This window comes from Arachis hypogaea, chromosome 20 (assembly GCF_003086295.3).
Source record: "Arachis hypogaea cultivar Tifrunner chromosome 20, arahy.Tifrunner.gnm2.J5K5, whole genome shotgun sequence".
Lineage (NCBI taxonomy): Eukaryota > Viridiplantae > Streptophyta > Magnoliopsida > Fabales > Fabaceae > Arachis > Arachis hypogaea.
The window spans coordinates 144,719,284-144,787,187 of NC_092055.1; the positions used below are offsets into that span (position 1 = coordinate 144,719,284).

At 34.3% G+C, this 67,904-nt stretch overlaps 10 protein-coding genes and 2 long non-coding RNA genes across 39 annotated transcripts in view; 4 read left to right on the forward strand and 8 right to left on the reverse strand.

The window, feature by feature from the left end:
- The window catches only part of LOC112735010 (uncharacterized), a 5,857-nt gene extending 3,823 nt beyond the window's left edge, over positions 1–2,034 (forward strand). For both annotated transcript variants that reach the window (XM_025784561.2, XM_025784563.2), the window contains 5 exons: positions 1–115; positions 716–884; positions 1,054–1,293; positions 1,402–1,536; positions 1,631–2,034. The exon at positions 1–115 is cut by the window's left edge and continues 373 nt beyond it. In XM_025784561.2, the coding sequence (XP_025640346.1) occupies positions 1–115; positions 716–884; positions 1,054–1,293; positions 1,402–1,536; positions 1,631–1,762 (791 nt within the window). In that variant the 3' untranslated portion in view covers positions 1,763–2,034. The remainder of the gene's footprint in view (positions 116–715; positions 885–1,053; positions 1,294–1,401; positions 1,537–1,630) is intronic.
- A 428-nt stretch (positions 2,035–2,462) lies between these two features.
- LOC140182649 (uncharacterized) lies at positions 2,463–6,408 on the forward strand. 2 transcript variants are annotated; one of them, XR_011878627.1, is made up of 4 exons: positions 2,463–2,913; positions 3,077–3,237; positions 3,331–3,432; positions 5,728–6,408. It is a non-coding gene; the product is annotated as an uncharacterized lncRNA (long non-coding RNA). The 2 variants fall into 2 exon arrangements; XR_011878626.1 differs by lacking the exon at positions 5,728–6,408 and adding an exon at positions 3,861–4,271.
- A 13,587-nt stretch (positions 6,409–19,995) lies between these two features.
- Positions 19,996–21,694, reverse strand: LOC112735011 (uncharacterized). Its single transcript, XR_003168481.3, has 2 exons — positions 21,129–21,694; positions 19,996–20,227 (listed from the first exon to the last, which is right to left on the reverse strand). It is a non-coding gene; the product is annotated as an uncharacterized lncRNA (long non-coding RNA).
- Positions 21,695–22,741: 1,047 nt separating this feature from the next.
- On the reverse strand, positions 22,742–26,541 carry LOC112735012 (SH3 domain-containing protein 3-like). The gene is made up of 10 exons (XM_025784564.3): positions 26,233–26,541; positions 25,954–26,082; positions 25,651–25,720; positions 25,383–25,531; positions 24,895–24,996; positions 24,546–24,743; positions 24,389–24,451; positions 24,166–24,255; positions 23,771–23,845; positions 22,742–23,264 (listed from the first exon to the last, which is right to left on the reverse strand). The coding sequence occupies exons 1-10, from the start codon at positions 26,290–26,292 to the stop codon at positions 23,145–23,147; spliced, it is 1,056 nt and encodes a 351-aa protein (XP_025640349.1). The 5' UTR covers positions 26,293–26,541; the 3' UTR covers positions 22,742–23,144.
- A 1,277-nt stretch (positions 26,542–27,818) lies between these two features.
- On the forward strand, positions 27,819–29,087 carry LOC112735014 (uncharacterized). The gene is made up of 2 exons (XM_025784566.3): positions 27,819–28,565; positions 28,661–29,087. Exons 1-2 carry the CDS (start codon positions 28,179–28,181, stop codon positions 28,748–28,750), a joined length of 477 nt encoding a protein of 158 aa, XP_025640351.1. The 5' UTR covers positions 27,819–28,178; the 3' UTR covers positions 28,751–29,087.
- Positions 29,088–29,271: 184 nt separating this feature from the next.
- On the reverse strand, positions 29,272–30,778 carry LOC112735013 (membrane protein PM19L-like). The gene is made up of 4 exons (XM_025784565.3): positions 30,342–30,778; positions 29,921–30,140; positions 29,759–29,804; positions 29,272–29,635 (listed from the first exon to the last, which is right to left on the reverse strand). Exons 1-4 carry the CDS (start codon positions 30,466–30,468, stop codon positions 29,546–29,548), a joined length of 483 nt encoding a protein of 160 aa, XP_025640350.1. The 5' UTR covers positions 30,469–30,778; the 3' UTR covers positions 29,272–29,545.
- A 480-nt stretch (positions 30,779–31,258) lies between these two features.
- LOC112735015 (uncharacterized) lies at positions 31,259–32,461 on the reverse strand. The gene is made up of 2 exons (XM_025784568.3): positions 31,668–32,461; positions 31,259–31,587 (listed from the first exon to the last, which is right to left on the reverse strand). Exons 1-2 carry the CDS (start codon positions 31,881–31,883, stop codon positions 31,474–31,476), a joined length of 330 nt encoding a protein of 109 aa, XP_025640353.1. The 5' UTR covers positions 31,884–32,461; the 3' UTR covers positions 31,259–31,473.
- Positions 32,462–32,628: 167 nt separating this feature from the next.
- Positions 32,629–36,860, reverse strand: LOC112735016 (uncharacterized). 2 transcript variants are annotated; one of them, XM_025784570.2, is made up of 9 exons: positions 36,434–36,860; positions 36,212–36,346; positions 35,995–36,105; positions 35,434–35,718; positions 34,790–34,989; positions 34,162–34,447; positions 33,888–33,998; positions 33,483–33,674; positions 32,629–33,130 (listed from the first exon to the last, which is right to left on the reverse strand). In XM_025784570.2, exons 1-9 carry the CDS (start codon positions 36,740–36,742, stop codon positions 32,771–32,773), a joined length of 1,989 nt encoding a protein of 662 aa, XP_025640355.1. In that variant the 5' UTR covers positions 36,743–36,860; the 3' UTR covers positions 32,629–32,770. The 2 variants fall into 2 exon arrangements, with proteins under 2 accessions (XP_025640355.1, XP_025640354.1); XM_025784569.2 differs by having other exon boundaries at positions 34,162–34,450; positions 36,434–36,856.
- A 502-nt stretch (positions 36,861–37,362) lies between these two features.
- On the forward strand, positions 37,363–43,494 carry LOC112735017 (pre-mRNA-processing factor 39-2-like). Of its 15 annotated transcripts, none has more exons than XM_025784575.3 (14): positions 37,367–37,494; positions 37,597–37,697; positions 37,987–38,216; positions 38,351–38,518; positions 38,703–39,069; positions 39,180–39,323; positions 39,856–40,011; positions 40,118–40,237; positions 40,507–40,587; positions 40,856–41,005; positions 41,369–41,510; positions 41,676–42,748; positions 42,986–43,048; positions 43,210–43,494. In XM_025784575.3, the coding sequence occupies exons 1-14, from the start codon at positions 37,467–37,469 to the stop codon at positions 43,303–43,305; spliced, it is 2,919 nt and encodes a 972-aa protein (XP_025640360.1). In that variant the 5' UTR covers positions 37,367–37,466; the 3' UTR covers positions 43,306–43,494. The 15 variants fall into 15 exon arrangements, with proteins under 15 accessions (XP_025640356.1, XP_072086803.1, XP_025640360.1 ...); XM_072230703.1 differs by having other exon boundaries at positions 37,411–37,494; positions 38,099–38,216; positions 38,807–39,069; XM_025784571.3 differs by having other exon boundaries at positions 37,363–37,494; positions 41,369–42,748.
- A 3,243-nt stretch (positions 43,495–46,737) lies between these two features.
- LOC112735020 (uncharacterized) lies at positions 46,738–51,866 on the reverse strand. 8 transcript variants are annotated; one of them, XM_025784589.3, is made up of 8 exons: positions 51,568–51,866; positions 51,189–51,271; positions 50,417–50,672; positions 49,942–50,072; positions 49,407–49,503; positions 48,607–49,134; positions 47,734–48,071; positions 46,738–47,338 (listed from the first exon to the last, which is right to left on the reverse strand). In XM_025784589.3, exons 3-8 carry the CDS (start codon positions 50,583–50,585, stop codon positions 47,180–47,182), a joined length of 1,422 nt encoding a protein of 473 aa, XP_025640374.1. In that variant the 5' UTR covers positions 50,586–50,672; positions 51,189–51,271; positions 51,568–51,866; the 3' UTR covers positions 46,738–47,179. The 8 variants fall into 8 exon arrangements, with proteins under 8 accessions (XP_025640374.1, XP_025640371.1, XP_025640373.1 ...); XM_025784586.3 differs by having other exon boundaries at positions 50,417–50,677; positions 51,568–51,857; XM_025784588.3 differs by having other exon boundaries at positions 50,417–50,677; positions 51,185–51,271; positions 51,568–51,844.
- A 1,701-nt stretch (positions 51,867–53,567) lies between these two features.
- LOC112735019 (protein MEI2-like 3) lies at positions 53,568–58,988 on the reverse strand. Of its 4 annotated transcripts, none has more exons than XM_025784580.3 (14): positions 58,481–58,910; positions 58,137–58,235; positions 57,632–57,683; positions 57,393–57,536; positions 56,873–57,297; positions 56,466–56,624; positions 56,260–56,376; positions 56,026–56,177; positions 55,717–55,808; positions 54,583–55,561; positions 54,407–54,491; positions 54,263–54,331; positions 54,009–54,188; positions 53,568–53,925 (listed from the first exon to the last, which is right to left on the reverse strand). In XM_025784580.3, exons 2-14 carry the CDS (start codon positions 58,137–58,139, stop codon positions 53,881–53,883), a joined length of 2,502 nt encoding a protein of 833 aa, XP_025640365.1. In that variant the 5' UTR covers positions 58,140–58,235; positions 58,481–58,910; the 3' UTR covers positions 53,568–53,880. The 4 variants fall into 4 exon arrangements, with proteins under 4 accessions (XP_025640365.1, XP_025640364.1, XP_025640368.1 ...); XM_025784579.3 differs by having other exon boundaries at positions 57,393–57,539; positions 58,481–58,841; XM_025784583.3 differs by lacking the exon at positions 58,137–58,235 and having other exon boundaries at positions 58,481–58,988.
- Positions 58,989–64,609: 5,621 nt separating this feature from the next.
- Positions 64,610–65,212, reverse strand: LOC140183296 (uncharacterized). The gene has a single exon (XM_072231336.1). It carries the CDS (start codon positions 65,210–65,212, stop codon positions 64,610–64,612), a length of 603 nt encoding a protein of 200 aa, XP_072087437.1.
- Between the last annotated feature and the right edge of the window lie 2,692 nt (positions 65,213–67,904).

The window sequence follows — 67,904 nt, forward strand, 5'->3', positions numbered from 1 at the left end:
GAATGTTTCTGCGCACTTGTGGTTTCAAAGATTCTTGTGTGTCATGGATTCCTATGAGTGCAATGGAAAATCAAAATTTGGTCGCATCCCCTTCTGACGCTAGTTTTAAAAGCTGGTACGCCTTCGGATTACTCTGTCTGATCTTGATTTGTCTTGGCAAGCAACAAATTGAGTATGAAAATAAAATGCTGACAGGCACTGAAGCAGCAATACTTGCTCAAATAAATAAATGATTAAACACCTGTACACCCAAAAAAAATGATTAAGTACCAAGTTTTTCTTTGTAATACTTTTTTTTTTAAATCTATTCCCCCTCCTTGATATTATGCAAATTTTAGCGCTGAAAATATAATGATAGATTAATACGTAAAAAAATATTAAATGCCATATGAAATTAAGCTGATTGGCATGATTTTGTGAATTTAGCATTCACCTTTAGTGAGAATAATGAAAAAGCAACAAGTGAGACGAGAAAAAGTAAGTGATCAATCAAACAGATACTCTGGTATTGTATTTTATTTATTTAATTTAGTCAGAAGGCTTATGAATACTGCCATAGCTTGGTAGCATCCTTGGTGTAATTTGGATACTTCCATTCCTCACAATCTAGGCTTGTATTTGGTGTGATAACCTTTTCTTAGCAAGCTACTTTAATTTTACTTTTTCAATTGTATGCCTTAGTTCTAAGAAATTATGGTTGTCAATTGTGAAACAGGTATAACGGACCATATTTGTTAGATGCAATCGACTCACTTCCACCACCTGCTAGAGAATACTCGAAACCGCTGCTAATGCCAATATGTGATGTCATCAAATCACCCACACTTGGACAGGTGTCTGCTTGTGGTAAACTGGAAGCAGGAGCTCTTCGGAGTGGATCAAAGGTATAAAATTGGGTAGTGTTATGGACCTCAGCGGAAAAAAAATGAAGGAACACATCTAATTATCTCTAAATTAGAAGTATTTTGTAGTTATCTGAAACACACTGAATTTCTGCTAGCATGACATGAATTTAAACAATGTTCCTTTCTGTAACTATTTTATAAATTGTAGGTCTTAGTTATGCCTGCAGCCGTCATGGGAACAGTACGCTCAATGGAGCGTGACTCTAATGCCTGCAGTGTTGCAAGGGCCGGAGATAATGTATCTGTAACATTGCAAGGTGTTGATGGAAGTAATGTGATTGCAGGAGGTGTGTTATGCCATCCTGACTTTCCTGTTGCAGTTTCTAATCATTTGGAGTTGAAAGTGCTTGTTTTGGATGGTGCAAGCCCTGTATTGATGGGTTCTCAGGTGTGTGCTATAATAATGATTAGTGATATGGCATATCCTTGCACTTTATTATCCAACTTTTGTTTTTCGTGGGGAAAAAAAGTGAACCATCCTTTTCCATATATGCAGTTGGAGTTTCATATACACCATGCAAAGGAGCCTGCAAGGGTTTCAAGAATATCATCAATACTTGATCCAAAGACTGGTAAGGTGACCAAAAAGTCACCTCGCTGTCTCACTGCAAAGCAAAGTGCAGTAATTGAGGTGAATAAATAACAGAGAACTCCCTAATTCAGTTGGTGTCAATCACTTTAGGGACTCGGAAAACTTGAATGACTTTGCTTGTTTCCTATTTCAGGTAACTTTGCAGGAGCCAGTTTGTGTAGTAGATGTCTCAATTTGTAAAGCTCTTGGCAGGGTATCGCTAAGATCTTCAGGTAGAACAATCGCTGTGGGACTTGTGACGAGAATAATTGAAGAGCTACACTAGTTGGTGTAGGGTTCTTCGCATTATAGTACTCAGCAGCATACTAAATACACTGTTCCAATGACAGGAAACTACGTATTTGTTTGCCATCTAAATCTAGATTATGTTATGCTGGCAGACAACGGGAAACTATATAGAAGTTATGCAAGAATGGTGAAGTTTTTCATGCTTTTCACCAGATAATGTATCATATGATAGCGGCTCGCTCTTGAATACTTTTCGACTTGTGTACAATAGCAATCTAATTATAATGAAGTTGGATGTATTAGCTTTCATTCTTATTCTTCATCTACTTATGTTTCCCGTGATTTGCATTTTGGATTATACACAAAAAAGCATACAGGTATAAACATAGTAGTGTGTTATAGACGTATATTCAAATTTTGAAATTAACAGTAAAATCATAGCAGCAAATATATATATTTGACTATTTGACGATGGGTGTGAATGTGGGATCGAAGCCGAAATTGTGTTTTTTTCTTCCTTTTTTTTAAATGCTGATTGAATAAAGCTGTAAATAAGAATTTAATTGTTTATTGTCATATTAGTAGAAATAATTAATTTTTAAATTTATTATTTGAAAAATGATCTAAATTATAAATTTGATTAAATAACTATTACTCTATTAGTAAATCAGCTGTAAGATAATTCAAGCTTGGCCCAACCATTATTATTTATGGTTATGGACCTCAAGAATAGATCCACAGTCAATCAATTAATTTCAAACGGACCATGAAAATAGAAATTTTCTATTTACAAACAGTTTAATGTACTCTTTAGTCACTTGTAATTAAGCTTAATTTTTTTAAAAATATTAACATATATAATCTAATTCTCTTTTTACGGGTACAATCTAGACTTAATTAATCAAACTAAAAAACAAGTAATCAACCAAAGTCCAAATATTACAAGAAAAAACAGTAATAGTGACAGACTCTCGAATGATTAGACATCTTTATTTTAGAAGACAAATGAATGGCTTCATAATTATCCCTTTTCAGTAACAACTCATAATTTGGATGAATCAAACACTTGCTATACACATGAGGAGAAGGGAGAAGTGCAGAAGATTTCGAAATTCTTCTATGCTTTTTGGCTTTTCTCGGGTTTGATCAAGATGTTATTGTTCCCTGTGAGTGTCTATGAAGTTGCAGGTACAATAATTTATATTGTTTCTATATTGCAGGAAACATCTTTGCTTTTGCATTATTTGTTTCCCCTTTGTAAGTTGCCTAGCTAGAACTCAAAACTTTAATGAGAAGCATTATTTGACATGAGAGAATCAAGTGTTTATATCATTTTCTTGATTATGTTCAGACCAACTTTCAAGAGAATTATCAGAAATGCTTCAACAGAACAATTTTCAGGATTGCCTTATGTATATGGCTTCTTGATTTGCTTCAACAGAACAACTTTGTGATTGTTGTTGTTAGTATGAGATTCTTTGATCCTCATGGTTGCCAGTTATTTCCATGTTTGTAAGTCCAATCATCTCCAATGTTTATTAACTTGCTGCTTAGCAAATATTCCAAGACAATGCAATCTTATCTTTTATGGTTGATGCATGACAGAATAGCGTTGAATACATGCCATTTTATCTGTCACTTGCATCCTTCTTAATGAGCCTCTCACTTTCTGCCTATGGAGTGCTCAAGGATGATCCTTTCATTTATGTAAGCTTTTTGTTTCTTGAAATTAAAAGTTTAAAACCATCTAAATCATTAACTTCTTATGTACTTGCAGCAGTTTGAACTTTTAGATATAGAGTAACTATATAATTTCTAAGGTTAAGACGAGAAATCAGTCGAGTCAAATATTTATTAGAAAGTAGATTATTTCGTATGAAAATTTCACATGATTTTATCACATTAATGTATAGATATTTTTGTGTTTGGTGTTTGGTACCGCCTTAACTAAAATATCAAAACGTGACACGTTGACAAAGTCATATGAAATTATCCATTTTTATATACACTTGTTATTATCACGTATAGGAAAATCACAATTAAAAAAAAAAGGAAAAACTGAATTTTGTATCAGCACAATATATCCTAAACTCATACTAACAAAACATTGTTGTTGCATTTGAATCTCTTAACAGATCCCAAATGGCATTGGAACATTTTTACTGCTCCCATACACTGTGAATGCATACTTTATTTTAATTTTACATTCTTTCATTGATTTAAGTTAATGATTTAATTTTGTACTATGTTACACAATAGCTGAATGTAACTATGTAAATGCAGCTACAAAAGACAACATGAATAGCCAATTAGAGATATAAATTATTTTTAATCGAATTTACTAATAGTTGCTAATTATGTGAGTATATTTTAGTGAAAGCTTTGGGATCATTTTAATGTTCATTGTCAATTAAGTACTATACCTTTTTGTGATGGTCTTAGTGAACTTTATCTTTCATTGTAATCCTGTTATGCTTCACATAATGGCAGAGAAGCATGATTGGTGTATAATGAACAATTCTTGTTAAGTGATATGTTTAATACTTGGTAATTATTTTTGTTCTTTTTTAATGAATGTTAGGATATAAAGCTTTTTTTTTACTTTAATGTTTTGCTAACATTTGTATTGGTTCTGATTTTTTCTGATGCCATCATTGAATAATTTCGATTCATTTCTTAGTTTATTTGAATTTCATTTGGATTTAGAAATGAATTTGATGTGTTTTTGTTGATGATTGAGTCTTTTTGACTGCTTGTTCAAATTTGAACTAATTTCAGTTCATTTGTGAATTAACTGAGGTTCACTTGATGCTTGTTGAGTCTGCAGCGGAATTTTGACTTCTAATATAGTAATATGAAATTGAACATTACTCACAATAATACACTCGTTGTATAATTATTAAAGAGAAAAAAAAGAAAATGAATAATTGCTATGGATGTGAATTCCTTTAATTTTAATTGAATTGAATACATTTTGATTTCACTCATTTATATAGTTTTCTAACTTCTATAAATAACAAGAGAGCATACTATAAAATAGTTTCCTATAAAAGTTCCTTAACTATCCACCATTTTCTCTCTTCCATCCTTTGTCTACCTCCCTTTGTTTTCTCTCTGCCTTTCTTTTTATTCTCACAACGCTGTTGTTAAGTATTGACCAAATTTTTTATTCCTTACAATCAAAATGACAAAAAAAAAACCATCTCAAAAAAGAAAAGCCACTTTACAATGTAAGCATATACACATTAAATCAACTCTATTTTTGTATTATAAATATATCATATAACATAATTTTTCAAATCCTTGTAAAAAACTCACAATTTGAGATGTTCAATGAGAATGATAGCTGACCGCTGACGTATTCGCCAACATGAATGATCGAAAGAAAGCTATCGTCGAGGAAATGAGATGTGATGCACTGAGACATATCCCATCATTGAATGTTTCGCACAAGCTCTCGAGGGAATTGATACTTTTCTTCGAACTCTAAAGGATTCTTGGAGACAGGCTATGAGAAAATCTACGTAACCCCTACCAAGATAAAAAGACGCACTGGGCTAAAATTCAATTTGTCTTGAAAGTCATTTCAACCTGGGACATATTGTCCATCAACAACATACCTGAACTGCAAATGAATCGAAATATTATTATAATAACACCATTGTATAATAACAAATGAACTGAAATTTGTGCATTCTATAAATTCAAAAACTCTTGTATTCTATCCAAATTCAAATTCATAAATAACACTGATTTTAGCAAAGAAGAATACAGTTATTCATTATTGCTTTATTCAATTGTATTAGATTCTATTATGTTCAATTTCTCTTGAAAGTCATCCCAACATTTGGAATAAATTGTTCATCGACAACATACCTGAATTACAAATGAATTGAAATATTATTATAACAACACCATTGTGTAAGATAGACTGATTGAGTGGTGTGAAAGTTTGACAAGGAAGATGTTTATACCACTAACTCATTTGTGCATGTTTTGTAGGAACAGACTATGACAGATGATATCCTTACCTACAAGTTCACAAATGGAATTTGGAAAGGACTGGTGCCCTCTAGAGTTGAGTTATTTATTTGGTTTGTGCTAGTAGGTTGAGTTAATACAAAGGAGCGGTTGAGTAGGTTTGGCATCATTGCTCAGAATGATAATACTTGTGTGATGTGCAATAAGGAAGTTGAATCTGTCCAACACTTTGTTACGTGTGAGTTTGCGTGGCAAGTCTGGTGTGCGTGGTTCGCTCATGTGGGTCGGGCATGGTGCATTCCGGGGTCCATAAGAGAACTCTTTGAGAGCTGGAGGACGATGCCTATGAGAAAAGACGAGCGTAAAACATGGTTAATGGGTTTTTTTCTCAGTTATATGGAACATCTGACTGTGTAGAAATGAACTCATTTTTCAGAATAAGACAATGGTCATGGTGGATTGCATTGCTAGATCGCTCTGTAGTTCGAGGGAATGGTGTGAAACTAACTCATGTTGTTGATGGTTATGCCATAGATGACATATGAGTTACTTTGTTTCTTTATTGTTATATACTCCACCGAGTGTGTTGAGCTTGTTTGTCTTTCAAAAGAAAAAAAAAACATCATTGTGTAATAACAAGTGAACTAAAAACTGTGCATTCTATTTAAATTCAAATTCATAAACAGCACTGATTTTAGCAAAGAAGAATGGAATTATTCATTATCACTTTATTCAATTGAATGAGATTCTATTTCATTCCATTCAATTCAAAATTGTCGAATAATGAAACTAGATAAAATTAAGAATGATCCAAACCTTGTTCACTTAATTCGATTCAAAAGAATAATTCAAATCGTCCTCATTCAACTTACTTGAACTTGAATCATTCATTATTTTGGAACACGCAAAACCTAAACAATTTTAACTACACTGTTCGATTCGAAAAAAGCAAATGTAGATCGAAAATCTGAAGAGAAAGAGAATAAAATTCAAGAACACAAAAAACTCGAAAAAAAAAACAAAAATCTAAAGAGAAAGAGACAATAATCATAAAAAACACAGAAAAAACGAAAAAGAAAGAAAGATTTACGTTGAAGAGGAACGAACATGAAAAGATTTACATTAAAAATCTGTTATAAATAACGGGTGATTCTAAATCACTTTAATAGACTTATGAATGAAATTACTTAAATTCAAAGTATTTCTGTTTTTTTTAATCTTTAAGTTAAAATATATTTGAGCCGGCTATAAATTAAAAAAAAAAAACATTTTAGTCGTTATATATTTTTTTAATATTACGTGTTTATGGGCAGTTATTATTGTTAACTAGTTTTGATTGCATAATTTGGAGAATGGATTTTAATTTTTTTTAACAATCGAAGGAATAAAATGTAGTGATCTTTTACTATTAATTTTATAAATGACACCAAGAATAAATATAAGAGAGAGAGCAATAAAAGGTTAGAAATCACACTTTACATTCTTAATTTTTTTTAACAATTAAAAAAATTCATTCCCTATAATTTGTAGTTTAAATTTGATTTCATCTTTTTAAAAGGTAAATCCATAATCAATTCAACCAACATGCTTGGAAAAATTACTATCCATTCCAATTCAATTAAAAGTTTGCCATTTGAAACTAATTTTATTAGATGAGATTATATTTTTAAAGACCTCTAATGAAAATATTTGTTCAGAAACTTGAAAATGCATATCTTTATTTTGTCTGTTTTTCATATTAAATTGATAAAATGACAAAAGTACGTATAAAAATTAGATATCACAAAATTTAGCGACAAAAAGTAAAAAAAAAAACGTAAGTGAGTAATAGTTGTCAAATAAAGTCATAATCATTAGAGTATAATACTTTTTAGATATTATTTTTTACTTTTACAGTAATTAAATTAATTTAAAATTAAATTTTGTACTGAATACTAATTTTAAAATAATACTAATATTAATAAAAAGAAATTATATTATTTTATTAATCTATTAAACTCATTAAATAAATGTCGTAACATTAATATTATAATAAAAACTCAATTAAAATATACTTAAATAAATAAGCTATACTCAATTTGTACTCCTGTATTTTTTTCAATCCAAATGTATAAAATTTTCAATCTTCACATCCATAAAGTTTTAATTTTTCTATTATGTTATCTTTGTTATTATTTTATTTATGTAATATTTTAAATATGTAATGTGTTTTATTTTTAAATATGTAATTTTTTTAATATTGTTGTTTTTAATTAGTTAATGTTTAAAGTCTATTTTTATTAGTGTAATATTTTTTAAATATAGTATATAATTATTAATTTGTAACTTTATTTTTTATTTTAATTAAATGTTTACAATTTAATTAAAATTATTTTAAATAATTACAAATAATTTAAAATTTAAATTGAAATGAGATTAAAAATTGAAGTGACAAATTTCATATTAAATCTTAAATCAATTTTTATAATAATATTAAAAGCTTGTTCGAACTCATTTTTAAGAAAGATTTTTCTTTAATTATCTTTTTTAAAAGATCTTATAGAAAAGTAAAAATAATTTAATGATTGGATATTTTATGCAAAAAAATCTTTTTATCTATTAATTATATTTGGGTATAACAATATAAAAGTACTTTTTGTATATTTATTATGTGAAAAATATTTTTTTAAGAAAAAAAATAGTTTATCAAAATTTTTTTATTTTTTAATATTTTAAATTTTATTACTAAAAATACCATTAAAAAAATGTATTTTTCACTGAAAAAATTATTTTTTTTATTAACTTACGCCCAAATAAGCACTAATCTTATAAATACTTATATAGTATTTTATAAAATCTAAAATAAAATTAAATTAAAATTAAGTACAATCCTGGTACACATACAAATTTTGTTGGCAAATAAGTCCAAACGAGTGAATTATAATCCAACAAAACCCACTTACATAACGAGCACATGAAATTACGTCATTCCTTCTCCAACATGTGTATTTCGCATTCTTCCTACTTCTCTTTTTTTCTTTTTCTTCGGTTCCTTCTTTTTCTTCACGTATTTCATCCTCTTCATAATTCTTTTTATTACTACTATTATTGCTGCATTTCTTTTTTCCTCTTCTTTTTATTGATTTTGCAAACATTATGTATTTTTTCTTTGTTTAATTTTTTTCTCTCAAAAAGAATGATGAAAAAATGAAATAATAAGATGATGAAGAAGCAGTAGAAGATAAGGATGAGGAAATGGAAGAATTTTGAATTATACAAAATTTATCAATATAAATACACCGAAAATTCTTAACAATACATAAAAATGTCTTAATTTTATACCGAAATTTGCTGCAAATACACAAAAATATTTCTTTAATGTTGTTTTTTTCCTTTTTTCCTTTTTTTTAGTTGAATGAATGTAGGTTTATTTTTTTAAGTAATTTTGTAGCATTATACGTTTCTTCTTCTTCTTTGTTTGATTTTTTTGTGTTTTTATTCTTGTTAAGAGAGTAAAACAAGAAAAAATTTGAGAAGGTAAAACAAGAAGAAAAAGATGAATAAGAAAAAAAGAAGATGATAATAATGATAAAAAAATAAGAAGAAAAAGTAGCAGAAGATGATGAGGAGGAGGAAGAGGAAGAGTTTTAAATTATGTAGAACTTATTAGTACAAATACATCGAAATTTCTTAACAATATACAAAAATATCTTAGTTTTATACCGAAATTTACTATAAATACATAGAAATATTTTCTTTATTGCTGCATTTTTTTCTTCTTCTTTTCTTTCTTTCTTTTAGTTGAATGAATGTAGGTTCATACTCTTTCAAGTAATTTTGCAACATTATGTGTTTCTTCTTTGTTTGATTTTTGTTTTTATTCTTATTAAGAGAGTAAAACAAAAAGAAACTTGAGAAGGTAAAACAAGAAGGAAAAGATCAATGAGAAAAAAAAAAAGATGATGATGAAAAAAGAAGAAGAAGAAGCAACAAAAGATGAGAAGAATGAACTAGAAAGAGAAAGAGGAAGAATTTTGAATTATGTAAAACTTATCACTACAAATACACCGAAATTTCTTAACAATACATAAAAAATATTTTAATTTTACACCGAAATTTGCTAAAAATACACAGAAATATTTTTTTAATGTTGTATTTTTTATTATTTTTTTTAGTTAAATGAATGTAAGTTTATTCACTTATAAGTAATTTGCGGTATTATGTGTTTCTTTTTCTTTGTTTGATTTTTTTATTTTTATTCTTGTTAAAAAAAGTAAAATAAAAATAAACTTGAGAAAATTCTATGACAAAAATTCTATGATAACGATAATAACGACGATAGCATAATGACGATACGTATAAGAAGACGACAATAATTATAACGATGATAATCATGATGATGAAGATGATGGAGGAGAAGGAGAAAAGAGAAGGAGGAGAAAAAAGTTCAATGAGAAAAGAAAGAGGAAGAAGAGGAGGAGAAAGAGGTGGTGTTGGTGACGAAGATAACAAAAGAAAAAAATAACGAAAAGAGAAAATGACAAATAGATCCCTGGCCTTTTTTTTCGCGGACATTTTCGTATCTGACCATTGAAAAATACTTTTAAGTCACTGACGTCTTTAAAAGTTGGACGGATCAGTCCCTCCGTCCAAATGCCTCCGTTAGACCCAACGAAAAAGTCTGACGTGCTTGTCATGTGGAGGTCACACGCGGATGCGTGGGTCACACGTACGCATCACCTAGAAGACTTTCCTCTCACGCGTACGCGTCGTCATGAATTCAGTAAATTCTCTTTTCTTTATAAATTCTCTATTTTGCATGCTTTTTTTCCATTTCTTTTCAGTTATTCTTGCCTTCAAAACTTTAAATTACTCAAACAAACATATCAAGATATCGAATGAGAGAAAAGAAAATTTACAATGCAATAAGAAATAATGTGTGTGGAATATATATTGCAACAGTTGTGGAATCTGCAGAGTCATTTGCTATAACAAGATTACGTGCGCATTTGATAACATACTTAACAAATGAGCTTGATGAGTCTCTAAGTGAAGCTACAAAGAATATAAACACTTGGAATGGTGTTTTGTTACTCTTCCCTTTGTTGGGTAACTTCATTGCTGATTCATATCTTGGTCGCTTCACCACTATCGTCCTCTCTTCTCTCATTTGTCTTTTGGTAATTCAATTTATTTATTATATTTTATATATATACAAATTAAATTTGTTCTCATCACTTTTAAGTTGATTATTAGTGTGGATGTCATGTAACTACTTTTCCTCAAATTTATTATGCACGTACTTTTAAGTTTGAATTATTCATACTGTTTATATTTAAATATTTTTTATTGAATAAAAGAAGTATTGTACTATTTGTTTATTAAATAAATTTTAACTCTTTATTTAAAAAATGATAATTCTATTTGCTTTATTAATTTACTTTTCTTCCATTCGATGTCTTGATATGTTTGTTTGGGTGATTTAAAGTTTTGAAGTCAAGAATGACTTTAAAGAAATAGAAAAAAAAAGCATGCAAAGTGGAGAATTCATAAAGAAATGAGGATTTGCTGAATTCATGGCGATGCGTATGCGTAGCCAACGCGTACGCGTGACAAGCACTACGGGAGCCACATCAGACTTTTTTGTATGCATTTGGACGGAGGGACTAATCCGTCCAACTTTTAAGGACGTCAAAGACTTAAAAGTATTTTTCAATGGTCAGGGACGAAAATGTCTGCGGAAAAAAATGTTACGAACCTATTTATCTTTTTCTCTAACGAAAAAGAATGAGAAGAAGAAGAAGACGAAGGAACGACAAGAAAAAGAAGAAGAAGAAGAATATTAAAGCATTCTTCCACTTTAACCCATGACAATAATAAAAAAGGTTCACGGCCCACAAATTCAACCTAATAAATTTAATCTTTATTATCTTATCTTATTTTTATGTTATCTTTTTATGTTATCTTTTCTTTACTTTTATTTTTCGTAGGTAATGTTCTATATATATTTAGTTTTACTTTCATAATTCAATCAATCAACAATCAATAAAAATTTCTTCATCTTTTCTTTTTTTTTTTCCTATTCTTTCACAAAGAAGAAAAGGAACGTATAGCAGGAAAAGCGTGTAAGTGTAAATGATTTATTAAATTTGTTTGGTTAAATAATTTGTAGGTAGAGATTAATTCAATTAAGTATTGAAGATGTCCTAACAATAATAATTAGATTAGATTAGATAAGATAAAGTAAAGTAGTATATAAAGAGAGTGAGAGAATGAAGTGACGACTTCAACAAACTCCTAAAACAGTTTTCTTTTTGGCGCGCCAGCACTCTTTTGCAATTCTTATATCTTCGAAGATCAAAGTTGCTTTTGCTAACAAGATTCAAGCTTTGTTGAACCCTTACATCAAATTCTTCTATTTCTGTCTTTCTTCCTTATTTTTTTTTCTTACTTTCGATCTACTTGCTGTGAATTTTTTCTCAAGATTTGTTGTGCTTAGCAATTGTGTAAAATTTAGGTTTCATGTTTCTTGGTATAAGCACTTTTAAAGACTCGGAATTTTTTGTAGGTTGTGAACAAATTCGTGAGAATGACTGACATTGAAGCAGTTGCATCCTTTAAGAGAAGAGCAGAGGATACGGAGTGCCAAAAGGAAAAGAAGCAGAAGATGAGGAGGACTATGGATTTGAAAGCATCTCGCCAATGTTCTACCATTCTCAATGTTTTGTCCTCTCACAAACATGGATGGCTTTTCAATCAGCCAGTGGATCCTATTTTGTTCCAAATCCCTGATTATTTTGATATCATAACACATCCCATGGATTTAGGCACAATTAAATACAAGCTCGAGTCAAATAGCTATTCTTTCATGGAGGATTTTGTGGCTGATGTCAGATTGACCTTCTGTAACTCCATGATATACTATCCCCGAGGTGACGAAGTTTATAAAATTGCAATGGAGCTCAGCCAAATATTTGAGGGTAACTGGGAAGAGTTTGAGAGAAGTTTGAAGTGTGAACAAGATTTTGAAAAAAGTATGAATCAAGAAAATGATACCTTGTCCAACAACCCACCTCAAAGACTTGCGAGAGTAAGGACCGTTTTCTGCCATTGAAATAAGCATTATATGGAACATGCAAGACTGCACAATGCATAACATATTTCTTTGAAATTGACTTAACAAAATCATTAAATTTTGCTTGTAGATTTGTTACACACCAACTTTTATTGCTACCTTCAGAATGATTCCGAGAGGCATGCACAAAGGTACATAACATCATGGTTATAGTTTGGGTTGATAGTCAAATTAATTCATGAAAGATAATAAGATATTTTTTAAATTCGTTCTTAAAAGATTTTTTCAATCAAATTGGTTTTTCAAAGATTATGAATTGATCATACCTGTTAACAAGAAAATAAAGGTAAGAAAATAAAAGATATGTATTAAAGTTGTTGTTTAGATGATAAAGAGTCATGCTATTTATAAGGATATTTTAAACTAACTTCATAAATATTTAGCTACCCACTACTAACTCTCAACTACTTATTATTACTCTAACACAACTACTCTAGTACCTGTCCTTCAGTTACTCCATTCACGATTTTCGTCAACGATTGATAATGTGAAATGTTAATTAATAGCATACATGACACATAACATGTTCAATTAGACGTTGACTAAATATGTTTACGAAAATCTATCAATTTAGTCACTAGGTCATATTAGGATTAGGATTTTTGTAATTGAAAAAAATGACTAAAAATTAATAAATTTTCATAAACATATTTGGTCAATATTCAATTAGATATATCAGATATTGTATATGTTGCAAATTAACATTTTACAATATCAATCTTTGAAGAAAAATGTTAATAGAGTGACTGGGGGACAAACATGATTAATTTACAATCTTTGAAGGACCAATTTGATTTAAAAAATCTTTCAGGAATGAATTTGAAGAATATCTTTCAGGAACTAATTTGACTATTTACCCGTTATAGTTTGTATTATTCTCTAGCTCTGTGTATGCTGTAGAGAGGGGTTTAAATTTGAGTAACTAACTTACATTTTTACATTGATTTAAACATAACCAAGGATCAAGAGGACGCATACACAAATCTGGTGCTGATAAACTGGTATTAACAATTCTCTTGTCATTAGTGAACTTAAAACTCTGGCTCTTCTATTAGATTTTAAGAAGAAACTTTGAATGTCATTCCAGGAAAGACAAGGTCGTCGCAACTCACATTTACAGAAGAAATCTGATGCTGATTCTGATGGTGAGATGAGATTTTCTACATGTAACTTTATTGCCGATTCGGTTTAATTTATGAAGCACAGACACTTTGCTGAATTGCGGTGTCCACGTGTCGGACACATTTCGAACACGATACTCATTGACATTCGTTCGACAAGCATTTGCTGTGTCCAACCGTATCTTAATAAAAGTAAAAAATTCTTCTCTAGACACGCTTGGACACATCTAAATACCATAACGTGTCAGCATGTCCAGTTTTATTCCTAACATATATTCTTGAAATAAATTTAGATATAGTATATATTATTATTTATAAAAAAATATTTTAAATACTTGATATAATTAAAATAAAATATTAAAAATAATTAATAAAATTTATATTTTAATATCAATAAAATATTAAAATATCATTACAATTTATCTAAAAAATACTTTATATTTTATATGTATGTATGTCCCCGTGTCTTATAAAATTTTAAAATTCACATATGTCCCGTGTCGTGTCCCGTATCCGTGTAAGTGTCTGTGCATCATAGGGTTTTACTGATTATGTTCTATATGATACTGCTGCATAATAGAGCGAGCTAGGATTGAGGCCCAAACTAAAGCTGCTGAGAAAGAGTCTAAGAGACAGGAAAACATAGAAAGAGAAATTGCCATTGGATTAGAAAAGGTTTTGTTTTGTTCTTGTATTAACTTCATAACGAGGTTGTCGTTTCTTTTAAATCTTTGAGACTCTGATGGGTTTTGTTTTGTAGATGAAGATAATTGCTGATGAGAAAGATAAAAGGCTGAAGGAACTTGAAATGCTATCTCCTCAATCCCCAGGCAGTAAAATTACACCCAGATTGGGACAGCTTAGTTTATTTGACAAAGATTATAATAATATGACCATGTTTTGAATGGAAGGAAGAGATGATCCCTAGTTGAAATACTCTTTAGGCATTTTATTTATTTGCACATTTTTTATAGTTTAAATTTGAAGGTTGGTAGATTTGTGTGTCTATGGATATAAGTAAAGCATATGCAAATTCTCACGTGTGACTTGCATTTAAATACATCTTAATCAAATGAATACAATTTTTTATTTGGTCATCCTCAGAATAAGTTTGATTGAGAATTTAGTTTCCATCATTTCCTTTTGCTAGTTTTCTTCTTTTCTTTATGGAAAATTACAGAAAAACAACTCCCTTACAAGTCAATATAAGCCAACTCTATTATAATTTAAAGAGTAATAGACAAATAAGTCTTTAACCTTTTGTCTCGCGAATATTTTTGTTCTTCAAAATTTAAAAAATTTTTAAATTTTTGAATTTTACAAACAGTGGACAGATAGATCCTTCATCCATTTGCCTCTCGAAGAACAAACGGAGATGGGTGAAGTAGCGTCCACGTATTTGTTACGGAGCTATGTGTCTGTTATAGTGCTATTGTGGTATGTCCCCCAAAAAAATAAAGGACAAATAAGTCTTTGCACTACAAAAAAAATAGCATTTTGTGGTTTTACGATTTTGCAGTAAGAGAGAGGGTGAGCTAGAGGGAGATTAGGTGAGGGCCAAAGGGAGAGGAAGGCAACAAGTGGTGGTTCTATGATGGAAGACATGTGATCACCAGAGGCGAGACAAATGGCCAGCGATAATGTTGATGAAGATGGTGGTTGGAGAGTGATAGGGGTTGTTCTTTTTCTTCGTTTTCGTGAAGGGAAAGAGAGAGAGTGTGTGAGAATGTGAGCTAGAACTGGGAAAGGGGAGAAAGAGAAATAGAAGAAGGAAATGAAGGAGGCCGCGGCGGTAGCGTGGACTGTTGCTGATGAAACAGTGAGAGGCAGCGATGATGTGGGACGATGAAGAGGAGGGGAAGAGAGAGGACCACGGCGGTTTGGTGTGGTGGTTTCATCACAGTTGGTGGAGGCTACGGTGGTTCTGGGACGACGAGGGTGGTGATTTCGGTAATGGAAGAGGAAGATGGTGGTTGTTGGGGTTTGAACAACAACTATGAAGCGGTGGTGATGGTGATTCGGATATGATGGTGGTGAGAGGAGGGCGACGTGCAAATCAGAGGAGAAGAGAAGGGAAGAAGAGAGTTTGAAAATGAGTTTACGGTTTTGGGGTTTCTTCAAACGGTTCGGAGCTCGTCGGCGATCATGGCTGGAGGTTCATGAAAATGGAGATAGTGATGGTGAAAGGGAGGATGAAGCTGCGTGTGGTGAAGAGCAAGAAGGAACATCGTCGTGATTAGGGTTGCCTTGAAACGATGTTGTTTTGCAGCAGCAGGCTTAATTGTCCCGTTTTGAAAAAGTTCCATCCACGTATGTATCCATAAGGCCAAGTCAGCATAATGGGACCACGTTAGACTTTTTTGTTGGCTCCAACGGACCCATATGAACGGAAGGACTCTTTTGTCCAACTTTTAAAAAGATTAAGGACTTAAAAGTATTTTTAAATCTTGAGGGATGAAAATGTTCGCGAAAAAAAGGTTAGGGACTTACTTGTTCTTTACTCTAATTTAAATTTTATAAATAAACAAAAATTTAAAAATCAAAATTCAAAAAAGATTCTATCTAAATTTATCCTAATCATATTTATAGTAGAAAATAAAAACAATTCATAAAAAAACCTAATCCCTTTCCATTCATTTGGAAACAATCAAATCTCTCCCTCCACAAACCCGCCGTCTTTATGCAGTTTTCGGCGGAGCCGTCAACCGACCACCGCCGCGTCTTTCGTCGCGCTGCACGACCTCTTCCTCGCATCCCGCCGCAGTCCTTTTTCATTGGACATAGCCGCCTCCACCGTCGCGGGATCATAATCCCGACGTATCTGTACTGCCAAACACCATCGCGGCCTCCATCCGTCACGTTAGACAGTGCAGAATTTACACTCCATGGCTCTACATCCATCGCGACGCAACCACTGCCAAGCTCCCATTCGCGATGGGCGTTCAACTACTTCGATCCATGGCGACTCCCCCACTGGCGATGTGCAGCCTCCGTGGCTTCCTCCTCGCAATGTGCCACCGCGAGTCTCCACCGTCCACACAACGCCGTCCAAGACGTCGTCACTAGCCACCCTGTGGCTCTTCTTCTCCTTCTCCTATTTGGTTTTGAATGATTCTTTTAACTAGTTTTTTATGTTTTTTTTCTTAAATTTCGGATGATTCTTTTTATTAGTTTTGGAGGATTCTTTTTCCTATGTTTTGTATTTTTTTTCTTAGTATTGGGATGATTCTTTTTATTAGTTTTGGATGAATTTTTCTTATATTTTGTATGTTTTTTTTAGATTTGGATGATTCTTTATATTATATTTTGGTATTTTTTTTTAGTTTCGAAGTTTTTTTAAAAAGAGAAATTAAGGTTTGCGTAATAAATAATAAAAGGTAAATTAAAATAAGAAGAGGTAATTAATAATTATTAATTTTGTATGTTTTAAAAAATAAAATTTAAATAATCACTAATTAACAATAATTAATTAATATAGAATGCAATTTAAAAATGTTTATTGACTTATTGTTGGCTAAACCCCGTTAAAATTGCTCCTTTATATACCTCAATGTAAATTTAATATTGAAGAAACAACAGACCATAACAAAGCCTATTAAGAGTGCATTTAGCAATCCAATCGTAACCTTGTCTTGTTGAAGATTGCGCAAGATATAATTTTTGAACACCTTAACTCTTATCATTTGTGACGATATTCATCTTATTGTTCTTCCATTTTTGTATGATTTCATTTATATATTCTCTTGACATTTTGCTTCGACAAGTTGTTTGTCACCGTTAAATTAAATTGAATTAGATGTCCATAAATACGTACTTTTGGATATGAGATATTATAATTCTTTTTGTATAACCTCGTAACGTTTGAATTGTTAAATGATCATAATAATAAAATATAATTTTTAAATTTTTTAATAATTATCATATAGTTATTATTTAATTTTAATTACAGAATAAATTTGTTTATATTATTTAATTACAAAATTTATGTTTTATTTTATAAATTATTATTTTATTATTCATCTATCATATTTATTAATAATTAAAAACAAAAACAACAAAATAGATTTTCAATTAAGTGTGACCTCTATAGATATTTTGACAATGCGAATCAATAAATTTTTTATTCCTTAATCCGTTATATCAGTAAAAGTTAGTAAAATCATGTTTATTGGTAATTCAATCGATTGGAAGTATAACACAATCGATTGAATTTCGCGTTTTTTTAATTCAATCAATTGCAAGTATATCATATTGATTAAATTTCGCATGGTAATATGTGTTTTTTTAAAATTCAATCAATTAAAAGTGTTAGACAATCAATTGAATTGCGCTATAAAATATGTGTTTTTTCTTATTAAATCGATTGACAGTGTAACACAATCCATTGACATATGAATTTTTTTTAAATTTAATCTATTAGAAGTGTTACACAACCACAATATGTATATTTTTTTATTCAATCGATTGGAACTATTACACATGATTAGAGAGAAGAGAGTAGTCAATAGCTCAATATAGGGCTGATCTTTTGGCATATAGAAGAAAAACTTATTTGAGAAAACTCTGAACTTCCTTGTGACAAGTAAAAGCCATAAGGCTCTCTTAGAAAACAAATTTAATGGGGATGATGATGGACAATATTTTAAATTATAGATATAGTGCTTGGTGTTTTACTGTTTACAGATTCAAATATTACTCGACTCCAATGGGAATTCCATTGTATTGGTACCATGCTAATTTGTATGTATTAATTGTTCTCTTGCAGCCTGAAACACAAGCAAAATATGGATGGTGATATGAGGGAGGATTTTGTTACAATTTCCATTGAAACATGGATTGCAAAAGGGAAGTTCCCATGTATGGCTGCGGCCCTTGTATTTCACTGTTCTTCCAAGATATGTATATGTTTGCTGTGTTCTCTTTGCAAATTTAAAGCGATGATATGTATGCAATGGAATATGCAATTTGCTAATATTTTGCTGTGTTCTTTGCAAAATAAATTCCGTCTTATAATTACAAAAAATTCTTATTGAATATGGTTTATTCCAGTGTACTTGTGTATTTCTGGAAATGATGATAATAGTTGCCATTGTCATTATTTTTTTAATTTATAATTAAATTTTTTTTGAAGAAACCATGCTTATTGTTTATGTATTTTTGTGTACTCTTATATACTGTTTGTAGATCTATATACTATTTGGAGATGATGATAATAGATTAAAAACGTGGGTTTAAAATATTTGAAAGGGAGTTCGCCAGGCTAAGACAAACTCTAATTTTTATAAAGTTCGTCGTGGGTGAGGCAAACTTGCTCTAAAAAAAATCGTATCTGGGAATTAAAGTTCAAAATGGTGTTTGGAGAAATGAATTTTTTTATTTTATTTCTGAAAAAAAAGCCCAATCAATAATGATATAACAAGTCTCAACAATATCTTAAAAACCAACGATAACATAACAATAAAAATAAAATTATAATAATAATACATGCGTAGTATAAAAATATATAACAAATTGAACATGTTATAAATATGATTGTAAATATAATAATAAAATAATAATATTAGAGTATATTGTGCGGTTTGAATTGGATCGGTTATGAAAAATAGATTCGAAATCCGATCCGATCTAGCAGTTTGCAAAAAATAGAATTCAATCAAATCCAAATTAGTGCGGTTTTAATTGATTTTCGGATTGGATTGGATTTGATGAATGGATTAATTTGGATCCAAATTAGTGTTCAACAACTAGAAGCAAGGGGAGTTTGATTTCCAAGCAACCAGGCAATGAGGCTATACTAGAGTCTATGTTGTGCACAAGAGTCAATTGGTCTTTTGCTCCATTCAGAGCTTATTACAAGTTGGCAAACTCTAGGTCTCAATGCAAATGACAGAAGATTACAAGAGATTTAATTTGGTTTGATTTTTATGTGTTGATAGCATTAACATTTGGACATCACTTGATAAGATACGCAAATTAATGGAGGCTTTGGTGCTAGTAACTAGCATTTGCATACACCTAGCTTAGTGTGCTAGCTTTGTAATGATGGAATGATGATGAAAAAGTTAAGAGAGTTCACTATTTATAGCAAATTGATGTAGAACAAATGATAATTCCCTGCTACATCAAATAATAATATATATAAATTGAGAACTCAATATATAATACATCTTAATTAATTAATTAATTAAACTACCAGGACCAATGGCTTCATTCCCTATTTCAAACTCAAGGGTTTAACCCATGATTCCAATCCCTTCAAGCAATGCCACCATTAATCTTTCCAAACCTGAAAATGCATTAAAAGTTAAGTCAAATGTTCATACATGAACCAATGGCAGGGCAAAGAAACCAAAGCCAGACAAGGAAGCTTCACTGATTCAACAATTACATGTGTGTTTGCAATTTAATTTTATGAAGTTTTAGTGCTGTATCTACTACAATTTTGAGACCAGTATCATTCTTATAGCTAAAGAATACTATTCAGTTGCTCCCTAGTTTAATTGCACTACTAATTTCCCAACAACTGAAAGTACTAGTATAAGCAAAATCTTTGGTATTTATTTTAATGTGTAAGCAAAATCTTTATGGAAGTATGGGCAAAATATAGCAGTTGCCAAATTCATGAACTCTTCTAGAGGGAACATCATGAATGAAAACACTATACATATTAACCCCAAAAGGCATAACAGTGAAACACTGAATCAATTAATTAATATTCTTCTCACCAGTTTCCATCATCCATTATGAGAAATTTCAAAATGCTGAATTGTCTATTTGTCTTTAAGCTTCGTATATGTTAATAGACTTAAAGTTGCTGCATCTCACACCCTAAAAAGTGAAAGCGATTTCCATTCATTTATTACTACTACTCAGAGAAGGACCCTAGCAATAAAGTAGAATAACTCCATAGACACAAAAATGCATGCGTTAGATACAAGAATTAATGACTAAATAAGTAGAACTAAACTACTAATCTCATGAGATTCTTCGAACCACAGAAACAATGCTTGTCATAAACATAAAAAAAAGAAGCTTTTTTATTACATCATTTGAAAAGAAAAGAAAAAAGTTTCTAGCTTGACCATCAAAACCTCTTGAGAAGAAATCTCCAAGCACCCCAAAAGCAACAAGGAACTGAAAAGGGGAAAAAAGAGAAGAAAGGAAGATGGGTGTTAAAAAAACGGTACCTTTGTAGGAGAAACCATATGAAGAGGAGATGGGTGAGAGAGAAATGGAAAATGCCATAGGAATAGAAACAGCAGTGGGGTTGTGGTTCTTGAGAGTGCATTTAATATGAAAATAGTGAAATTGGCGCAAAGAGAGGAAAGCTTAGCTTAGCTGAGACCACAAACAAGTGAAGAATGGAACCTGACACTTATTATATAGCCAGCCAGGGAGAGAAAGAGAAAGAGAAAGAGAGAGAAACAGTGAAAACACAACACAGCAGAGAGAGAGAGAGAGAGAGAGAGAGAGAAAGAGAGAGAGAGAGAGGGGTTGTTCCTTTCTCTTCTTTTTTTTTTTGAGGAAATCGAGGCAATGTGTTTGGTTTGGTTTTGAAAATGAAAAGGCAGAGATAGCATAGATGACATGAGTCATGAGACACCACCTTTCGTTGTTGTTGTTGTTGTTGTGTGTTGTGATATCTATAACGGTTACATAATTCCAGTTCCATGGGCACTGTACTATGATGACTCGTGCATCTTGCTGCTGAGTTCATTGTCCCAAACATATTTCACATTTTAGTAATGTCGCCAGTCACCTCTATCAATCACAAAATCTATTTATACTATATCAAATAAGAAATTCAATTCTTTTATAATTAACTAACAATATCTAATTCTTTTTAATGAATTTCATATGTAACCATCAAACTATTTTTTTAACAATATCTTACATAAAATTCATAATTTTTACATTAAATTTTCTAATTATATGTTTATTGCTTTCTTAAAATTCATTAGCTTTATACACTAAAAATTTTAAGTTATTATTCAAAATATTACATATTATAAAATATGCTTTATCATATTGAATAACACTTCGAATTAAGGGTTTCATCTTTTAAGTTTAAAAATGAGAGATATGTATAAACATGATTTTTAAAAGGAGAGTGCTAGATAAACAATAATCATTTTGAACAACATAAATAACCACCAATCAAATAAAAACACACTACACCTCCAAATTAACCATCTAAATTTTAATATTAAAATAACCATCCGTACACTTAGTGAAATAAACATCCGATATATCTATTGTTCACATTGTTTAATATTTTCATTGTTTACCTATACTTTTCCTTTTTAAAAATAATCTTATTTCCAATTGAGTATTTAAATTTCAAATAAAACCACACATTAATTGTGGTTAAGAAAATCCTTAATAAAAGATTCACCTCTTTTGCAAGTTTTCTTAAATTACACTATACACGGAATGGTTTTTCAGTTATTTATTATTATTATTCTCAAGCGCACATTTATTATTTTTCATTTACATTTATACTCATTTTCAGATTTTAGTATATTCTTTTTCTGTCGAAATATATTCTTAAGTAATATTTGAATACAAATACAATTTTTATGTAAATTAGGGTGATGGAATCATGGAATCTAAGTAAGACAAAAATTTTGCCAAGAGAAAGCATAGAAGGGTCTTGGTTGATTGAACCTAGGATCATGTTGGCCCCAAAGAAACTGTTTGCCACTTTCGGCCAATTCTCTCTTTGCTGATTAAAACCAAATTTTGTTAATACCAAAATCAGACATCCCTATCCAAATATGCTATTAGGCTTACCTTATCATTAGAAACACAATCCAGCAATCCTATGATCCTTGTTCTACCAATATCATTAGCAAGATCCAGACATGATTATCAATAAAGACACATATGTTACCCAAATCAATTACAAAAGGTAAAAAAAGAAAAGGTAAAGTAGTGTCTGTCACCCCACCAGAAAAGAAAAATGAATCAACTTTAAGCACCACCGCTTTGTCCAACTTTGAAAGAGGATAGGTTACATATAAATTACCCTTTTCTGTTGTAATAACTAAAAATTAACACTTAGAATCAATCACTTCACATTTAGGCAGTAGGAACAGGAACCTCAACCTGCATCCAATTTTGCTTTGTCTTCTTTGGACAATTGGGTGCTGAACTATATATTGGAAACAAAGCAAAGAATGGCTTGGCACAAGAAGGAGAAACTAGTAAACTTCACCAGCCAAGTTTGTGGAGGGTATTCTTTGTCGTTTCTCGACGTATGCTGACGGAAACCACCCTGCTCTGCCGTTGCATTCACCTTCTGACCACCCGGATGGGATTACCTGATGATAAACATATAAAACTTTGGTGAACAATGAGAACCAGAAAAAGTGAGAGATTTAAATTCACTTACTGAAACAAATTTCATTAAGAAAGTAGTAGGAAACAATTGTCGACAATAGTAGAGAATTAATCTCACAAAATGAGAAATGGATAAATGATATTTCACTATGCAGAGCAGTTTATAGGAAAATAAAAAATAAAAAATACATCTTTATTCTGCTTTCGTTTGACCCTTTTTGCCCTTGAGATCCCTTGAGAAATGGATAACTTGTGAAGGTATCAAACTAACAAACTTCCCATCTAATGTAAGTATTTCAGCAGCTCTGGAACTAGAATCTCACAGAAATGAGAGTAGCCAATATGAAAGGAACCTATTTAAGCTAAATGTAAGTAGTCGCTGAGAGAATACCAAACTCGTTTAGTAGCTTGCCACCTGGCATGTTTGAGGATATTCACATAGAAAACAAAGTATAACAGTACAATGACATTAACTGAGAAAACAAACCTTTCGCACAACAATGAAATCACCCTTTGAAAAGCTCAACTCCTTTTCTGATTCAGCACTAAAAGAATGCATTGCCTTCAAGATTATTAAATGTTAGTGACATCAAATCAATCCTCAAGAATCAAATTGATACTTCAAAAACAAAATTAAAATAAAATAAAAATTCAAGAACCACAATGGGGATTTACTCATTGTTTTGTGATATCACATGCCACAAATTTTTATTAATGCTCAATAGTTCTAGTTTCTATTTCGGTAATGTAATAATAAGTAAGCCAGATTTTCATGGTAATGTTTGATTTCCATGACTGAAGTAATTAATCAGTTTTCAATATGTTAAGCAATTAGAAACGAGGAAATGAAATAGAGAGAAATGATAGGAATAATTAGCATACTTCAGCCAAGAAGTACATTGTTTTCTCTGTGCCATTCTCGGGTATAACCACTGGAGGGGCAGATTCTTTCTTCTGTCTCTCTGAGACCATCTGAGAAAAAATTCTAAGTTATGAAAATTCATTGCTACTAAGAGAATGACAACAAGTCGTAGAGCCAATAAGAAATAGGAATATATGAAAATTAATTATGAAAACTTAAAACTTCTGCACAGCCAGTTCTCACCTCAGCTTCAATTTCACTTAGAATAGCACCAACTCTTAAATGAAAGGTCTTTTCTCCTTCAACCTATAAAATCATAAACAAAATCTTTGATATAAAAGGCCAAAATATTTCCCACCTCGGCATCGATTGGTATAATAACAGTCACGTCTTATCATACCATAGCAACGAGCCTTTGAAATGTCAGTCTCTGCTGCTGTGCCTCAACAGCTGCCAGTGCAGCTGCAGCTTCTTTACCCAGAATTGCCATGTTTGCTTTCAGCTCTTGCATCTTTGCTTCAGTAGCATGGAGTTTTGCAACTTGTTCAGCAGTAGGAGATTCCCTAATCCGTGCTTGTCTTCTAGAAATTTCCTCCCTCTAACCGAATTTAACACACAAATTAAAAAGAAATCCATAGGAACACCAAATAATGAAGTGAATGATATAGCAGAACGATGATAAACTATATACTCGTACTAGTATTTGACCTGGTGTAGGGATTACTAATCTATTTCAAATTTTGGCTTACCATGGTCTCCGCTTCTTGCCTCATCTTACTATACCGTTGAGCAAGATGGCGAGCATCCTCCAAAGGTGCACCATTGACCATTGATCTCAAAGGATCCAAAACCTGGAAATTGAAATCAACATATTCACAATACTCTCCTCATACATTTAAAAAGAGTGTAAATAATAAATTACATAGATCTCCCTCACAAATTCCAAAGTATGCAATTTTCCATAGAGATCTTGATATAGTACCAAAACATACACATGTGGGAAGGGCAAAAGGAGTGGCATATGCATTTGATGAAAAGTAAAAATAGTAAAATAGTGGGCTACCCTTTGTGCTTTGAAAGGGAGAGATCAATGAAATTTACTCATATTTGACTTATTTAGGGGGAAAAAATGGAAATTCTATGCTCAAAACTGGCTAGCATGACCTATTTGAGGCTTAATGTTAGGTTAGGGGTTCAATTTCATCTTGTACAACTGCACAAGGTATCAAAAGCCAACCTGGGAAGATAAAAGCCGATTTAATTCATCTTGCTCCTTTTCTACATGTTTGCGAGCATCACCATATACTGATGCTGCCTTGGCCAATATGTTGTCAGTGTTGTTGTTCTCTGCTCCATATTTACAGCAATCCTCAGAAAGTTTTGTTCCTGTCTACCACAGATATTGTTGATAAGCATTATTCCAAAATACCTTGTAAATTATAATGTCTCGTGAGACTAAAGTAAATTTTTCAGGGGAAAAAGAGAAACAAAAACTAATTTCTCACCTGCTTCAATATGCTTAAAACCTATGGCTGTAAATGTTTCTGCCGCTTTAACAATTTCCTTCTGGAAGTCCTGATTGAGAAGATAGTTCCACACACATCAATTAAAAGAAGAAAAAAAGAAAATGGAGGCAAATCACTGACAATAACATCCTTCCTTTTTTTTTTTTCTTACACATTACCTAAAATACATATCCACACAACTAGATTAAGCTTATAAAGTGGGAAAGCCCATGCTGCTCAAACATATCAGAACTAGCAATGGTTACCCCAAAGAATTGAGAAAAAGGTGATCTTTATTTATACCTTGCCAGAACGAGTGGCCCTATAGAGCCTTTCAAGTTGTTGATGTCTCTGCATTTCAACCTCATCAATGACAACAACATCTGAGCTCTCATATCCGCTGCTGCTGAACTGCTTTATTAAACCGTGAAACTGGAGAAAAAAAAAAACCATTAAAATTTAACTTCTTGTGAAATCTTGGGCATACCCAGATAAAGATTTGAGAAGAAAATGAAGGATAATTGAAGAAGAACACAGAAAGATACAATCTTGGGAAATGGGTGGGTAAGGGAAGAACGGTACCTGCTGTTGTTTGGCAACTTGGTCCCTAAACTTGGTGGCCTGTTTCCTCAGAGCGTCCATGGCAGAAGAAGAAAGAGAGTCGCCAATAACAACAATCAAAGTATGAATAAGATGAGATCTAATGTAAGAGAAGCTCAAATGTTGTTTCTTTTCACAAACGATTTTAATTAAATAAATTAAAGAGTGTATGTAATATTGTAAATTTGTAATAATGTAATGTTGATTGGAGGGGTTTAGTATTTGATTTTGACTGTAGCATAGCTATCTACTATCCTCTTTGTGTTCCTCTTTTTCAATCAAACCTGTCTCAAAAGAAAATTTTATTTTTAATATAATAATATCAATATTTCAATTATTATTTTTATGAAAATAAATTAGAATAAAAAATATGTTCTTTAAAATATAATTTGATTTCTAAATAAATTTTTATTACTTCTTCTATTTTAAAATAACTATCGTTTTTACTTTTTGGATTGAATAAAAAATAATATATTTAGCTTATTAAAAATATATGTGATATCAAATAAGGGACATTATATATGGTTTTTTTTAAGGATTAAATCGATGAAAAAAATAGGGACTATGTTAATACATTTAAAAAAAATAAATTAGTATAATATAGTAAGAAAAAATGAAAATGCAAATATTAGTAATAGTTAAATACATCCGAACTAATATTAGTAATTATTTATATTTTATTTTATATAAACGCTAAAAGATGCAAATACATCTATTTCAAGATTTGCAAATTGCAACTAACAATATTGGTAACACAATAAGAGGATAACGGTTATATAACTGAATCTTGTATACAAAGCATCATGACATTTTACTTTTAAGTCAATTTTTCATGAACGCCACATTATATTTCTTTGTTTCTAAATATTGTATACCCTTTTTCCACCACCTTTCTAGCAAGTCTAATGCTAACTCATTACACTCTCTTATTTATAGCGAAAGCAACTAGAATTTAAAAGAATGAAAATGACTAATATTTCAAAAATTTATAGATGGAATAATTTAAGGTTTAATTATTCTATTAGTTTTTATATTTTTTTAAGTTAGATTTTTATATTATTTTTAATTTTATATTAAATTTTTTTTAATGTAAAAATATTAGAATTAAATAAATATTTTTTTTACAAATTGAAAGTATTTACAATTAAGAATCTAACTAAATCTTTAACTATATATTTTTTTAAAAAAATATTCTGTTAATTTTAACGTTTTTATAAAAAAAAACTAATTACAAAATTAAAAATAATGTAAAACTCAATTAAAAAAAAAGTATAAAGACCTAATTAAAAATTTGATAAACTATAAAAACCAAGTCATAATTTAACAAGTAACCATAACTTGAACTTAAATTTCCTTACTCTTAGTCTACCAAAAGAAAAGAAAAACCCATCGCTTACTTCATGGCCAACAGAAGCAACGACTGGACCAGCAGGTTTACAATGGAATTAAATCTTCTCTTTTAAAAAAAATGGAAAATGAGTGCAATTAGTAATTTATTCAAATTCTAATTAAAAAAAAGGGCAAAATAGCACATTATACTTATTATTAGCAAAGGTAAACTGGAGGACAACCTTGTAACTATGTTTGAATCTTGTCCTATATTATATTCTGTTATTATTAGGAAAGATTTCAATTCATTCAAGGGAAGCTCCAGCTAGATAGTGTACGATAACACATCAAATATTGATTGGCGGATCCCATTCTTGTGTTCATATAAACTCAAGTTTATATACAAATTTGTTTTCTTCATTGTTGTATATTTGAGTCTCTTATCTCTCTCTCTCTCTCTCTCTCTGTTCCAAGTTTGTGGCTTTTAGAGTTCCCACAAACACCTCTCTCTCTCTCTGTTCCAAGTTTGTGGCTTTTAGAGTTCCCACAAACACCACAGAGAGAGACAGAGAGAGAAGGAAAACCCCACCATCACAATCATGCCATCAGCTTCTAAGAGAAGAAGGGCTGCTGCCAAGAAAAAGAAGGCACAGGATAACGCCATTATCAACTCTCCACCTCTAGGGAATGGTGAATTGAAATCCCAAGATATTCAAAATGGAGATTCACCTACACATCATGAAAATGCTCGACAACCTGCCTCCGATGCTGAGTCCATGAAACAAGAATCTAGCAATGTTAACAATGATCAAGTCAAAGAAGGAAATGAGGAGGAGGAGGCTTGTGCTATTGTGATAGAGAGCGATTCGCAATCCAATGAGAGTTCTGAGGCTGAAAATATAAGTTCGGAGGAACCTAAGACAAATGAATATGATAATGAAGAACATTCTGATGATTCCAAGAATCCAGCATGCTCTGAAAATCAGGTTTTGCACTTTTCTCACCTATATAAGCCTCATAAGAAAATTATCAAATTATAGTTCATTTAAATATAATTTTCCTTTGCTGAATTGACATGCAGCCACTTGTAGCATCTATACAGATGATTCAAAAGACCTCCTGGTGGAGTTGCTGTGGATTGTTTGAGGTTCTGCAAGCCTCGGATCGATGAGTTCATGAGGATCTCAACCGATGGATCTAACATATGAAGAATTCAAAGGACTTCGTCCAAAAATTTTGTGATATTCCTTTCTAAATTGTATTCTATAATATTGAGCATTGAGGCCTAACTATAATCCATATGAGATTTTATTTTTCGTTTTCTGTATTTGTGATTCTTATAAAGATTTTTTTTTTTTTATTCTTTTATGCCTTCTGGCATTTGTTTACAATCATCCACTAGCAATGAATGCGGAATAATTCCATCCTGTGGGATTCTGTGCATTTCGTGTTAGGAAACTTGTCAGTGTTCTTTAAATCAATAAAGATACATGACCTTTCAGAAAGTATCTAGAAGGATATTCAATTTAACTCTTGCATTTATATTTAACTTGTCAGTTTTCTAATGTTCTTGGCACTTTAGAGCAGTTTATGAGATTTTCCACGATCAATGATTACGGCTAAATAACCCATAATTGCTCGAATGAGTTACTGAAGAAAGTTAGAAGGAAAATAGAAGGGTATAAGATAGTGTTCTCCTTCAATGCTTTGAACATGATTTATTATTCTTAATTCATAGTTTGTACAAATCCAACCATTGATTTCAAATCCCAACACAATCTGCCAATTCTTAATTGATGTCTTGCAAATTGGAAGTCTTAATTAGAGAAACAGGAAAAATAAAATAAAATAAACCAAAGAATAAAGATGAAGGAAAAGAATACGCCAAAAAAAAAAGCACGCACGCACGCAGACACAAATTCATTCCCTCATGCTCAACAAAAAGAACTTTTGTCAAGTTTCAAGTTCATCTCCTGTATGCAGCAGCACCATGAATAGCAGCAATGTAGAAAAGTTGTGTGGCTGACAGGATAATTAGAAAAGCCTCCATTGTTCTCTGCAAAAAATTGATATTTCAGATTAGAGTTGATGTAAAGAGGAAAAAGCAAAGCACTTAAAAGTATACAAGAATATAAGAAAGTTCATAGAAAATTTTGTATATGAAGTTTCCCTGTCTTACCAAGCGTGCATTTCTGATTTGAAGCTCAATCTCTTTGCATGCAAAGCTGCAGAAAATAAATCAGAGTTAGAGCAATAGAATCACAAGTAACTAGAGAGTCAAAATAATTTGCTAAAAGAATAAAAAAAAAAGAAGTCAGGGAGTTCATAGAGGATGGATTACCCCATGGCCAAGAGTGTAAGGGTCCAAGCAATGGTAGCAACTGAAGCTGCAGATGGCAAGCTCTCAGAAGTCCATGAACGAATATGATTGAATCCTGAAATCGTTGATGCAGCACCAACTACTCCAGCAAGCAAAGCAAATGTTACAAAGAAGCCAGTGGCAGCATTTCCCATAGGGAAGTATATGGGTGAAAATTGAGCTGGTAGTGCCAATTCTGGACCTGCAACAATCTCTTTACAACATTAGCATGCTGAAGAAACACACAGAAAAGCTTAGCTATTGCATAGGAAATAAGGTGAATGATCAAGAAGGTGGAATCAAGAATGGGACCTAAATAAATATCTATTGATAAGGTTATGTAAACTTTTCACGCGAAAGAATCATTCCTGAAAATATAACTATAGTTTTGTTTTATTTTTACCTATGATAAAACCATGATCTATTGCTCTATTCATGGCCCATCCACCAATGCCCAAAATTATGACATACATGCAGAAGTTCAGCAACAAAAGAAGGGTGGCAATAGGCTTCATTTGCTCATTGGCCATCTTGCACTATGTGGTGTTGGATAAGAGTGGATAAAGGAAAACACTAGGGGACTTCAAGAAGGTAAAATGTAGTGAATGAATAATGTCTCTAATACCAGAACAAGGATATGCATGTGCTTTCTTGTGCAAGTGATAGTTTTATATATAGCAATGACTTCCCAATGAGAAATGGATGAAAAGAACGTTGGGGTTCTTTTCTTGCCGATAGTTCAAAAGCTCTTCATTCAAGGTTGTAAAGATGATGATGCATCATACTTCACATTCAAGGCAATGGCAAATATGCGTTATTCTTACTTGCCATGCATTTTCTAAGATTTGTTTAACCATAATATACCTTGTATAAACAGCTAAGTGCTTGTTTGTTGGCTGGGGAAAGAGATATTCGTTTCCACTAGTAGACTCTTCTCATTCACAGTACAACGGTCCCAAATCCCAATAGCTCTTTTCACTTGAATTATCTTATATATTAAAGCAATTCATTTAGAATAAAAGTTATCGGTATAAGATGATTTCTTCCACAATCTGATGTATCTTAACTAAACCTTTTGCACGGACTGAAAGTGAAATACTAAGATAAAATCATTTTCAAGAAAAATGTTCTACGATAAAGTAATTACTTTGAAACAAGTAGAAAGTTACACGATGGAGCACCTTACGTTTTGATCATTTAATTAATAATAAAGAACTAAAGAATCCGTATGTTATTCACACTCGCCTCGCATATCCTCAAATGAAATCACATTGTTCTCGCAACGTTTCAACGGATCTACATGTCCTAAGGCTTGAGACAGAAAACAAGTTTCTTAATTCATTGTATTTGACTTGATAACAATTCAATCGTTCAATCGTTCCATATAAGCCTGTATTATTCCAAAATGCAACAATATCCAAAGCCAGTACATAGATGAATTGTGTCAAGCATCTAAAATTTGCTAATGAGTTCAGGTGACCTAATTTATGATTGATTCCATGGATGCAAAATTGAACTAAGAGTAGCAATGATGATCAAGGCTGATAAACCTCAGGGAGGCGAAGACCGACGCTGGCAGCAGATTTTCCAAGAGTTCTTCTCACTTCATCTGACCTATCCACCGCTATATTGTAGGAGAACAACAATTCCTGAAAACACGAAAAACATGAATGAAATCAGGGATAATACATATATGTATGTATTTATGTATATATAAATAGATAGATACCTTGTGATGGTGGACACTGTTAAGCATGAGAGTGTAATCGCGCGCAAGCTTTAATTTCTGCTCAAGAGCTGCAGTATCAAGCAGATTAGGGTTCTTATGGAACTCAGACGATACGAAATCTAGAAAGTGGGGATTGGTGTGTTCCTTCCCATTCACAATATGTTTCTTCACAGCTCTCGCAAGATCGCGATAGATCTTGGCCGTTTGGGATCCCATTTCCTCTCATCAAACCTCTCCTCGCCACCGTTTTCCCCTCAAACAACAATTCCTGGGTTTTCGTAACTACATTGGGTCGGGCCATCACGTTTTATTTGAGCTTCAGGCCCATTCATTCATCCAACCAAAAATCCTTCTTTTGGATTTCGTTACTTTGGTTGAGTTTCATTAGATCGATAAATTTTTTTTTAATGAAAAATATTTTTTTATTTTTTTGTAATAATAAAAGTAAAAGTATTAAAAAAATTAAAAAATATCTTTTTTTAAAAGTTACAATTTATATTTTTTTTTAAATTTTTTTTTTAAAAAATATTTTTTACATAATAAATGAACAAAAAAATATTTTTATCTTATTTTATCCAAACATAATTAATAGATAAAAAATTTTTTTTACATAAGATATCCAAACATAAAATCACTTTTATTTTTATAAAAAATATTTAAAAAAATATCATTTAAAGATTTTTTTTCAAAAATAGGCCCAAACAAAATTATTTTTACTTTTTTTTTATAAAATATTTAAAAAAAAACACACAAAAATATCTTTTCTTCAAAATTCACCTAACAAAATCCTTAGTCTATCAAAGGAACTTATATGTCTCAACCAAATGAGAGAGAATTTTACATGTATTTAGTTTTATTTTACCATAGAACTTAAGTGTTCATGTAAGAGTTATCCGCTTCTGTCCTGGCCAAGAAGCACCAAAACCTCGAGTCTGGTAGCGGAAATCAACTTCAGAACACATTTTCATTACCCCTCCAACAGAGCAGGCGATTCTCTTTATTTTGCTATAACACTATTAGCTACCGGTTTTGACGTCTTTTACACAAATACCCTTTCCTGTTATTCATTATATACGTGCAAAACAAATATGTTTTCATCTACCCTATTCTCTAACCTGCAGTACACAAACCTTGTCCAAAGGACACGCGTTTAAGGAACTATATATATTACACGATAGCTCAAATGAGTTGGGGGTGGACGATGTGACAGTAACCCACTCTTTGTCAACCTTCTCAACATAGGAATTTGCCTTTTCTGTTGCATCAAACTGGAGTATGTTGCTCTCCTTCAATAACTTATTCACAAAATCCACGGAGAATATCATGTCAACATTTTTATCCGAATCCGCTAGTGCATCTGCATTTGCATGTGAAATTTGTATCCCAATATTGGCTCCCCTTGATCTAACCAACCCAAGTAGTAGAGAGTTGCCACCAGCAATTCTTCCACTTGGACAGCATACCTTCAAGAACGTTCAAGACACATGAATCAGGGAAAACATATACCATTTTAACAATGAAACATAGCTATTGTTTCCAAATATGTAAGCTTATGAATCACACAAAATATGGAATTAAAGTCCTTATCAAATACTGATTGCAAAATGTTTAATTTTGATATATTATGTAACTAACAGAAGCAAGTCGTATGAAATCTCCAGGACCGTCATTTGAAATAGGAAAACCCAGAGAAATTCAAAGGCTATCAATGATTGAGCATCTGAACTTCATCAAACCAGTTTGAAAAAGGAATGAAGCCCAAGAGAATTCAATGGCGAAACTACTCGGCAAGTAGAAGCGAGAAAAGAACCTAACCTCAATGTACTCAACACCCATGTTGATAAGATTATCCATGATGTTATGCTTTGAAAACAAGCTAATAAATGCTCCAGATCCAGCAGGAGCTTGGAGTATTTCCCAAGGCGATTTCATCAAGATCTTATACTTGTTCTCTCCTTCCGGCAAACTGCTAATAACCGGTAGCTTCTCTTCTTCCAAAAACCATACCTACACAACAATCATAAATTAGATATTGAAACTGCTATCATTATTTCTGGAGAATACCTTTATCCTCTCTTATTATTTTCCATTCTAGTTTGATAATATTTCATTTTATATGTTAAAAGAAGTGGGAACTAATAAATGCGACACACTTCAAGATATATGTGACATAATAATACAAAAAAACTAAAGGAGATCCTTTGCATGCATGATGTGAACCTTTTCAGAGTCAAATCCAAAATGATGATTGTTTGTAAACAATGTTGTTAAAGGCTGGATTTGTTCTGCTGAAGAGACCAAAATTAAAGGCACAGATACACGATCTTCGACCTGTAAAAAATGGAAATGTATTAGATAAGAGAAGTTGTGTAGTATATCTTAGTGAAGTCACTCCAAAAACATTCACCTAGTTGGACAAATACCTCAGAAATCAGCTTCATTTCTATAATACCTCAAAAATAAGAAAATAAAACGCAAGTTTGCAACAACTTACAAAAGTTTCATGATTGCAGAGTAACTTTTGGAGCAAGGTAAGTGGTGAACTTTCAGTTGCTTCAGTTTCAACATTGCCAGGGTTCCTAATGCAATCCTGATTCTCTATTTCACTCAAAAGCAGGACAATAGCCATTTTGCCTTTGCTCATGAGCGTAAGTCCCTTTTCCTGCATCCTCATATCTCCAACCAACTTCTTACTTCTATCTACGAAAGATTCTGCCGATATTTCCAGAGAACTTATAAGCTTTGCTTCTAGGGAGCGGACCAACTCAGCCATGTTCCATCTGCTTTAAAATAGTCAAAACAGCATAAATATAACAAAATGTTCTTTTGCAGGGATAAGGGACAGGGAAGTGGCGACATATAAGTCATAGAAAAATATAATGATGATGGATAAAGTTCAAGAAAAAAGAAAAGATAATTAAATAAGACATACTATTGTATCCTGTCATTTTTCATCAGTAAGAATGAAAAGTTACATCACAATTGTAATTCTTCAAACACATCTAATGTGAATTAAATAATAAAAGGTCATGTTAGCTAATACATAGTTTCTGTTTTTGCTATTTGTGAGGATGGGATTGAACTTGTCATAATTCAAAACAACTCTTGTTAAATTAACTTACCTCTTGATTGGTTGTTCAAGACTTTGTAAAGCCTCCTGTAACAATTTGGAGTTGACATCCACAATCTGCCCACTAAGCAATCTCCTCTGTTCTTTCTCTCCATATCGAAGTCCATGAAATACATGCTGTTGCTCCATTTCAACAAGTTTCTTTTTCACTGCTATGAGCTGCTTTGAAAACTTTTTCCTCTCCTTCCATTCCTAAAATATAGCAAAAAGTGAACTATCTATACTATATAACATCCTTGCATCAGCTATACATAGTAAAAGCATCCAGTCAAATAATTAGATCAAAACCGAAAATAATACATAAAATGCAATTTCAAACCCAAAAGCTACATGCACATTATCAAAATCCAAGAACTACATGTTAAATTATGTGAGTTTGTTGGCCAGGTTATCATACAAGTGGTAAAAAGGTACGACAAATTATACTAAAAGATAGATTATTGTGCTTTACTATCACAGCAAAATAACCAATGAACCAACCAAATCTCAAAGTGAACATTAACAGGTAGAAACTAAGAAAGGTAATCCAGCATCATCAATAACTACAAAACTTTCATAATTGTCAAAAAAAAAAAAAAGAGGACAAGACAACAAGAATAACAAGTTAGCAGTAAAGTATAGGAAAGTGTGCCTCACAAGTTGGCGCCTTTCTTTTTTGGACCTTTCATCATATCGTAGGTTTAATTCAAGGAGTCCTTTCGGGGGCGTAATATGCATTTCTCTTCTCTCCATATCAACATCTGGAACAATTGCTTCGACAAAAGGCACCAAAACAAGCTGATCAGATGCTTCTGTTCCGGCTGACCTTGGCTTGCCACTTTTATCAAGTATGTCAAAAGACGAATCAAGTGACACTTGTAGTAGGTCATTGGCTCCACTATTGAAAACATTAATAACAGTTCCCACAAGTTCTCTACTTTCCTGATAGAAAGAAATACAGTCAGCACCTTAACATATCGCATTAAGGAACCAAAACTAACAACTAGGTAACGAAAATATGAAAGCAGAAACATCCTTAAGTTAATATTTCTATTACGATTTCATCAGTTAGAATCACCAAGGTGATAATAGACCTCTAAAATTCGATAAATAGGCAGCTGAATAATAGCACAAGGGTACTTTTATTTTGTTAAAACAGTTGATATTTTGACAAAATAAATAAATAATAACAAGAAAAAATTCATGATTATCACTAACCTTCAAAAAAACTCTCATCCCAACAAGATCATGAGTGTAAAATTCACCCTCCTCTAAGTCTGGCTTGTCTTCTTCCGTGACAAGCAACGTAGCACCAATAAGCATCTTAGCCTGTGTGACATATTGATTAGTCAGGACCAAGAAAACATGCATATGAATATGATATAACGAAACACGCCATGTGAAATTTTTCCCTGTGAGTAAAAAAATCAAATACCTGGTCGACAGAGTCAATCCCTTTGAATTTAAGTATCCAACTCTTGAGTGCAGGGTGCTCTCTACCTTCCTCAAGCTCGACCTCTCGAAGGGTTTCGGCATTCAAAACCTTCTGCCTCAACCATCTTCTCCCGGGCTACACAATACTACGAACATATGAATAAATAAATAAACAAACAATATATGATATAATAATGATGATAAAAGGAAGGAATTTTGGTACAGTGGAGAAGCGGAGTTGAGGGAAATCGGTGGTGGGTTTGACGCGAAGCTCGCCATGAAGACCATGAACACTTGAAATGTATCCAATATCGATGAAGGTGGATTCATTGGTGGGGGTGTCAAGAAGAGGCTCTTGGGTAGGTGTAGGCGTAGCAGTGGCGGAATGGAGAGGAGGGAGGAAAAGGCGCGTGGTGTTGGTAGGGAGAGAAGAAGGGTAGAAAGGTAAATGAAGGGAAGGAAGAAGAGCACTGGATGGTCGCTGAGAGGTTCTGAGAGTGGCAGTGGGCAGTGGCAATGGCACAACCTGCATCCTCCTCCTTCTGGATAAAACACACACAAGCGCAAATTCCGAAGCGCAAATTCCGAATTGCCAAACACGTCACAACTAAAACTACCGTCTAAGACTTCTCTAAACTTATTTTTGGAAGAGAAAAGAATTCTATTTTTTTTTATAAAAAAAAGTTTATTTTTATTTAAAATTTAATTTTATAATTTGAAATGATTATAATATATTAATAAAATATAATTTAATATTTTAATTTAAAATAATTTTTATAATTTTATTTTTGATAAATTATTTTATTAATTATAAATAAGGATATTTTTAATATTTAACATATTAAATAAAAAAATATGAGAATTAATTTGAAAATTATATTTTCTTGGTTTAATTTATAAATAAAATTAAAATTAAAATTAAAATTAAAAAAAAATTAAATCATTTATTTTTAGTTGTTCCAAAATAAAAAAAATTTAACTCTTAAATAAATTTTAATTTTTTACCTTTCAAACAAATTCAGTTTTAGAAAATAAAATAGATCAATTTAGTAATTCTATCATTTAATTACATGCTTTTTAAAATTAGTATGTTATAAGCATTTTTATTTAAATTTGATTTTAATATATAAAAAAATGATATTTGCTATAATTATTCACATCAAAATTAACCTTTTTATTTTCAAATATGCTTTTTCATTTGTCTTCAAGAATTTGATGTAGCAGGGAGGGAGAAAAGGAAAGAGAGGCATCGGAACATGGCAGCGACGCTCACAGATTCTACCCGTAAGGAATTATAATGTTGTTTAACCCTCATCAAATTTAATTGTTAATCTCATTATGGTTCCTCTCTCTCTCTCTCTCTCTCTCTGTGTACTTCCGCCTCAGGTTGCTTTGACGCTCTTAAACTTCGAGAATTTATATCTGAGGGTTCACTTGATTTCGAACAATGGACTTCACTCATCTCTGACGTTGAGAAAATCTATCCTGTAAGTAAGTTTAATTCCAATAATTCAAAGATTCGGAACTCACCTTTTTTTAAATATTTTTTTAGAAAAAATTTATCAGTTATTTGTTAGATAAGCATAGCTAAACAAAACATATGGTTGATTTTGAGGAAGGTTTGAAGTTGGATGGTTTTAGTTCTCATTGTTGATGACATGTGACTTTTTGTTAGGTGAAAAGAGAAATTGAGAATCAGAGCTGTAAATGCTATATTTTGTGATTTAATTAACATGTAAGGATGTACAGAGAAGCTTGAACTTGACATTGATGCAGGATGACATGGAGAAAATATGTCTGACATATGAAAATTTCTTATCCAACTTCCCATTGTGTTTTGGGTATTGGAGGAAGTATGCTGCTCACATGGCACGCTTATCCACTGCAGATAAGGTTTTGGAAGTCTTTGAAAAAGCTGTTTTGGCTGCAACGTATTCAGTAGGGATGTGGGTCGATTACTGTAGCTTCTCCATGTCGGCTTTTGAAGACCCATCTGATGTTCGGAGGTAAATGTTGATACAGAAGCTGTTTGGATAAATGATTTCGGTGGAGTATGCTTCCACACTCCATGAATGCTTCTTAACTTTTGGTTGTTCTGGAAAGCAATAAAATGCTTTTCTTGATATGTTTTTTCCCCCAGATTGTTCAAGAGAGCGGTTTCCTTTGTTGGGAAGGACTATTTATGCCATACGTTGTGGGACAAGTATATTCAGTTTGAGTTTTCCCAGCAGCAGTGGGTTTCTCTTGCTCACATTTATATCCAGACTCTTGAGTTCCCAACCAAAAAGTTGCACCAGTATTATGATAGGTAAGCCTTGTTCTGTGAAAGATGTCTGAGTCTTTAAAGCCCCTTTGTTGGTCATCATCTTCATATATGTGCTTGACATGGCTGGCAGTTGGAATGTACTTCTGTAACATGTGTATGATTTTGTCGACTGTGTGTGTATACCTGAATAGTATGCTTATCAGATATTATTTCTATACTTGTCCAGTTTTAAAAAGTTATTAAACCTTTTGGAAGGGGGTGTAGCAAGCCTGGATAGTTCCCCAAAGGAATTGCAATCTGAACCAAGTTTTGATGGTGAAATTCCTGTAGATTGCAAGCATGACAAGATTTATTGTGTTATCAAAGATATGATGGATTCATCCGCCGGATTGACTCGTTCCATCGCCCTAAAAAAGTACAGGATCATTGGAGAACAGTTTTATCAAAGGGCTCATGACTTGGATTTGAAGATTAGTCCTTTTGAGGCTAATATACAGAGAAATTACTTTCATGTCTGGCCACTGGATGACAGTCAATTGCAGAATTGGCATGATTATCTTGATTTTGTTGAACTTCAAGGGAATTTTGACTGGGTAATTTTCTGCACAGTATTCTCAATAAAATTTGCCAGTTTCTTAATTTTATTTATTTATTGCTTAAAATTGCTGGCTAAACAATCTGCCATTTCTATGACTCTGCATAGGCTGTGAAACTTTATGAAAGATGTTTGATTGTGTGTGCCAACTACCCTGAGTACTGGATGCGTTATGTGGAGTTCATGGAAACCAGGGGAGGAAGAGAAATTGCAAACTACTCTCTAGACCGAGCAACAGAAATTTATTTGAAGGTATTCTTCATAAACCACATTTATTTAGTTGATTGGATTTCATGTTAATGCTCAGCTCTCCATGTGCTTCTGCTTTTTTCTTTTTACCTGAGCATCTCTAAAGTGTCTGACAAACAATTGCAAAAGATAAGGCTTTTTAAAGAATGAAAATATGAAGCATTAGAATCAATGTCAAATGGCAGGATTAGATGTCTAAGATGCAGAGACTAAATTTTTAATAGAAATTTATAAGTTAAATGGAAGAAGTGAAATCTATGACTTCAGAAGTCGAGTTCAACATGTATTGTAAGCCATGCTTAATGAATTAGAAGGGGGAAGATAAACAATGATGGTGTAACAATTTCATGGGTATTCCTAGATTTATTCAGTATAATTTATCTTAGGTTGAGTGTTGTTATCTTTATTTACTAATTCTAGGCTCCTAGACCATTATTTTTATTCTAAATCCATGACTAGGTTATACTGTACTGAAACTTGCTTTATTCCTTTCTTCTCTAGGGTTTGACATAGCTCCATCATATGTTCATTGCAGAGTGTACCAGAAATCCATTTCTTCAATGCCAGGTTTAAAGAACAAATAGGAGATGTTTTAGCTGCTCGCGCTGCATATATTCAGCAGACTGGTAAAGAGTCAGATTCTGATTTTGTGCAGAATGTTATATCAAGAGCCAATATGGAGAAACGTTTGGTATGCAATCAGCCTTTGCTACAATTGAAGAAAGCTGTACTCTTTGATGATAAGCTGATACAGAAAAGATGACTACATGCGCTACCTGTTACAATTTTTATTGCAGGGAAATATGGAGTCAGCTTGTGGTATATACAAAGAAGCAATAGAGATGGCTGTAGCTGAAGAGAATTTACAGCATGCCCTCCCTAATTTATATGTCCATTTCTCTCACCTAAAATATATGGTACGTGGCATATTTAACATTTTTTGTTGAATTTTCATTCTAAAAGGCTAAGCATCATTCTATAAAAGCAGTAAATGAAGGTTTTAGGCTATAGTTTCTACTAGGAATTAGTAGCTACAAGGTTTTCTGTATGAAGTGCCTGAAAAATTGTTGCAGCTAACATATCATAATCATAAACAGAGTAAATATTGACCCTTCCCATTTTGCATGCTGATGTGAGGTGTAGTTAACCAATCCTTTTTCTTCCATGTTCCTTTCTTCGTTTCAAGAGTTCAAACAACATGGATGCTGCTAGAGACATCTTGATAGATGGCATAAAGAATTTGCCTCAAAACAAACAGCTTCTGGAGGTAGGTCTATCTTTTCCATACTATTTATGTAACCCTAGTAGAAGTGGAGAGACCTAAGCTGAAACTTTTCATTAGTATGCATTTATAGATAGATATGGAAAACTTCAAATTACTTGCTCTTAATTAGAATGAGCTGGGGGAAACTCGTCATGTCACAATGAGTGAAACAACTTAGTTGCTACTGGCTTGTATGTCTAATGAGACTTCTTCCCCTTGCCTAGTGCAAGTGTTGACAACTTTAATTCAGTTCTTTTGATGTATTTTGCAGGAGTTGCTAAAGTTCTCAATGGTGCATGGAGGGTCAATGTCCATGGCTGTAATAGACACAATTATTGCAGAAGCAATATCTCCAAGACCTGATGGATCTCAAGGTCTGGGTGTAGAAGACGCTGAGGATATATCAAACTTATACCTAAAGGTTATATATCTCCTATGAAGTATCAACGCAATTAAAATTGAGCTAATCATTATGATATAGGAGTATTGCAACTTATGAGGTGGTTGCTCTGTCTTATTTTTCTGATGATTCAACCGGTGCTGAAACCTTGTGCTTGTTTAGTAATAAGTGTGTATTTGAGCATAATAGGGTGCTGCTAATTTTGAAAAACAAAAATCAACTGGTTGCCTTACATCTTTTTTCTTTTTAGATTAATAAAGAACCTTTCCTCCCAAAACAAGCTTATAATTTGTCATGTTATTGAGTAATTAAAAATAAAATATTTGAAAATTTAACATTTAATGGCCTACTAATTTGATACTGACACTTATATGGTAATGCCAGCTTGTTGATTATTGTGGAACTATACATGATTTAAGGAAGGCATGGAATCGGCATATAAAATTGTTTCGGGCATCTTCCAGGGCAGATACACATCAGCAATCAACTAAATGTAGAAGGTCACTGAATTTGATCCAGGATAGGAGTAAGGAGACTTCCATTGATATATGTAATCAGCTATACAAAGATTCTAGTTCTGACTTGCATGATTCTTTGCATTCCCAAGTGGAGAAAATGTCACCACAAAAATATCCTTTCCCAGATTCCAAGGAACCAAGAAATAATTATCCTGAAAATATATTATCTGCAGATTTAGTGGAAGTGAAAGAGGAACCTGCCAAAGTTCCTAAGCATTCCAAACCAAATAGTTATGAATCTGATGTTTCATCAGAAACTTTATTACATCAAACAGCTAGTGGAAATCAACGCTCACAAGCTTTGCAATCATCCCCAAAAGTAGATAATTATTCTCAGGGGAAGTGTGAACTTGGGCATGAAGAACTGAAGCCACTTTCTCAGAAAAGCATGTCACCAAACAGCCGGGAAAGGATTCATGATTCAGGACCAATGGTGTCTCGGGAGGAGGATTATACTGCAGGGGTGGTAGTTGATGGTCGTACGGGACACCGAGGCAATCTTGTAAGCACTCAAGATTCCGAGTCTGCCCAAACATGCATTGAAGTAGATGACGGTTCATATTCAGCATCCTGGCAAGGCCATAGAGCAAGAAGACCACTTCTACCACCTCGGTTGTTGAGAAATCATGGTGGAAACTTGCATCAGATGAAAAATGCTGGAAAATTTCGCAAAGGTCCCAAAAATGGTAATCGTGGACATATGCATAGGAAACATTTCCAAAGGCAGCAACCTACTCCACAACAGATCCATCCAGCTGAAGGGGGAGCGCAACTGCCTTCACAACCAGGTTACTCTTTGCAATCTGTATTGCAAGTTCAGCATTGCAGTCAAGCACAAAATCAGTTTAAAAGTACTGTTGCTTATAGTTGGCCCTTACAAAACTCCTCATCCCAGTCTCAACCACCAGCCAATGCCCCGTCACAAATATTACATGCAATGCAAGGCAATGGACAGTATGGATATATGCAAAATAGCCAAGAATATAACCAGATGTGGCAATACTATTACTACCAACAGCAGCAGCAGTTGCAACTACAACAACATTATCTTCAATCGCAACAACCACCATTTCAGCAAGAACAGTCCCAACAACAACAAAGTCAGCTGGGACATCTTCAACCACAGCAACTGCAACAATTGCAATCTCAGTTGCAACAGCAGGTTCTGCAGCAGCAGCAAAACTTTCAACAGCAGCAGCAAGATCATCATCCTGTTTATATACAGCAGCTGCAGCCATCAAGACAGGTACAATTAATTTTGGAATTATAGGGTTTAGGTAATTTGCATACTAATGAATGACGCATTAGAATGCGATTTCCCAGGGTGATTGGCATTTCTCACTTTAGTTTCTCTTGAATGGTAATATCTTAATTATAACAGCCCGAACTCTAGCCAATTTTCAGATCTAGTATTTCTGAGTCCGTTATTTTGTTGATAATCTTTCTTTTGACAACTTCTAATGAAGTTTCTTTGCAATGGCAGAGTCAGAGTAGTAGCAATCCTGTAGCTGAGCAAGGGCTGGCAATGGTGACAGCTCAGTCGCAGGTGAGTAAAATAACGAAAAAAAGTAGTTTGGCATCTTGGCGAGAGAGTTTGTTCTTGCTTCGTTGGATTCCTTTTTGGGTTTGATTGGCTACATAAATTGGCTTAATCTCTAGCTCTTCGAAACATAACCTATCTCTGATTTGGGTCGTCTCATGATGCAGGACCATGAATCAACACAATCACCGCAAGCATGCAAACCTGGAGTGGTTTCTTCTCCTGTTCCACTGAATTCCGAAGAAAAATCTACCCCAGAATAGTTATAGTTCCATGTAGTTTGACTGGTTTTTAAGTTTTAAACTTCAGTTTTCACTGTGCAAGGAATTAGACCACACTTCATTCGAATGTGAGAATATTTGTAGCTCCCAACCAAAGGAACGAAATGAAAACCGTTTATAATGTGTACATTTTTTTTCTTTTTTGTGAAAAATGTTAGAATGATTTGCCCATCCCGTTGAGTTGCTGTTCTTTTTAATGATAATTTACATGCCTGTTTTGCCAGAAAAAGGTGGTTTTCTGACATGATATACGCGAAATAAGTTCAATGTCATGTACAAGGGAAATTGACCAAGGTCTTTTACTACCTCATAATCTTAGCGACGGATTTCTAACACATGCTAGCGTTTCGTTAGTGGATGTGTGTCTACTCTATTCAAAACATAGATATGGTGACCCATAAAATTTTGACGGACACGGTGGGCACATAAATGGACGGTGAATAGTAGATAACAATTTAGTCAAATATACCATTATTTTGATAATTTTATCTTCAATCTATTTTCGACTTTGCCTCTACTTATCTCTGATTCACTGAACCACAGTTCTCACCCTTCTCCATGTGTTTTATATCCCTCCCTTCTCTCGGCAGTCAGAGACACTGAAGACGCCAAATGGATTTACCTTTGCATCACCTTCTGGTTTGCCGCCGCATCTCCAACTTCCCATCTTCGTCTACCGAGTTGCTACCTCTACCTCCGCTACCGCATCACCTTCTGGCTTTTATTGTTGATATTGTTAGAATTTTGTATCATCTTGATTATTGGTTTTTGGTTATGCATAGCAGTGGTAGATGGGAACTCTACGATAGTAGTGAGTAGATTTTTAGGAGTCTCGTGCTTTATGTATTTATTTTGCCATATATATATATATATACCCAAACATGGCCTTAATCACTTTAACTTATTAACTCCCTCTTCTTTTCCGGTTTAAAACGGTTGCCAACATCTCTTTGTTAAAGACACTACATTAGGGTAAATGTCTAGTCAGATATCAAAATTATAAACGTAGAAGGCTCATATGCTGAACATGCCATTTTAGTGTTACAGATACAACCAAAAGAATCAGAAGTTGCTATCCAGTTTAAGTAAAAATGGGAGCACAGTTGGTAACTTTGAACTAATCCATGGAATAACTATGGACTAGCTTACAACGTTGCATTCAACATAGCAAAATCAAACAAAAGGCAAGAATAAAATGGATAAAGCAATTCACTGTCTTCAACTTGTTTTATTCACCTAGGTACATTTTGCATGAATATAAATAGTCCATCCAACAATTCTTACTTGAGTGCTAAATATAAAGAAATGAACTAGCAATGTGTTTAAAGTGGAACTTTACACACTGGCATCACCTTGCATAGGGTGACAAAGATGAAGTATTGGCAAAATATTATGTAATCCAAATTTACAAAGCTATCAGTCAGCCATTAACGGCATAATATATCAACTTTTCTTCATAGACCTGCATACAATGGTTCAAAATGGCAGAATCTATTTTACCCAGATTTACAAGATATATAGCAGACAATTGTCAATTGTGCAATAGTCAGCCACTTAATAACAGAATCATCAGCAGCAGAACAAACAACAAAACCTTTAAGAAAGGTATGGTTATATGGATTAAATAAAGTCATTGTACCCTATTACGTTATCATGTCTGCAAAAGGTTATTTATACTTAAACCTACTTAAGGCAGGCCAAAATGAAACTACTCCAAATGAATTGTCAAATTGAACTCTTTAAACTTGATATCTAACCCAAATCTATTCAGTTCCTATGCCAAATGATTTCTCACACAGTTAAATTCAATCTGAACATTGTACCTCTTCTAATAATAGCATCAACAAAGGTTATCACCTAATAAACACCAATGAGGATGGATAATGGATAGAGGACTGGAGGTAAATTTATCTACGATGGTTATGAATTATTTAATCTCCTACCTTGCCTTACTAACAAGAGTATCATTAAAAGGTCATGGGTCAATGACAAGAAATATATATATCAAGAAAGGGATAGATATGTTATGTCTAATTATCAAGGTCTACAAAGAGAAAGAGTAACACATTGAGAAAGAAAAGATTGCGGCAGACCACTTGAAAGCTTTAAACAGAATTTAACTAATGTATGAAATGATTCCTATGGAGAGAGAACTCTAATCATCTTGAAGAGAATATTTAAACACAGAATAATAGGCACAAAAATAAAGCTAGTTTATTACCTCTCAAGTCCTGGGAACCTAATAAAATAATTAATGTTGTATGTATGTAGACTTCCAACCAATACCTGATAGACGACCAAAATGCTCAATTAAGATAAAGGACAAGACAGGTATGTGGATTTATTCCACAATTGATGTATAAATGTTTTAGGTCTACCAATGTACCAATGTAAAACTCCGAGTCATGGTTACAGTTCTGCAATGCAGAAGTCAGACAGATATATACAGTGAACAGGAGGAAATTGTGTAACATTAATGTGATAAAACAAATATTTTTCACAAGTAATGAAACTATGGTAACTACCGAATAGGAGAGTGCCCGTTCTTTGATAGGCAAGTTCCTTAATGGCATCTTTGTCAACCTGCTGGCTGAAAAGGATAAATACCTTGGCCAAAATGAAAACTAAAGCTCTCTAAAGCACATGGGGTCTAAAACATCAAGATTTTAACTAACTTCTCATGTCACAAAATCCACCAAATATACTGATAACATCATTAATAAGTTACAAATAAGATTTTCAATAGGTTAGCATTTGTTGCAATTCCATTAGAAGATGCAAGTTAATCAGCTAGAAGAACACCTTTAAAACAGAACATCAGTTGAGGCTTGAGCACCAAAAAATAAATAAATAAATAAATAAATAATCCTATCCCAAGTAATGGTTGACAGGAAATCATTAAAGGAGTCCTGCTACTTTCAGCTGATAGGACGTTGATGCATATGTCATATTTGAGCAACATTTGGGGTATGTGTTTCAAAACTATTCACTATGCATTTCAAATGTTGGTTGAAACATGTTACTATTCAATCTTAAGCTAGCAGTGGTATGTTCAATGGCAATGCCAATAAATTTATCATATCCTCTATTTAATTTGTTTTATTTTCTCACAGAAATAGTAAAATTTTACCAATCAAGTTATTTGTTGAACTTAACTTCTTTCTTCTTTTATTTTTTTATGTTTTATTTTTTGGTTTTTTCAACTTTTTGTTCCTAGACACTATATACAGCATCAATGATCCATGATAACTAACTATACACATACAACCTAGTGCACGAGACTCCCAAGGGCAGATGCACACAGTACACAGCCTTACCCCAACAAGCAGAGGTTGATTTCAATCCTATATGAGCATATACAGCAAAGAAATTATTGGAAGCTGAATCAACATATTTTACATAACAAATACCAAGTAAAACTAACTATGGAGTTGATTCTATTTCAATTAACACATAAAATTGATTGCCAGACTGCCAGTTCACATGGAAAGCAAAAGATGAAATTATATAACCTCACGAACTATATTTCATAATATGATAGCATTTCATATACACCCCCTGCAGCACAATACCAACCTCAACTGTACAAGGACTAGGGAAAGAGAGGAAGTGGAGAGAAAGAGAGATGGTTGCTGCAACTGCCTTTCAGGATAAACAGAGCACTCTGGACTTGCCAACTGAGACAGAATAAGGGAGCCAATCGTGGACACAATAGGATAACCAATAGTTTATTGCATAGGTTAATTCATATTAAGAACTCAAATGAAAAGGAGAATTTAGAACCTACTTAGAGGGCTTTTTCCTAAATCTATGTTTAAAAAATGACAAAAGCTGCCAACTTTGGTCAATAATATACTTATTCTTTGTTACCAAATCTCTGTGCAATGATAGGACGGACATCATCTGCATCAGCCAGAGTCTCCAGAAAGGGGAGTAATGACATTAGTGCACAATCCAATGGATCATCAAACCAACTCTTAATAGGAATACCATTGTTCACTTGCAACCGGAAAACCTGAAGTGTGCAATAAAAGAGCAAGGATTAGTATCATAAAAGAAAATCCAAGAAATTCTCCCTTGGCCTCAAGGCAGCCTTAAGGTGGAACCTACTTTTTTGTTTAATTTCAACTGATTATTGTTAAGGTTAACTGCTAATCTACTAAAAGCTGATGGATTCCCTAAAATAATGTTGGGAAGCTTCTATACCAAGTCTTGTACATATTTATGAGAATCCCCTAATATACAGTGTTAGTCAGAAATATATGAAAATCCCAGAGAAGGGCGATAGGTGAGTGACACATAAAAGTAACTTCAAGGGAAAGAATTTGGAACTTGAACAGAAAATATAAACTGCTTAAATTAGAGAGGTTAAAGAAAAAGAACCACCAAAAGAAAGTGGCAGGTCGGTACCTGAGGGGAATTATCAACTATGACAACTTTAGCAAGATCAACACCTAATACAGTCAGATCCTTAGTGTAATTTCCATCTGAAAAAATGCATGATTCTCTATATACTCGACGTGAAATAAGTCTTCCTTCAGGATCCAATATATCAAGCAATTGTTTGGCATATATGCTTTGGCTGGCAGTAAAAATTACAACTTCAAACATCTCTGACACTCTCTCCAAGAACGTGCAGAGATTAGGCCTCTTTCTTACATATACTGTGTGCTCCTTCATATTGAAGAAGACAGTAAATGTGAAATCAGCATCATCACAGTGTTCTAGAGTAGAATGAACAAGTGTCTCTGCACAAAAGCAAGCATGTGTGGTTAAGATTCATTGGATTACTGCTGCAAACGCTCCAGAAATGATATTCTAGACCCAAAAAAAAACAAAAAAAAACAAAAAAACTGAACTATGATGAATGAAACTCAACTTCCTTGAGATATTCAAAGACTACTCAAACTACGTGAATTTTGAGCAATTACTCTCATCTAGTTTAGCTGTCTTGTTCAATATTTGGTGTCTACAAGTTGAAGGCATACTATGAAATTATGCCTACAGCCCAAGCACTCTGGTACAAGGCATACTATGAAACATTTTAACTCTTAAAACTTCTGGCCTAAAATCATGCTTTAGCACATCAATAATCTTTGTAAGCTCTATATGCACTGACAACTTAGTTGGTATAATAATTGATATAAAATTGTAAGACAAAGTAGTATGACAAAGTAGATTGGAGCTTTGATAAAAATGGAATTTTAAGCTCATGAACTCATTTAATGCCATAATGAATATGTGTACTATTAACAATCACCATAAAACATGTTTAATTCTTACCGTCTAAATCAAGCGCTAGTGTCACTGACTTTCTTCTCTGAGATGATCTTGGTATCTGGATGGGCAGATCATTGGACTCTGCATCCGATAGTTCTGGTAAATTCTTTATGAACAATTGTGGATCAAACCACTCTGTCTTATCCAAGTAGTCTTTAACATCAGAATCCTGATTGCAAGATCTTATCTGACACAATGCTGAATACAAGCTAGCATTTTCCTGAACTGTGATGGATTCTTTATAGGATACATCAGAAGTACCGCCAATTTTAATATCATCTTCAAGAGCAGGCAGGATCATGTACTGATCAGATGCATCAAGCATAGGTGGCTCAGACGATCTATAATCAGACAAGGAGTTAATCTCACAGATATCATGATCAAAAGAATCTCTGTCAAGGGGTAAGCTTGTGATGATCATATCAGAAATGCTGAAGTCTGATACATCCAATGTTTCATAACCACAAATAATTCTTTTATCATCACTTTCATCATCTCTCACTGCAGACATGCCAGTACCACCAATGCTCCCTAGTAGAGTTCAGTCAACAGAACACACATATAAGCACTAAGCAATATGATATTTGGTGCAGGAATTTCAATCCAGAAGGCATAAGCTTCAATACACACACACACACACACACTAACACGGAGTCATTTAGCTTTGTAATTAAACTACACTATAAATCTCAATGATTTAAACAAATTTCATGTCAAGTGGGACAGTGAAATGCTTTTATACTTCTACCCCTTTCTTTTTTAATGTAACTAGTCTGTGTGTGAGTGAGAGGGAATTTCCATACCTGCATCTTCATCAAAATGTTGAGAATTGACTTCAATGGGCTCAAACGCAGTAGAAAAAATTGCTTCCATGTTTGCTGCACAGGGATTGATTGGTTCCTATTTAAAAAAAAAGATGAATTCTGTCAATGGTGTGCTGTGGGGAAGTTCAAAGGTAAGGAGAGTAAGATTGACTATAGAAAAGTTTCTCATTTTCCTCTCTATTATGAAAATTTTCAAGTGTCATCTGTAACTAGCTCCAACGTGATATCAAACTCAAAATCAACACCTTTTTTTGTACTAAGGCAACAGATCATGGAAGTAAGAAGCCAAATGCTATTCCTCCTCGTTTACTTCCATTACTCAGCCTTGAATGTTGCAAAAAGAGGTAGAATGAATTTACTAGGTGCAGCCAAGTGTTAACAATGGGTCAATCTAGAGAAAGAGACTACTCTATTTTTTGCAGAGCTTAGCTATATTGAGCATTGCAATAACCACCAAGAAATAGTAAATTACCCCAAAGTAAAGTTAAATAAAATCAAACTCCACCATTCTTACCAGGGAAGAGGAATCAAGAGAAAATGACTGCAGCAGCTGAGACTCAGATTTTTCTTTAGTTAGAATTTCCTTTTTATCAATAAATTCACCACTTGCAATGTCCTTGGGGGATACCAGTGTCACCGAGGAAACTATTTAAGAACAGTAAACAACCATCAAATTGTAGAAATTTAAATACATCTTAGCATAAATTTAACCACAAACCCATAAAATATGGAATAGTGTAAAATATCGTTACAACGCATATATAGAAGTATATCTAAAGCATAAAAACGGAAGTTCCAAAATATCTGGAGCTTTTATAAGATTCACACGAAATCTCAATATCCACTACGTAGGTATTTCCATATGTTAACAGAATAGAAAAGAAAAACAAAAAGAATATGATGGGAAGTGTTGGCAGTTGGCACAAATCACGATAGTGATTCCCGGACAGAAAATAGGATGAACTCCAACTTAAAGTTAAGCTGCTTACCATCTAAGAAATTTTGGATAGTTGTGTCTATTCCAGCAACTTCAGCAGAAATAATGACTTTGGAGCATGTCTTTTTGGAAATTACTTTTGATTTTGAACAGACGTGAATATCCTTCGTTTCTGTTAAACAAGTCGTGCTTACTTCACTCTTCATATTTACAGATGGCATTTGATATGTGCTCGAGACAAACACTGCATTCTGGTTTTGGGCACATATGGAGAACAATATTCCTCTAGAAACTCAAACCAGCAGGGGCTGTCCTGCAGAAAGAGAGAGGAAAATTGACATAGGTTACATAGAGGTTAAGGGGGAAAGCAGCTTTTTTACCAAAATTGAAGTGATATCTTTAAGTAAGCAATATTTCTTCATATCTATCAAATCAATAAACTTTTTGAAACATTTCCCCAAAAGAACAACAAAAAAGAAGACCGGAGACTAATAAGAGACACAGAAGTGACTAAAACTATCTTTAATCAACTCCTATATTTATACACAACAAAAACAAAACAAAATGTTAGCACTTATTTGAAGAAGAAAAAAAAAAGAAGCACATCTCAAAAGCAATAAAGAAATTTCATATGAATATAAATTCTTGCTGATTAGCAAAGAAACTTGGCTTAGCTAAAAGGATACCCAAGTCATTATCAAGATTATAGACAGAGGGCAAAATAGATAAATTTCAACTTGAACATAATAAATCAACCTAAACATCCACAAAGACAATTATATATCCCAGAATTAGGCACAGAGAAGACGATGAATCTTACCCACCTGAACTAAAACCCGTGATTGTACCCCAAAGACCCAAACTTTATCTAGTTCGAAGCTCGTACTCCCGAGTCAACCATACAAATCTACGCCATCCAAGAATTCCAAAATTAAGCAAATAGACGTCGTCTTGACGCAGTGCGAATTGAAAAGAAAAAAAAAGATCAAAACCAGAAAAATTACACTAAAAAAGATAATTCCTTTAGTTTTTTTTTTAATCTTTTTTAAAGAAAGAAGTAACTTTCAAAAAAGAAAACTGTTATAGTTAAGCAGTTGTATAACGAACAAGGAAACACAAAGTCCAAGGATAACAGAAAAAAAAAAGGTCAGAACAAAAGAAGATGAATAGAGTGAGAATTATGATAATTCGAGAGAGATTAACCTTAAATTAGAGCTGAATGAATGGAATTGAACCCTATAAGGGGAGAAAGAAAAAGAAGGAAGACCCCTCACAAAGCCCTTCTCTTCTCTTCTTCTTTTCTTCTCTTGTATCTCTCTCTACAAGTTGTGTTTCTCTCTCCTAAAAGAAGAAAAGAAAAGAAAAGCGAAGGGGAGGGGTTTGTTGTTGTAGTCAGCGCACACAAACAAAAACACAAATACAGAGAGAGAGAGAGAGAGAGAGAGAGAGAGAGAGAGAGCGCACACAAAAACGAAAACGCAAGTGAATGTGTTGTGTGCGTTGTTGATGTTAGCTTCCATTGGGGGCTTCGGACGGCTCCGATGGGATCTGCGGCAACCGCTTTCACCCACTCGTTGTGTGACACGTGTACTCCCTACCAGCTCAGCCTCACACACTGACACGTGCTGCTTCCTCGAAAGAGAGAAAGTCTCTGTGGTTCTGTGAGTGTGTGCGTGACGTATGCTGTTGGCGGGCGTTTGCCTTATATTCACGCGCTACGTGGCGCGTATCAATCACCATGCTCCACGGATAAATGAAGAGCAGAGAGAGGTAGCTTGTGGTTTAAGTAGCTTCCAGTATTCTAATTAGCACTTTTTTGCAATATTTTTTGTATTTTTAATTTTTTTTAGTAAGACAGTTATAGGAAAGGCCTATAATTTGGGGATTTGGTGAGAAAAAAAAATCCCTATAATTTAGGAAATAATGTATTTATACATTTTATTTTTAAAATAAATAAATTAAATCTAATATTTATATATACACGTATTTTTTACATATATATTTTAATATCAAAATATTAAATAAATAAAAAAAATATTTATAATATTATTTAATTTATTTAAAATATAAATTAATATAATTTATTATAATTTAAAGTATATTTATTTTATTTTATTTTTCAATGTATTAAATTTACATTATAAGAATTCCAGAAACTCTCATATATTATGTATTAAGTTCAATATTGAGACTACCACTCTCATCTAGCTAAAAAATTTAGATATGGAATTAACATGTGTGATATGATATGTCTTAATATTATAATTTTGAGTATTTTTTAAAATTATAAGATGTACACAATTCAGACTCTCCTATTTATGTTTAAAAAAATTTAAAATTTAAAGTACACAAATCAGATCTTCCAATTTGTATATCCCAATTTTTAAACACACTCTCCAATTTGTGTATCAAAAAGTTATTTCTGTACCTCTTAAAAATCAGACGGTCTAATTTTAGCCTATAGGTACGTAAAAAGCCCTTCTCCCTTCCATAACTAGACTAAAAAGTACTCTCATATATGAGTTATTAATGTTTAAACTTACTCCAAAATTTAAATAGATATAATTTAAATTATAAAATTTAAAAATTAAATTGAATGTAATTTAATTTTTAAAAGAATAATAATTAAAAATTAAAAATATAAAATTTACATTTCAGATGGATATAAATTATAAATAATAACACAATTCGAATAATAAGGATTAGATTAAAAAAATAAATTCAAATTGATACTAAACAAATTACAGTTATTTGAATCAAATAAAATCAGATTAAAAAATAAAATAAATTTAATTTAATTCAAATCACAATAAATTATATTAATATTATCTTTTAAATTTAAATCGATCCAAATCATATTACAAATATCAATTTTTTTAGCAATTTCATTTGATATCTCATCTTTTAGGTATACATTATACACATATGTCTTTTAAAATAGTCACCAAAAAAAAATGTCTTTTAAAATGTAAACATGGTTATGACAAATCTCTTATACTTATCTTATTTACTCGATAAATCAGATCTGAGTATACATATAAGATAAAATATGAAATTAATCTCTGTTACTTGACATTTTTTTTGGTGTCTATCTTGACAAATTTATAAATATAATTTTTTCTCTTTAATAAAAAAGTGATAATAGGTAACTGAGATAAAAAAAAAATAGAAAAATGACTTTAACTTCTAAAAAGAAAACAAAATAAAATAAATCATAAATGGCATTATCCAAACAACAGAGCAATCCAGAGTCAAAGATACAAGTAATGTAGAAAATGTATATGCATTTTAATGCTGATACACTAATCCTCTATACAACTTGGTTGGCTTGTTCCATCAACTAGTCAATTCTAAATTTACCATATCAACATTTTAATAAACCACCTAATATTCAACTCTTTAATCCTTTGTTACCTCCTGTCCAAATCAATCAACCAAAATGCTCAGAGCTTTTTTCTTTTGAAAGCTTCCTGGCAAAATAAATAAATATACATGCAACTCTACATCTGGCAAATGTTATTTTGTCTCCGAGGTTGAATCACTTGTATGATCTTGTATGATCTAGAAACACACAGTAGTTAGGACATTATTTTACAAGTAAATCTTTGTATGATCCTCCAAGCATCAATGATAGATATTGTTACCTTATCACCACCTTCAGGATCCTGTGAATGGAAGACGACTGGGCGGCACCGCTCATCTTCGTTCATCAGACTTGAATTCTGGAAATGGTTCACCAATGCAGCCTTTCCTTGGATTCGTGCATATGCCAGGGAAGCAACTTTTTCACTATTAAACTTCTCCCACTTCTTCCCATTAAATGTCTGCAAAATCAGACCCATTCGTTATAATCAAACACATTAGCTACAATGAGAAATATGCACAAAAAACTAATAACCTCATAGAATGGAATAATGTGTGATGCCGACAGCATGTTGATAAATGCGTATCCCACATTGCATTTATTCTGAAATCAAAAGGGGAAAAGGATTAACTAAGCTTCACTGGTTTAAATGGAGACTATAGAAAATGCGCGCTCTACCTTAAAGTCGATTGGTAGATAGAAAAAATCATAGGTACCCTTGTGCTTTTCATCAATAGCAGCTAATAACATTTTTGAGGTGTATCTGCAGGTCATCAACAACAAAGTATGATCCTTCAACGAAAAGAATAAAGTCATCATTGATAACTAAACATCCTTGTAAAAGTTAGCCATACTTATTTGGGATGTTCTTTATCATTAAGGTAGTCCTTCTGTCTTCACTGTTTTTAATCCTATCCAAGTCAAGATGAAATTGCTTCTTGCTGCTATCAGCTTGGCCCCCATTGTTCTCTATGCGCCTATTCCGCCCAGGGTCCACGAAACCAAACACTGAAGTAGTAGTAGTAGTAGTAGTAGCAGTAGGTGGCAATCCTGGGTATGGACCATTACCTGAAAACACAAGACTAAGTCTGGGAGATGATCTCATTCCAATGTTTGGCGAACCATGTTCAGACATATTTCTTGGTATAGTGATCCCGGCATTAACAGATTCACCCATATTAACCATGTAATTCCCCTTACTGTGACTCAGACCTATGCCTCCATAACCAACATGGTTCACGAACGACGTTTCAGGTGACTTCGAAAGGACTCCAAAGTTTCTCTCAAAAGGAAAACCTGATGGAGCAGAGCCAACATGATTATGGTGACGATTGTGGGACAAACCAATAAAAGAACTCTCTTGAGCAGGGTTTTGGAAGGCATGGCTATTTCCATTTGCTGTAAATGAATGCCTCACAGATGGTGTTGGCCAAGCTGAAGGTTTGATGTCCTGTGAGTACAAGTTCGGACTTCCCCATAAAAATTGTGACCCTGACAAGGTTTCCACCGAGGATCCATTTGAAGGAGATGAACCAAAAGAAGACAAAGCTCCACTATATGGGATGAATTTTGGTTCTGGAAGAGAATGAGATTGAAATGTCTCTCCATGCGATGAATTACTACTAGCAAATATATGCTCTGCATGCTGACTCCCTGCTAAATCTTTCCCAATAGCTACACCCTTCATGGCATTGGATAGTGGAGGGTGCAAAACAGAAGCTAATCCAGCTAAATGGTTTCCTATTGATGGACTCATGATCCCAGAACCAGGAGAATCGCTTATAGTTTGAAATGAGTTATTTTCAACAGTGCTGTTGAACCGCAACCAGTAACCTGTTATAAACCACGATTGTGTCATGTCAAAAATAATAAGAACAAAAAGCTTAAATAATAAAAGTAGTAATAATAACAATCAATAGTGTAAATCAAAGCGGTGGTGGCCAGAGACACCAACATCATGAAGGATATTCAATAGCTTAGAAACCTACCGGGTGGAGAATTGGCCACAGGTGAACCCATCTGATGTCGGAAACTTAGCTTTTCATCATGATCAAGCTCTTGATTTGTTTGAAGCACTAAACTGAAAGGTATAAGCTAATATCATTTATCTATTCATGCATCAATAAAAGATGCTAGAAAAAAAATATACATAAGCATATTACTTGTGCTACTCTATTCAATGGTAAAATGGTTCAAGTTAGATGACTTCATGAATCTTTTCTTAAATTAACAATGGATGCAAATCAGTCCAAAGATCAAGATAAAGAAACTCAAAATATAATTAACAGTGAAATTACTTTCGACGAGTTCTGCCAGGCCGGCTAAGCTCCACCTTTATTCGCCTCCCAGCTATGTTACTCCTGTTTAATGATTTTAGTGCTGCTTCTGCAGCCCTCACATCATAAAATTCAATAAACTTGTGATGGCCTTTGTGAGACGTTTCCCGTATCTGCAGTTATTTTAGGTCGTTATGTGATCTTCAAAAAATATATGACAAGGGTGTAAACAGATAAAGAAGGATAAATTGTCACCTCTTTGACCTCTCCATATGCCCCAAATATTGTACGGAGGTCCTCATTCGAAACAGATGGGTCCAAATTGAAAACTACCAAGGTTCCTTGGTTGATGTCCTTGTCAGATGGATTATCCTGGGATAAAAATGAAAAAAGAATAAGATGGCCAGAGGCATTCAATCAATAAATTGATAAATCAGAGAACTTTGGAGCTGCTCAGGAACCTTTGGTATTGAGAAGTGAATGTCAAGTTTCCGGCGTCGTAAAGGTTTGTTTTGTAATGCGTGCATGGCTGTTCGAGCAGCACGGATGTCATAATAGGATACCATAACAAACCCACGATGTTTACATGCAGTATATAGAGTCCTAATGTGACCATATTGCTGATATAAAAAACAGAATTAATAATTTGTATAGCACATGTAATGGTAATTAAATAATCATGTACTGTTTTAATCTAAATATGTTTTTTAAATTTCCAAAATCTGCATGTCTTGTTCCACATAATTTTTTTCCTAAACAGTGACATGCCAAGATAGAGCAGAGAAGATGGTGAATTAAGAGAACTAATAAGTTGTATGAAAGATATGAAAGTTATTGGAAGAGAGTTCATGTTAATTTTTTAAATGACCTCGAAAAGAGCTCTCAACTCTGAATCCTCCACATTATTATTAATATTTCGAACAAATAATGTCCGAGAAGGATGCTCTCCATATGGATGTTCTCCAGCAACAATCCCCACACCATTAAGAAAAGAATTATAGGGCAAACCATTGGCAGCATGACCATCAGAGAAGCTTAATTTTGACACACCCACATTAAGACTTTCCTGAGGATCAGCTTCCAGTTCCATACCTCCACCACTACCAAAAACATCATACTCCTCCAAATCCTCAAGAGAGTTTGGCAAACCACTTAGGTCAAAATCAGCTAAAAGGTCCTCCTCATCATCTGGAAGCATGGTTCCTATCACACAAGTATCAGCATCCTCAAGTAAACCATTCCCATCTACATCTTGATGGGACTTTTTAAAGCCATCAGCACTGCTTAAGTTCACTAGAGGTTAATGAAAAAACCGGTCAACTAATTATATTTAAAAAAAAAGTGCTAACAGATTAAAAAACAGCTAGAGCTAATCAATCAACACTTACACTTTTCATGTAACGGAACAGGCAATGACCTAGAAAAGAAGCCAGTATGAGATGAAACATGGTATAGATCAGATCTAGATAAATCCTCCCATGCACCTTGTTGCACTTCTTTAGGTGTATTTTCTGATGGAATCTTGGTTGGACCTACTAGCAATACCGAAACATCATTCAATTTGATATGGCAAGGTATCTTGATAACCAAAATAGGAAAAAGTAATAAAATATGTTTGAAATCTTACCAGGATAAGAATGGTCTACAGACTCCTTCATTGCAAGTTTGCAACACCCTTTCTGCCTCATTCATGGATAAGAAGATATATGTAAGTATTTTTGCTTTTGCTATCAACAGATACATTGCAAGTAAATTATTACTATTAAACAACTCACAAAACTGCCAATTATACCGGCATTTTGAAATACTAAGAAAATCTTCATCTATACACATAATAAGCCTCTGGCAATATTTTCATCTACAGTTTTCTCTTTTAAGTTCAGGAAAAGTAAATCAATGCAGATCTATCAATATTATTGCCCCACCCACCCTCCCATTTTCCCTAAATAAGGCAAATAAAAAATGTGTCCATGCATCGCATAAAAGTGAAACTGACAAATCAAGCCTATATTCTCCGTTAGTACAAATCAACATATCCAACACTGCAAGCACTTGAAAATAATAAATCAACCTGCCACACAGTTTTTACTCATTTACATTTGAAGAAGAGAAAAAAAGAATAATATACTAACCATATTAACGATAACAATGATAATAACGGTTGGCAGGGGGGGGGGAGAAAAACAAGAAACCAAGACTTCGAGCAATTAAGAAACTTGAGAATACCATAACTGCAAAAATCCCAGAAGAGAAAGTTGAGTGATCAACCACCATAACTGCTGCACTCAATGATACTCTCAAAGCAGAGAAATTCCACCAAGAAAAAATGAAAATAAAATAAATAATTCCTGATCAACTTGATCATACCCAGAAAACAAAACACTAAAAAGGCTCAAACTTTGGCATTGCGAAATTCATAAACAGTGAAATCAAAGGAAGCCCAATTTAAGTCAAGTACTAGTAACAAAAAAGTTACCTTTTTTTTTTTCCTTCTTGAAGGAGGCAACTGCAGGGCACAAAGAACTTGGTGGGTTGGGACCAAAAGGCAAATAAATTGGTTATGTTAATGTAACTGAATGGGGAGAAGCCACTTGTAATCAGAAGAAGAAGAAACAAAGCAACCAACAACACAGTTTTGGCACTTTTGGGGACGGTGGCAGAATGGGGAAGAGAGAGTGAGTTGCAGAGGAAGATCGTGCTGATGATGATTGGGCCACACCGCTGAATAAAAAGGAGCAGACAATGATTGTGTGTGTGTGTGAGAGAGAGAGAGAGAGAGAGAGAGAGAGAGAGAGAGAGAGAGAATTCACATTTGGATTCAGGATAAAGATAAGGTCAGGATAATACTTAATACTACTATATTATTAGTACTAATCTCATTAATCATATCCAAATTCATATCAAGCGGATTTAATGGAATTCATTATGGTATATATCCAGGAGCTACACTCAAAAATGACTTCTAAAATTTTAAAGCATAGCTTAAATTATTTATTTATTTTTTTATCATTAAAAAGATAACGTAATTCGTCTCAAACCTTTTTCAAAATGTCGTCTTCAATTAGATTACTCTCTTTTTTCTTCCGATTAATTTATTACTTTTTTAATTTGTGAATTTAATTTATGTGCATATATAATAGCACTCTCCACAAAATTGAAGTCCCGTGGACTATAATGGAAATTGCAATCATGCTTAACTTGAGCCCATTTCTCTCACCTCCTCCAACTTATTCACAAAAAATCCTCAATTTTCTAGCATGTTAGAGTAATGGTCATACAACATATGATTTACTTTTAATTCATCTAGTTGAACTTGTTGAATATGTTAAATCAAGTTCTAACAATGAAATTTTAGTGTTTTTTATTGATCTTCAATATAAACTTCCAAAAATCTTCACTTAAATACTTTTTTTATTATATTTTAATCATATTCATAAATCAATAGATAATACAATTAATAGAAATGATATCAATAAATTAATTATTAAAAATTAATATAAAATATTAGAATACTTGAAAATAAAGGAGAGATTATCTGTTGACTATTATCGTAGCGGTTAAATCAAATGGTACAGTGCACAGCAACACCCACAGACGATAAACAATAATAACCACACACAGTTCAACACTTACCGGCGAACGGAAACGCGGCAAGATATGAGCAGCTGAGGCAAGCAGAGATGGAGGATAGAGATGATTTTGGCAAGCAAATAAGGCGTTGGGTAGGGTGCTAGCAGACGACGACGACACGCTACAGGAACTAGGAAGCACAACTCGAGGCCTTGAACACTCCTCGGCAAAAGCACGATTAGTCGATCACATACGTAGGAGAGAGCGCGACACGCGAGCACACGACGCGGAGGATTTGGCAAGAGGCGGGGCGACGATAGCGAGCATGCGTTGGCGGTGAACGGAGGTGGGACGAGTCGCTAAGGTGATCTCTGATGGTGTGGTGGTGTCTGGGGTTGAGTAGTGAGCTCCCAGCCATTTGTGAAATACCGAGAGTGCAAAAGATTAGGATGTCGGGGATGTACTTTAGAACTAGTAAGAAGATGAACTAAGTGTCAACTAAATGTGCTACGTCATTTTTTCAATGACGAAAATGGACGAAATAACTAACTTGAGTCATGCCTTAGAATTTTAGGCTACAAATTAGATTGATTGAAAATTGAGAGGTCAAATTAAATCGAGATTAAAGTTCAAAATCCATCTTGAGTATTAAGTTAATATATTCTTGTAAATATAAAATATGTATCTTTCTTTAGTATTGAAAAATATTAAAAATTAGATTTTATTTTGTATTTAAATTGATACTAACTGATTCAATAAATTCTTTTTCTATTAAAAATGTTAGATCTTATCAATTTTCTCTAATTGTACTATTGTCCAATAGAACCACAAACTCCTTAGAAGTAAAGAAACTCAAACTCTGTATTAAATTTATCCAAAAATTCTCCATCGAAATAAATAAAGTTTTAGGACAACTCCGCTGAAGTTTGGAGGTTCCTTGTGCTGTGTTGTGTGATGTGCCTTACAACATTTTCCTTAAAAGGTAAATCGCTGAGGAAAATTAGCTTTGAATCTTCATATGCTGTTCCCATAAACACAAGCAACCTAAGATGACCTTATTAGTTAGTTTCTATAAGCGAAAAGCTGTGTACATTCCATAATAAATCCTTATATAATTGTCATATATCAAAAAATGGTATCGTCATCATAAAAGGTCGGAGTTTTGAAAACAGTTTGTAAAAAATAAAATAACAAAAAAAAAACAATAGGTAATCTTCTATTTTAATGAGCGGATAGATTAGTGTACTGAAAGTTATTAGTACGGATTATGAGATAGATCAGGAACTTGCCGATTTTTGGTGATAACGAAATCCAATCTTCTTAAAGCAACGGGAGTTGGTATTTACAATGACAATTCGACGCTCAAGTCAGAATGAATTTAAAAGGTACAGGAGGGAGTAAGGAATGTGTAACGTACCTAAGGGAGCCTCTGACTCCTTTTATATAGTTTGTGTCGTTATCTTATTTTTATCTTGTGAACTAAAATAAGAAAGTATTTGAATTTGAATGTTTAGTTAGGGATTTGTGACCACTAAGTCGGTCTGGGCCGTATTGGTGGTCCGGCTCATGTAATCGAGTTGTAACTGCTCCGATTTGGGATCCGAGAATCAGATCTGGAACAATTGTCCCGGAGCGAGAGAGTGTGCTTGCTCAATCTCGTTGCTTGTAAGGATTCGTCTTGTCGTGAGTCTAGCATGGAGTGCTGTCCGAGTTGTCTTGGCCGAGATCGGAGAACCGGGCCGAGTTTTCAACCGTTTTAGGGACCGCTCTTTAGGTCCTGAAGTTCCTCATGTTTATCGGAAACGGGATGATGAGGTCTCGTGTTTTACGGCTAAGATCGAGGGTTCGCGCATGCCTTGTTTGCTTAGTCATCGCATTTCTTCTAAGGGTTTTCGTCTGTTGCGATTCCCAAGGTGTCATAATGACGCTTAGTGGGAGGAGAGAAGTTTTCCTTTCTTTTTTTTCCTTTTTGCCCTCCACACTTTCGTTTTTTTTTTTTTGAAACGCTGGAGGGTTTTATTCATTTGCAACTGCTTTTTCTCCTTCTTCATTCTTTCACTTTCTAAAAAACACTCTCTGCAAATTTCTTTGGTACCGTGCTCCACTTGAACGTTCGTTGGCCTTCTTGTGTTGTGCCTCTTTGCTCATTGTTGCTTCGTTTCTCTCACTCGCTTTTTGAGAACCAAGTTGGTGGGTTCTGTCACTCTAATTGCTATATTTTGCTTCTGCATTTTTGTTTTGTTTACTGTTTCTGTGTTTTTGCATGCTTCTGTGTTTATCAATCGGAAAATGTTGATTGGTGTATTGTGCTTAGTGTAGTTTTAAGGATCTTAGTAGGATGCTTCGATTGTAGTTTTAGTACGGTTTAGGAATTTTCTGTATTTTTGCATTTCTGGGTAGTGGGTTGACAGTGAAAAATCCTATTTGGATATAGGTATGGTGAGACGGAGGGAAATTCAGGGAAACTCGGGTCCTATCTTCCTGGCAAGGGTGTGCCAAATCGTTACCATTGGGTAACGTCGACGTTTCGGGCACGCCCTCTCAATTGGATGAGGGGGACCTCCAGAGGCTCCGTGATGAAGGGGCCGTGTTATGTGGTGAGGCAGCAGGACAGTACGAGTTAGTGATTGCCGATGAAAATGAGAGGGTTTGCTATCTCAGCTTGCACTCCCCTCGTGTCCCAGACTGGATTTGGGTGCACAAACCTTTGTTTACTAAGTTAGGGAGTCGGCTACGCTTTTCTAAATTTCATATGGCTTTCTTGAACCGGGTTTTGGCAGCACCGTCTCAACTACTTTCGATTAGCTGGGCGGCTATTTAGACCTTTGAGCTGGTTTGTGACTTTTTAGTGTTTCCAGCTCAGGTCAAAGTCTTCTTATTTTTCTTCTTGTTGACCATTCCGCATAAGGAGGAAAAGCATAGGAAAGGACACATCTCTTTCCAAGCCCAAATGAACTGCCGACTCTTCGACTTGTTTAAAGATTCATTTATGGTTTCAAGACGGAGTATTTCAAGGTTTGTCCCATCAAGGGTTATCATCCCTTTTGGCTTTTGCCTGAAGGGGAGCGCTAGATTTGCCCGTATTAGAACTTTGAGGCCAGAGATTCTTATATGATGAGAGTGACCTATGAGGGGCTGCCTTCCAAAAATAGGAAAATTGGCGACGTCTTGTTGGCATTTTTCGGGGACCGACCTTTGAATCCTCACGACGTGATGGGGGGATCCCGAGGTGGGTAGGTCTTATGTTGGTATGTCTTTTTTGTTTATTTTTTAGTTTTATGTATCTGTCTTTCGATCTTATAACTTGTTAATTCTCCTATTTTCTTCGCTTTTGTAGTTGGCATGGCTGACGGATTGGCAACTCTGCAGTGTTTAAAGGTTGCTTTCGTGGGCACTCTGGAAGCTGGGGTTGAGGGGCCCTCTCAGTCAACTCCTCTAGCAACTTCAATCCCCAGTTCACAAATAGTTTCGCAGGAGATCATCCAATAGGGGGTCATCAAGGATGATGACCTCAGGGAGATCCCGATTCCCGAGACTGCAAGCGGGTTGAAGGCGCTGGTTGTGAGGGGGTTAGCACAGGGGTGGCCGTTCCTTATGTCACGGACCGCTCCTTTGATGCTTCCGGCTTTATCGACCATCACCTGCTACCCGGACTGATGAGTTTTTCAGGGACTGCGATCTTTTCGGCCAAGATAAGTTAGTGTATCGTGCCTTCTTTCGCTCTGCTGCCATCATTCGAAAAGCTGAGCCCACACTTTCGCAAACTTTCCGTCTGGATAGGAAGCTGAAGCTAGCTCTAGTAGATTTGGGCATTTTGAAGGGACAGTTGGAGGCGGCTGAGGTTGCCAGGGTAAAGGTGGCCAAGGATGCCAAAGATGCTGGTGTCGAGATCCTAAGGTTGTCAGAGCGGGAGACTGAGCTGTCAATCCAGGTGGTAAGGCCCAAAAACCGGCTGCTAATGTTGAGAGTGTCGCTGCTGCTGCCCGTGCCGAGGCAGAGGATTCAAAAGCCAAGGTGAAAAATTTTAAAAAGTGAAATGCCACCCTGCTGGATGATGCTTGGGCAGTCGTTGCAACTACTGAGAGGGTTTTGAAGTCCCAAGTCTAGGTTCTGGCCCCGGATGTGGACGTGTCCATGATGGGAGCATTCTGGATCGTGAAGGATGGTCAGATCATATATTTGTAGTAGTTTGTTGCTATTTCTTTCTTTCCTTTCATAAGTTTGTAAGCCGTCTGTTCGGCATTTCATACTATTACTTTTGTGGAACAATTTATGTTGTGAAGTTTGTAAGCCCTTTTCTCTGCTCGTTGAACTACTTTTTTGTGACCTGGTTTGGTGCACTATTTTATATGAATAGCAGGCCCCTTGGTGGGCCATTTAAAGTACTTGTGTTTATTTATGGATATCCATTTGTTAGCCTCGGGAGAGATCGGGCCCCAGGGTAGCTATCTAGTTTATTCTATTTGTATCGTTTGCTTGGTTAGAACGCGGATAAAATATTTTTTAGTTCGTACTATTTTGTTTGGGTAGGGGTTGTTTAAAATAGAAAAAATGACTTTTATTAAATGGTAGGCCTCGTTAAAACCTCCCGTTGTTACCTGGGTAGGAAAGAGTATCTGAAAAAACGGAAATACAAAATAAAAGAAAAAGAAACATTTAAGAACTAAGAGTGACTTTGCAAAATAACTAAACAAAACATTTTGACAAAGTTACCAAATCGGTAGAGCTTTCTTATGAGTAGAAACGCAGTAGGTTTGCAACGTTCCATGACCTCGGTATCTCGTGCCCGTTAAGTCGTTCTAGCTTGTAGGCTCCTTTCCCGATTACCAACTTGATTAGATAAGGCTCTTCCTAGTTAGGTGTGAGTTTACCTTTTTTCTGGGGTAGAAGGGCCGATGTAGTTGCGTTGTAAGACTAAGTCTCCCTCCCTGAAGTCTCGTTTCACTATGCCCTAATTGTACCTTAGGCTCACCCATTGTTTCAAGGCTAGTTCTAGCAGGTGAGCTATGCTTCTGACCTAGTCCGCGAGGTCCCATTATGCATTTTCATTGTGTCCCCCAATGGTCCTCTGGGGGCTCGGTTCCCAGTTTTCTATGGGAATAATGGCTTCCAGGCCGTATGTTAGCCGGAACGGGGATTCCACGGTGAAGGTTTGGGGTGATGTTCGATACGACCAGAGTACTAACCCGAGTTCGTTGGCCCAAAGGCCTTTGGCTTTGTCTAGCCATTTCTTGAGCCCTTTTATGATGACTTTGTTGGCCGCTTCTACCTGGCCGTTGGTTTGCAGACGTTCTATCGAGCTGAATCTCTGGGAGATGCCGAGTCCCTCTAGAAATTCTTGGAATCGCTTGTCTGCAAACTGGGTCTTGTTATTGGAGATTACGATCTTTGGTATTCCGAATTGGGCTATGACTTGCCTCCAAAAGAATTTTTGGCATTGAGTGGCCGTGATCGTGGCCAGCACTTCAGCTTCGATCCATTTGGTGTAGTAGTTAATGGCGACTATAAGAAATCGCAGTTGCCTGGGAGCCATGGGGAACAGTTGACGACGTCGATTTCCCAAGTTCTGAAGGTGTGATCCTCCGTTATTACGCTGAGCTAATGGGGGCTGCTTGGTGTAGGTCGGTGAACTTGGCATTTCTTGCAGCTTTTGACCAATTAGAGAGAGTCTCTGATGATGGTGGGCCAGAAGTACCCGGCTCGAAGACTTTCTGAGCTAGGATTTTTTCCCCGATGTAATGGTCACAGCATCCTTCGTGGATTTTATGAAGTACGTAGCCGGTGTCGTTGAGCTCTACGCATTTGAGGAAGGGCTGGGACAACCCTCTTTGTATAGTTGTCCCGCTATTGTGGTATACTTTGCAGCTTCCCATTTTATATGTTTTGCTTCCTTTAGGTCTTTGGTAGGTTCCCGTCGTTGAGGTATCGGAGGATTGGGAAGGTCTAGGAGTGCTGATTCATCATAGAAAGGTTTGCCAAGGTTGTAGTAACGACAAATGGGGTCATAATGACTTCCTGGATCAGTGATCGGTTCCCGAGGACCGACTTGGTACTTGCTAGTTTAGAGAGCAAATCATCTCGGCGTTTTGTTCTTAGGGAATGTGCCGAACGGTCACTTTGTTGTATTTGGGGTTAGCTCTTTGACCTTGGAGCTGGTGTTTGATGAGCCGTCAACGTGCAATTTTCATAGCTCGTTGACTCATTTCCTGTGGTCATTTTAGCGATGAAGTCCGCGATGGATTGGGTCTTGATTGTGTTCCTGGGTTCGAATCTGATCTCGTATTGTGATAGCTTGGCCGACCAAGTGAGTGTTTGTCCTGCCAGGTCTGGCTTCTGTTGTACTTTCCTGACAGTCTGGTCTGTCCGAACCGTAATGGGGTGGCTCTGGAAGTACTGCCGAAGACGTCGAAACACCATTAGTAGTGCGTAGGCCGTAGGCGAGCTTTTCGAGTCTGGAGTAGCACATCTCCGCATCTTGGAAAACCTTACTTATGAAGTAGATTGGACTCTGTGTCTTTTGCTTGTCTTCATGGATTAACGCCGCCGTTAGTGCTTCTTCTGTTATGGACAAGTAGAGGTACAATGTCTCTCCCATTCTGAGTTTTGAGAGTATGGGAGGTTCTAGTAGCACTTTTTTTTAAGTGTTGGAAGGCTTTTCGCACTCGGGTTCCCATTTGAAGCTTATACCCTTTTCATGAGTCTGAAGAAGGGGATAACCTTTTGGGCCGAGGCTCTGAGAAAACGTGAGAGGGCGGCAACTCAGCCAATTAGCCTTTAGATATCCTTGAGGATTGCGGGGCTACTAATCTCAAGGATGGCCTTGTACTTTTTTGGGTTTGCTTCTATTCCATATATCGTGATCGTGAATCCTAAGAACTTCACAGCCTACATTTTGAAGGCGCACTTTGTCGGGTTGAGGCGCATCCGAAGCTTCCTTAGGGTGTCTAGTATGAGTTTGAGGTTGCTAATGAACCCCTCGCTTGTTTGTGCCTAGGAAAGCATGTCCTCAATATAAACCTCCAGTTTGGTCCCTGAGAGGTCTTTAAAGATCTTGGTGACGAGCCTTTGGTAGGTGATCCCAGCGTTCTTTAACCCGAAGGGCATGGCTGTGTACCGGTATGTTTCTTCGAGGGTTAAGAACTTGATTTTTTCTTCGTCTAGTCGGTGCTTGGGTATCTGGTTGTACCCAGAGTACACATCCATGAAGCTGAGGTACTGGTGTCCCAAGATGGCGTCTACTAGCCCATCAATATTTGGCAGAGGGAAGGTGTCTTTTAGACAAGCTTTGTTCAAGTCCATGTAGTCAACGCACATTCGCCATTTGTCATTTGCCTTTTTGACCAACACAACGTTGGCCAGCCAGGTCGTGTAGGGGAATTTTCGGATGAAGCTTGCTTCAAGCAGGCTTTTTACCTACTTGTTGACCTTAGATGCTCGGTCCATGGATATTTTCCTTCTTCTTTGCGCTATTGGCTTAGCTTTGGGATCCACGCCTAGTCAATGAGAATAAGTCCCTATTTTGTTTAGGAGCTCTACGAGATCGCTTTTTAGGTTGAAGGACATCTCTGGTTGATGAATGTGAATTCGTCTTTGGTTTGCCCTATCTATAGCTTTTCCATGTCTCCCTCTACTTCTGATCTGGGTTGGTAATCCTGGTGTGCATCCAAGTTGGAGAGAAAGATCCCTATTATGGCTCGGGATTGTTTCCGCAGGGCTAGGCTGGTGTTGTCGCATTCTGCTACGGTTTCTCATTGCCGTGAATTGTTCTGATGGTTTTGTTCTTGGCTTGAAACTTTATGATGAGGAACTTGGTAAATATGGTGGTGGAGAGGTCGTTGATGGTTTTCTGCCCTAAGATAATGTTTTATGCCGTGGAATCCTTTAAGAGCACGAACTCGGAGAGTATGGCCTTTTTTGGTTACCAGATCCAATGGTGACTGGTAGTACTATAGAAACGTCTGGATTGAGAAAATTGTCTCTGAGACCGGTTACTCCATTTTGGTGGCTTTGTAAGTTTTCGTTTCGAAGTCCTAGCTTGTCAAAAACTCCTCGAAAAAGGATGTTGGAGTCGACTCCGGTGTCCACGAGTATCCGCTTAACTAGATCGATTCCAACCTTGGCTGATATGATGAAAGGGGTGTTTTCCTTCGACGTGATGCTCTGGCAGTCATTGGAGGAGAACATTATCGTCGTCGGGAGGGGAGGGGGTTCTTTGTTCATCTTTTACTGCCAGTACCTGGAGGTCCTTTTTTAGCACTGACATGGATTTTTCGATTGCATCTTTTTCGGTGATGATGTTCACTATGATCGTCGAGTCGGTTTCCGGGCTC

Bases quoted from the DNA above. Each gene is read 5' to 3' on its own strand.
- LOC112735014 (XM_025784566.3), top strand. From the start codon at position 28,179: ATGCCATCAGCTTCTAAGAGAAGAAGGGCTGCTGCCAAGAAAAAGAAG. The intron at 28,566-28,660 runs GTTTTGCACTTT...ATTGACATGCAG, and splicing joins CAGCATGCTCTGAAAATCAG to CCACTTGTAGCATCTATACA.
- LOC140183296 (XM_072231336.1), bottom strand. From the start codon at position 65,212: ATGCCAAGTTCACCGACCTACACCAAGCAGCCCCCATTAGCTCAGCGT.
- LOC112735012 (XM_025784564.3), bottom strand. From the start codon at position 26,292: ATGGACGCTCTGAGGAAACAGGCCACCAAGTTTAGGGACCAAGTTGCC. The intron at 24,256-24,388 runs GTGAGAACTGGC...ATTTTTTCTCAG, and splicing joins TAAGTGAAATTGAAGCTGAG to ATGGTCTCAGAGAGACAGAA. The intron at 23,265-23,770 runs GTTTGTTTTCTC...GTTTATCATCAG, and splicing joins ATTTCATTGTTGTGCGAAAG to GTAATCCCATCCGGGTGGTC.
- LOC112735016 (XM_025784569.2), bottom strand. From the start codon at position 36,742: ATGCAGGTTGTGCCATTGCCACTGCCCACTGCCACTCTCAGAACCTCT. The intron at 35,719-35,994 runs GTTAGTGATAAT...TCTTTCTATCAG, and splicing joins GGATGAGAGTTTTTTTGAAG to GAAAGTAGAGAACTTGTGGG. The intron at 33,999-34,161 runs GTAAGTTGTTGC...CATTTTTTACAG, and splicing joins TCTGCAATCATGAAACTTTT to GTCGAAGATCGTGTATCTGT.
- LOC112735017 (XM_025784571.3), top strand. From the start codon at position 37,467: ATGGCAGCGACGCTCACAGATTCTACCC. The intron at 38,519-38,702 runs GTAAGCCTTGTT...ATACTTGTCCAG, and splicing joins TTGCACCAGTATTATGATAG to TTTTAAAAAGTTATTAAACC. The intron at 41,006-41,368 runs GTTATATATCTC...TGGTAATGCCAG, and splicing joins TATCAAACTTATACCTAAAG to CTTGTTGATTATTGTGGAAC.
- LOC112735015 (XM_025784568.3), bottom strand. From the start codon at position 31,883: ATGGGATCCCAAACGGCCAAGATCTATCGCGATCTTGCGAGAGCTGTG. The intron at 31,588-31,667 runs GTATCTATCTAT...TCGTGTTTTCAG, and splicing joins ACAGTGTCCACCATCACAAG to GAATTGTTGTTCTCCTACAA.
- LOC112735013 (XM_025784565.3), bottom strand. From the start codon at position 30,468: ATGGCCAATGAGCAAATGAAGCCTATTGCCACCCTTCTTTTGTTGCTG. The intron at 30,141-30,341 runs GTAAAAATAAAA...AGATTGTTGCAG, and splicing joins AGATCATGGTTTTATCATAG to GTCCAGAATTGGCACTACCA. The intron at 29,636-29,758 runs GTAAGACAGGGA...AATTTTTTGCAG, and splicing joins AAATCAGAAATGCACGCTTG to AGAACAATGGAGGCTTTTCT.
- LOC112735019 (XM_025784579.3), bottom strand. The intron at 56,178-56,259 runs GTGACAATTTAT...AAATAACTGCAG, and splicing joins CATATGGAGAGGTCAAAGAG to ATACGGGAAACGTCTCACAA. The intron at 54,332-54,406 runs GTAGAGCGCGCA...TTTTGATTTCAG, and splicing joins ATCTACCAATCGACTTTAAG to AATAAATGCAATGTGGGATA.
- LOC112735020 (XM_025784590.3), bottom strand. From the start codon at position 50,585: ATGCCATCTGTAAATATGAAGAGTGAAGTAAGCACGACTTGTTTAACA. The intron at 50,073-50,416 runs GTAAGCAGCTTA...GTTCTTAAATAG, and splicing joins TATCCAAAATTTCTTAGATG to TTTCCTCGGTGACACTGGTA. The intron at 47,339-47,733 runs GTACCGACCTGC...TGCACACTTCAG, and splicing joins TAGTTGATAATTCCCCTCAG to GTTTTCCGGTTGCAAGTGAA.